The following is a 72,089-nucleotide window of genomic DNA, read 5'->3' on the forward strand; positions in this document are numbered from 1 at the left end:
TTCTGGATGTAGTCACCGTCGTATTATGAATAAGATAGAGTTTAGGAAATTGAGTTCTTACAACTGAGCTCTACCACACGATCTAGAGTAGGAAGAAAGAGTGACAGTCCTAAATGCCCTGTAGCCTCCTGCTTATAAGTGTGGTGCACGACACACCCATAAACAAGACTCTACTAGACACGGCTTGTAGACTCCCTAGGACAGAACTACTCTGCTATCACTTTTGTCACGGCCCAAACCGATGGGCCGGGACGGGCACCCGGTACCTTACTCAACTGAGTACCAACGTAACTTATCTTTCATATCATTCTATCATAGGTAAATGAACTGGAGTAAAGCACGAGGGAAAACACGGCGTTAGCGGGGTTGGGCTCCCCCTGCAGAAATACAACAAACATGGGACAGCCGGGAACGGTCGTGCCCATTCTCTATCCGGGCACGAGCAGGAACATAAATGAGTTTCTTGTTCCCGCGCCCCCTGGTACCGAGACCCCCGGTAATCTCTTGCAGGGCGCCCCTATACCATACATCCTGCTTCCTTGGGACGACTGCACGTTACATCATAGCAGCACGACCAAATGGAGGTGGAGCTTTCAAAGGCCTTCAAAGAAAGAAAGAACTGAACTCAAACTTTCTATTCTATCTCGGACCCAGCTGCTACTGAGAAAGTATCAGGAAAAGGTCAATAAAATTCTCCAGAGAGTGAGTTTCTGATCATAATGACCACCTAAAGTTGGATTTCCAGTTGTAGTTTTTAGTTTGGGGTGCCAATAGTAGCATAGTTGCTTAGTCGTCCTGGGAGAGGGGGACCAAACCATTAGGAGGAAGAAGCAGATGGAAGACAGGGTCACTTGTGAAAGAACTAGCCGAAGGCTCTCCTTAGAGTCAAGTGGCTTTCAGCTCCTCTCAAATCCCATTTTTTCATCGACAGGTAGGGTGAATTCTAAGGTTCCTTATTCCGGTTGTAAAGCGGAAGAAGAGGGAGAATAGGCACTAGAGCATACGGGGAATCAAATCTAAAAACCAATATATGAACAAGAGAGCAGACGTGGTAATAAAAAGTAAATCAATCGAATAGCTAGTCCTTCCTTTCTTTCTCCTTCCCCATTTCAGGTTTTAGAAGAGTTAGTTTCGCGCAGGGCACCTTTACTAATTTTCTTGGAATTTACCCTGATGAAATCCCTTGTGGGCTTACGAAAAGAAAGATATCCTTAAAGAAAGCATTACACATGAAGAAGAGTAGGCTTGCTTCTTTCAAGGCCACTTTACACCACTTATGCCTACCAAGCGGATACATTCTTCCCGGGATTTAGAAAGAGCCATCTATATCCAATCCCAACGAGAATAGAAGCGAGTCGCTTCCGGCCTGTCTTGTAGTTGTAGTCTTTTAGCTTATGTAGTCGTCGACCTTCCTACACGCATGCGTCCGCCAGAATGCCTCCTTGGTTCTGGACGAAGCCAAGCCGATACATACAATTAAGCTGCAAGGATCGTGAATCAAGGGAAGGGAAGAATGAGACCATAATTTGGAAGTCGTCGGAGTGCGGGTAAGGGCTCACCTGTTGATTGTGTCGTTGCATGCTTTTTGGTAGAGCCCCCACCTCCCACGGCTACCTCCTCTTTCTTCTTAAGGTAAGATAAAGGGCCAGGCATGGTGGGGTAGGAGCATCCAGTCGGCAATCTTTCTTCCATACCGAATTGAGCAATGTTGTGCTAGGTGGGTTTCGTGACCATTCTACCAACGAATTCTCTATAATAATTCATAAATCTAGATCGGCTAATTGTTCTCGGATAGCACCTGCGCCAGTAGAGATTTCTCGATTGGGAAGGCCTGCCAGGCCGTATGCCCATGGGTGCAGGATTCTTCGAAAAAGCGTGGGCTGACTCGGAGGGTCGTTCACATGAAAGAAAAAAATGAATCCTTTCTTATCTTCTTTCCCTCGGCACGCCGGGCGTACGGGGACCGTCGAAGAAGTGCCTCAACGCGCCGCAGCCACTACTTTGACTCCTTTTATGCAATACAAATTTATACATATGACATACTGGCCTATAAGGCCAAAATAAACACTCGTACACTGAACATAGGCCGACAAGGCCATACAATCTTTTACGTACATTACATCTGTCTTCAAGCCTCTAAGCATACATAATTGTCATAAAGGCCGGGACAGAGCCCCGCCATACCGAACAATACACATCTAAATCATACTGACCAAATAAGCAACTCCGGAGCAGATGGAGTGCACCAACATCTTTCGCTGAGTTGATCGCCTACTTGGAGGACCCTCGACCTATCTATAGAGACCTGCGGGCATGAAACGCAGCGTCCCCAGGCAAAAAGGGACGTCAGTACGAATAATGTACTGAGTATGTAAGGCACATAAATAAGTACATAAAAGACTTAGAAGAAATATAGAGTAAATGACTCAACTTGTACGTCTGGATAACTCTGTAAATCATGAAATACTTATACTGTCATGCATATACGTATGAATGTCATGTCGTACATAGGTACATGTGCTCATAACATCATCAAGCCTCTGAGGGCATCCCATCATATCATTTCGTCCATTGTGGGCAAAATTATCAACATATACCAGCTGATCAGGTGGTGGTGCGTATATAACGCCGTAACCTTTTCCCATATCCCATATACATATAATATACATATATACCCGTATATAACGCCATCTGGTCATAGGTCAATGTACATGAATGAAATGCATGACAAGTACGTCAATAAAATCTTTCGGAGTGTCATAAGACCATTTTGCCTTTGAATAATACCATTAAGTAACTTTATCGACTTACGTATTTTCTAAGACCCATGAACAGACGATAGAATAATAATTCACATGGGGAATCGAATATAGACACCCCTAGTATTTCTATAAATAGAGTTATTTATGGAAATTGTGCATTTGCTCGTTTTGTTTGTGACGTATAGATCATGCCAAAAGAAATAAGGAATAGCCTTAACATACCTGAGCCAATTCTCTTGACAATCCTTCCAACACACGACAATTGCAACAAAACTCGTAACGGCAAAATCGGAGTAGGGAAAAATCCGTTGCCTACTTTGCGTGAATATCCGTTACCTTTCTCTTGAATTAGAAAGGTCAATTTGTATGAAATCCGTATGAACCTTTGAATGCTTTGACGTTATGAGTTATGACTAAAGATTTTTAATCTTGAAGGCTTCTGTCTTGAAGTCTTCAACGTTACCACTAAGTTCTTTAACCTTGAAGACTTAACTCTTGAATTCTTTATGACTAAGTACTTAAATCTTGAGTTCCTTAATGTTTTGCCACCTTTCCCTCAATTGTATGAGTCATATGTACATAGACATAGTGGCTGCCACGTGGGGTGGGTAGAATATATTAATCATTATTCATTTATTAGGTAATTAGGTAATGTCCGTAATTAATCAATTACCCGTAAAATTAAGAATTTTCTCAAATTACTTAAAATTCTACTCATTTTTAACATACTTTATATATCATACTATCACGGTCCTATGGTACCTTGTATGGTACTAGTCCATAAATATCGGGTATTATAGCTCGGACCATATTTTATCCTAAATTGACAACCTTCAACGAAACTCATTTTCATTAATTCGTGTACCCTTTATCCTTCATGGCACTTACTTATCGCTTGTTGTAAATAGCATAAATATGCTAACCTCGAGATAATCTCATTTATGAGATTTTATCAATTTACTTATGGCGTATTTCTACGTACAAAAATGTGGGGTGTAACAATCTTGGTGCTACTGGGCCTCAAAAATCGAGCCTGGAACCCTTATGTGAATACATCATAATTAAATATTGTATAATTAAAAAATTTAATTATTTAATTTACAAATAAATATATAAAATTATAAAACTAACATGCAATTAATATCGTTTAATTTACAGTAGACGACATAGAGGTGCCGCCTATTCATCCCGGACCTTCCAGCGATGAGTTACTCTCGTTATAGGGCGACCATAGGTCCGCCCACATATGGGAGGGTGATTTACTGACCCAGACTCTCCGCGCCAGGAGAGTGGACGACACGTGGAACTTGCTGCATGACAGAGTTCTCCATGATCGTGTAGTCACACGCCTGCGGGAGACGGGTTTCTACAGGATTTTGGAGATCGGGCAGCTGCAGCTCGATTGGTCTTTGGTCATGGCCCTGATAGAGCGGTGGCGACCGGAGACGCACACATTCCACCTGACCATTGGTAAGGCCACCATCACACTGCAGGACGTGGAGGTTTTATATGGGCTGCCCGTTGATGGACTGCCCGTTGCTCTCCCGCCTGACATGAGAGAGATGACACGTGTGCAGTACCTAGACATGCTGCAGCGACTCACTGCTTTCCGGCCAGAGGATGATAATGTACTGCATGGGACCAGTCGTTTTCCGCTGACGACTATTCGATAGTGGTTGGAGGCATCGCATCCTGAGATCGATGGCGATATACCGAATTATCTTGTTGACAGGTATACGAGGTTGCTGCTACTCCTTATGTTTGGAGGGGTCTTGTTCCTGAACACTTCGGGGAACCTAGTCAGCTTGAGATTTCTTCATCATCTTGAGCGACTAGATCATTTACCCCAGTACAGCTGGGGCTCTGCTGTTCTCGCCTACTTGTACAGGCATATGTGCCGGGCGAGCATGGGCACCTAGAGTGACGTTGCTGGATTTTTGCCGCTACTACAGGTGACACCATATTCGAATACTCTATTCATTTTAACATACCTAGTAAAAATATATCTTAAATTTTACGTCAATTTTTTATGTTAGGTTTGGTCCTGGGAGCGCTTCCTGCAGTTGCAGCCACCTCTACCACCATTAGATTCGGATGTACCACCAGAGTTGCTCCCTCTAGCTAGGAGGTGGGTTCTCTGGCGGGGATATATGCGCGAGTACGAGGCTCGGCATAATCTCTCCTTGTTGAGGGATATATTGGATTTGCTGGATGGCGCACAGGTAAATGTATATCTAAGTTTACTTGTAATACACTCTAAACACAATTTGCGTATACTGACATTTTCTGTTCTTACTTAATAGTTTATCTGGACGCCATACAACGACGAGTTGATAGCTGGCTTGCCCTGTTATTGCTCGGCCGGCCGACTTATGTGGGCATCTTCCGTCCCGTTGTTCTGCCTTGATATTGTGGAGCATCATGCCACCGAGCGGGTACTTCGCCATTTTGGCCGTCCGCAGCTCGTACCGACGCCGCCTACCTAGGAGACCACACATTACCAGCGGGATGATCGTACCAGGGTGGACGACGTATTTTTGGCATGGCTACAGGACCAGATATTTACATGGGACCGGCGAGCTGACCTAATTCCGCCCCCCTTCACTGAGACGGCTGGATATTGAGCATGATTACATGGGTTGGTACCACGGCGTTACCCGACTTATCGTCGGGAATCCCGTTCATCGAGCTGGCTGTCGGTACATTCCATACGCCGGGAGGCACGAGGCACTAGTATGTTATTTGGTATTCTTACTTATAAATGTGATCTAGCGTTCCGTAATTTATATTTTACATGTTGTGCAGGCTATTGGCCTACATTTAGTCCATCAGTTGGGACTTCATATGTAGCAGCACACTGGCGATCCTGCGGTCGCTTTGCAGGAGTATGGCCGGCAGGTTACAGAGCTGGTTGCCCGGACACTGCATCGAGTCAGAGAGGACGAGCGCTTAGAGCATGTCCCTACTTTTGTGGCTCCAGAGCACTACCATCGAGGTAGGCCTGTCCCACGAGCTAGGGGACGACGAGGAAGGGTTGTCCCACGAGACAGGGGTGCCCCACGAGGCAGGGCTGTCCCACGGGGTCGTGGGGGCCGGCGAGGAGGTTGTCCCCAGCAAGGGGGCATTAAGGCACCTGTTCAGGCACTTGATGATGATGTTGGAGCTGATCTGCTGGGTGACCTCCATCAGCCAGACGAGCATCCCAGCAGCATGCCGTCGTACAACCTTCAGCTGGCGTTAACTCCAGCCGCATCGCAGGTGATCCCGTTAGATCCATTGTTAATCATGGACACGAGCCTTACCGGACATGATTGGGAGCAGATGTTTTCAGGCCCATCGACCGTTGCTGAGGATCGGCCGACCCGAGATGTGGATGGTGGGCGCCTGCTGAGTTATGGCTCATCGTCGACGGGTGGTGTGGATCTTTCACAGGAGCAGGTATGTTTGTATTACTATTAAATTTAAATATGTTTTTATCTCATTGATTCGAAATAAATAACTTTATAATTTTCTTATTAAGGCTTCATCCCAGCCCGTCATGGAGGCCACTTTGTGCGATGCGGAGCAGGATGCGACGGATGCTTATATTCAGGAGCCCGACGAGACCACTGTTTTTTGGTCAAATCATGAAGATGCTGCAAAGATTGTTTGTAGCATTCCTGCTGACAGGGTTCATCAATCCATACCTCAAAATTGCAAAAATTTCCGTTGTTGCCTCCAAACCTATTCACACACATCCAGTATCTGCGCCCAACTTGACCGTCATCCCAACAGTCCGCCATCATACAGCGTTTGCCACATTGGCACATTGGTACATACATGCGGTCGTTTTGCTATTTGTTATGGTTAAGCGCAGAAAATAACTAGAATGCGCCTGTTATTTATAGGCAAGACAACACACAAAACGTAGTATTTAACCGCGCTATATATATTCACACAAAACATAGTATTTAACCGCGCTATGCTTGGGGTGTTAAAGATTCTTTCTGATACGAAATAACTTTTTCGTAGTCGGGAAGCTTTTCAGAATGACAAGACAACACACAAAATGTAGTATTTAACCGCGCTATATATATTCACACAAAACGTATTATTTAACCGTGCTATGCTTGGCGTGTTAAATATTTTTCTGAAACGAAATAGCTTTTTCGCAGTCGAGCAGCTTTTCAGATCGACAAGACAACACACAAAACGTAGTATTTAACCGCGCTATATATATATTCACACAAAACGTAATATTTAACCGCGCTATGCTTGGCGTGTTAAATATTTTTTCTGAAACGAAATAGCTTTTTCGCAGTCGGGCAGCTTTTCAGATCGACAAGACAACACACAAAACGTAGTATTTAACCGCGCTATATATATTCACACAAAACGTAGTATTTAACCGCGCTATGCTTGGCGTGTTAAATATTTTTTCTGAAACGAAATAACTTTTTCGCAGTCGGGCAGCTTTTCAGATCGACAAGACAATACACAAAATGTAGTATTTAACCGCGCTATGTATATTCACTTATTTATCAAACATCTTCCTCCTCTGACAGTGTGTTTTCTAATAATTTTAGAGTGGAACTCGAAAGTGAACGTTAAAATTTTCCGTTTTTAATCCAATACTATTTTTGATTACATGAACGGGAGGGAGAAATTCATTAATTTACTCAGCTAAAAAATATTAAATATCAATAAGATGTAACAAGGCCGTGGAAACATAATTTTATTTGATACATCTTGCAACTTAAACAAGTACAAACACTTATTACAAAAAATATTACGAAAACAAACACTACGTGTATCCTTGATAGTTGGGTACATTATACGAACTTGCACCAGGAGCTGGATTACCACCGCCACCCAAACCAGCTGAAGGACATTTACGAGGATCGTGTCCTGTTTGCGAGCATATGCCACATTTACGCGCATAAACGGTATCACCAATATCCATTTGGTTCCGTATACGCGTTCTCTTTGCACTTGTAGCTTGCGCAAATAGTCTTTGTTACACAACATATTAAATGGTTCCGGCGGCCAATAATGCTCAACACTAGGGGTATCAATGGTTTGGTTCGGCCTGTTATTTTGTAAATTTTGTACCATACCAATTTTTCGGTTATTCATATGTATAACCAAAATTAGACTTTTCGAAACCGTCTCAATTATATCGGTATCGATACGGTTTGGTTAATTTTTGGTATGTTTTTTAAATGTCATGTAAAAGTCACTAGTAAAAGTAGAATGCAATAATATACATACTTTTATAGGACTTAGCAAAACTCTCTAGACATTTTTACATTTTAAAGGGTGATGAATTAAGAAAATATGAAAGATGGCTAGAGTATAGATCCATTAACTACTCTACAATAGCGTAAAAAAAACTAAACAAATTAATGTTAAAAAAAAATATAAATCACACGAGTGGAAAGATATTAACCAAACTGGGACTAGGACCCAAGAATAAAGTCTATAGAAGATTAAATATTCAAAGATAAATTTAAATCATACGAAAGGAAATATAATCAATACATTGTAGTTTGCTACTCATAATCTCTATAATGCCTTGTGTCTTGCTAGTGAATATGCTGGAAATAATTTATTTTCGATGGGAGTAGCACAATAGGTTTGAGAATTATGATTTTGCGTTTATACTTGTTGGCTTGTAATTTTTTTCATAATTCCAAAATGCAAGAAAAATTTAATATTTTATTATTTTTAAACTTAATATATAAATATATTTTTCACATGTAAATTTATTCTATACGGTTCGGTATTTTTTCGGTTTATTTTCGTAAAATAAAAAACCTGCCCTTATTATTGGTACGGTTATAGATTTATATAAAAACCTACGGTTTTATTAAAAGAAACCTAAAAATCGGTTTGGTACGGTACGGTTCAGTCGGTTTAGTCGGTTCTTAAATATTCATTGACACCCCTACTCAGCACCCACTGGCTACAACTGTCCACTATATGTGTTTACGTATGCAGCAACACTGTATTTCCAACATAGTTGGTTGCCCCTAAACCTGTTTGTTGAAAGCACTTCATGGCATATGAGCACGATATGTGGTAGATGGTCCATTTCCCACATGAACACAACCTGCTGGCTTCATTTACGATGTGTAGATTATTCCCCAGTGTTGACGGATAGCGGTGCGAACTTCAAAAATACCTTGGTCGTGATCATACTGTAAATATGGATGTCAATGTGCTCGCCTCCTGTATTTCTCAAATCTTTTCATCGGTATTGGCATAAATTCAGCACCCCTCTCCATCAATTTCGATGCACCTCTATGGCTTTCAACAAACCTCTCTGCCATCTATTTGAATGTCATCCGGACCATGGCAGTGACAGGAAATCCACGTGTAGACTTCAATAACCCGTTGAAAGACTTCGACACATTTTTAGTCAGGGTTCCCCATCGTCTGCCACCATCAGCATGCAATGTCCACTTGTGAAGCTCATGTCGCATCAACCAATTATAGGCTCTTTCGTCTAACCGTCGGATCGATTCCATGCGCCTCCTGAATTTGCACTGCTGGTGATCATTTGCAGCCATCCATATTAAATCATGCAAGTCCTTGTTGGGATATTTCTTCTGGAAATTAGCCTTCAGGTGCCTCACACAGTAACAGTGGTATGCATAGGGTTCCTGCCATTCAGGCAAATGCTCTACAGAACTTAATATACCACCATGACGATCAGATATTAGACAAATACCTGAACGTTATTTGATAACGTGCTGCTTCAAGTGGTTCAAAAATAGCGTCCACGTCTCTTGGCTTTCATTGGCACAGATGGCAAAAGCTAGTGGAAATATTTGTTCATAGGCATCTACTGCAACGGCGATCAACAGCTTAATATCATACTTTCCATAGACATGAGTACCGCCTATGAAAATTACCGGACGGCAATGCACAAAACCATCAATTGCTGGTTTAAATGCCCAGAACACGTATCTGAATATATATATTCCGGTGTTCCTAGACTCCGCTCATGCTTCCATTCAACAACAGTCCTGGGGTTAAAGTGTTTCAGTGCGGCCATGTACCTGGGTAGAGATGAAAATGACTTATCCAAGTGTAATACACTCTTTGATCTTGTACCTAATGGATACTTCCTGGTGGACGGATGTAATACACTCTTTGATCTTGTACCTAATGGATACTTCCAAGTGTGGAATCAAGGCAAGAGAAATCAAGTCAACGTCCAAGTTGAAGTGATTCTCATTAAATGTGTCCATTTCACAATTGTAGGTGCTAATATATTTACCCACTTTCCACAACCCTGATTCCTTCTTGCTTGCACGCACCGTCTAGTGACAACCCGTAAACCATCTACGGCAAACAACCTTGTATACCTCCGGACTTGACTCCCATACTATCATCTCATGACACTCTCTTACGCTGTACATTTTACAAGCCCTGGATAGGCGAGCTTTATCGAAAAAAATACATGCCCTTTGCCAGCACCTTTGGTCTAGACTCATCCCACATTGCTAACCGAATTTCGTCAAGATCCCTTGTGAGGGCATCCATATCCGGCATACTTGACAAATTATCAAGGTAGGGAATATGCCTTGAATGAAACGGCATGTGGGACTCGTACACTCTTGGTCTAACGGGAGGTGGAGCATGCTCTCTTGTCAGCTCATGTTCGACATTCACTTCCTCCTAATCATCACCTTTGTCAGGGAAGGGTGTGTCATCTCCAGACTCATCGGCATTATTGTCATAATCACTATTATCTTCCTGACTCTATGCATCTGCCAAATCACGAGTAATTACGTCGTCTACGGGCAACTGAGTGAGGCCAGGACCATCAAGTTGCTCATTTTTACTGCACAAACAACAAAATGATAAGCCACTCAAATTGATAAACACTTTACATATAGCTATATCACTTCACTTACAAGTCGTAATGTGTTGACATTCCATGATGGACATTATCCTGTTGGTGATGACTCCCAGATGGACCATCGTGATCCAACACACCAGAACTACACATATTCCAACTGGGCGTAGGGTCATAACTTGTAAAATTTATATCTGGACAGTACCCTCTGTGGAATATATGAGTGTTAATAGAAATTCAATACAACAAAAATAAAACATCGTAACACAAAGGAAAATTGAAGTTTACCAGTCGTCTTGTGGATTATGTAAAGTAGGAGAGAAATTATTTCCTCGCTCCTTGTTCGCCCGCGGAGGTAAGTTTAGATCCGGCCAAACTCTTTCAACCGGAACCTGGTGGGCTAAAACTGCTCTAGAATAACCACCCGATGATTGAGGGTTATCCCTGCTTTGCGCAACATCATTATTGCTAACGTCTTCAACCTTCACGTACATTTCCAACATTTTTATCAAAATAAGTTCCCGGTATTCATCCGGAGTCCCCAAAAAATCTCTCAAAGTTTCATCATCCTCGATGTTAAACTCAGCGTAACAAGCAACCCCTTGCGGAGTCACAGAATACAGATATCTTTCGGTTATTTTAAGATACACCGAACGTTTGCTCAACCTCATTTTATTGCATAACAACGATACCTGTCTATCGTACTCCATTGAAAGTGGCAACTTAACATGACTCTGTGGAGATAAACTATAGCTCACTGAGTTATTCGCCGCCACAACCTCACCCCCCCCCTCCAATATAATGAAACCCTTACTTTTCACTCTTCAGACATTATGAAAAAAACTTGAGAATTTAGCAACAAGAAAAATTTATCACGAAGTTGGAGTATTTCTGAATGCTTTTTCTCAAAACCCTTAACGCCTTTATATAAGGCAATGCCCAATCCGGGGGGGGGGGGGGGAAGGGGGGTCGAATTTTTGGAAGTAAAACGTAGTTTAAAAGGGCGTTTTACATATTTGAATTATTGTTATGTCAGTTAAGCGCAGAAGAATTATTGGTGGGCCCGCAAAACATGTAAAACGCAGTTTCTTACTGCGTTTTATATAAAACGCAGTAATGAACCGCGCTTTATATAGCTATCTTATCAGCTTCCAGTAAAGCGCGGTATTCAGCTGCGTTTTATATAGAATGGTAGCTTTTTTTTTTTTTTTTTTTACATCTAAAAAAGTGTTTTGTGTCCAAAAGAACCACATTTCGGTTCTGGACCCGGATGAAGTGGATCCTTATCTATTTATGGCAATTGAAAATCAAGACAGATTTTGTTGAGGGGAAAACGCCCATATAATCGATTTTTCTTTTAATTCTTTTAATCAGATTATATTATTTTATGTCATTTTCTCAGGATTTATTTTGTTGCTTTAAAAGGAATTAAAATCTGATTCAAATCAATTGGTCTTTACAAAATTTAACTTGAATATATGAAATAAATTTCACAGGCTTTGAGATTCTGTATATACTTGAAATATATTTCAATATGAAAACGTGAAATTAATAACAAATAAGAAAATATCATAAAGGGGTCCATAATATTGTATAATATTACAGTGGGGAATATAATGAAGTGTACATCTTATCCATTGTTGACATAGATAGGAAAAGCAAGAGAAAATGCTTTTATTTTAATTTTGGGAATGTCTGTCTTGAAAAATAGCTAAATCATTTTTTCATCAAAATAGAACTTTTTCCGTGGGTCATTGATTGAGGACTAAAATGTAAAAGAGAGACGTGAAAGGTGGCTTTGCTTCCAATGACAACAAAATTTTCCAATTGGTTTCAAAAGTCTAAAATCCTAACAAAAGTAAGGGAAATAAAAAGCGTAGTTGGTTGGGTATTTGGAATTACTAGCGGTGGCGGAGTCAGAATTTTCATTAAGGAATATCAAAATATATAAAAATAAACATACCAAAAAATTAAGGGAAGTCAATACATAATATATACATAAAATTTATTTTTGTACCTACCTACATAGTGTATTTTTCCGTGAAGGGGTGTCATTAGCATTCATAGTGCCTGTGCATAACACTTGGACGTAGTTCATCTGAATAATTTTTTTCATTCGATATTCGTTACTTCATATTAGAACCATAACTTATTCGAATTGGATACCGCATAAAATTCATTAAAGGAGTCTTTAATAGTAGTTTAATTGCTGCGCTTATAATATGTTGAATATCCGCTGTATTAATCCATCTTTAATTTCTCATTGTATAGCAATATTCTTACAATGGAAGAATTGTATAACTTAGAGCCCCAATAGTTCCCTTTTTCTTATTACTATAATCTTTTAGAGAAATATTTCTAGATATTGTTATCAATAAAAAGGTATGATTTATATTACTCAGTTAATCCTCATACACAGAAGTCAGAGCCGCAATAGGAGTACTAATATTCTGTATATCGTGTGAAGGCATAAAAAGTGCCCTATCCTTGTCACTCAATTAACACTTGATTTCTTTCCTAAAGTTATGGATATCATAACTTATACTAGCTATGTATATAATAACTGTTATGTTAATTTGAATATATATCAATATCTCAACCTTTTAAAATAAAATTTACGTAATCAGAAACCACCATATAATATAATTGCTATCGAAGATCAAAGTGTTTAAGAAGTTATTATTCTTTCCGGCCAGTAGTGATTCTTGATCTTTTGGTTTGTCAAAATATGCCAAGCTGCTGTAGCGCGCAAAGCTGCAACATGCAGCTGACTTATTAAGTAATTGACTACTTAGCAAAAGGAATTCAATACCTGCACATTGAATACTCCTTGTCCTATTGATGGTGTTTGTTTGCAAGTATGTTGATGGCTACTATGTGGTGCATAAAGCGTTAAGCCAGACAAAATTAAGGGGTCGTTTGATTGCTTGTTAGTAAGGGAATTATTCATGTATTAAAATTAGCATAGCTAATATTATGTTTGGTAGTTTTTTAGTTGCTTCGTATAAAATTCAGCACACCACGTACGGTGTTTGGTTATCATTTGACAATTCCATATAAATAAAACAAGTACTACTATAAGTTATGAGTCAATTTATGTATTACTTTATGCGGGACAGAAGATGCAACATATATAAAATTTTATATACTATCATATCATTCAAAGATAATTAGTGCTGATAACCATTCATACTATGGATAATTAATTAATACTAACTTGCAAAATAAGACATAGTGTAAAGTTAAGTCCATTTACTGAGAGATGGAAGCACATAAAGATGTTAGTCAATTGGGGATTATTCTTGTATTGAATGATCTAGACCTTGCCAAAATGGCAATAAGCCTACTAAATGTGGATTCATCACAAGGAAGAAGGATTATATTCCTATTATCAAAACCATACTCTTCAGCAGCCTTATCAAGCAAGTTTTGGAACAATGGATTCTTCAAGTAAGATGTAGGCACCACAAACCTCTTCATTTCACTGCCAACATATACAACAAAATGCCCTTTCGGTGTTCTTGATCTTCTACCTTCATCATCTTCTCTTTTCTTAGGCATTTCAAAGAAATAAACAAAGTGTGATAAATAGACGAGTTATAGGAACAACAAGTTGATCGAAAGTGAAAGAAATGGAGATCCATATATAGAAAGTTAATAAGTAATAGTGCTGCCCATTTTCTCTTTCTATTATGGGTAGAAGATAAGGTAAGTACAAAGAAGTAAAAGAATGAGGCCAAAATGAGTAACTGATATCAAGTCCTCATGTCCATGCAAAATGGCTTGTGTGAAAGAATAGGCTGGGGAGAGTCTAAGTTTGATATAGGGTTTAGTGGTCAATATGGATCGATGTTTCTGATGATCTGCAGAAGAGCTTAAGCAGAAGCACATGGTGTCAGTATAATTGATCCATCTGCTACTGCATGCCGAAATTTGCCATACCCTTCTATTAAATTCAAATGCATCCACTACAAAATGCATGCAGAGAAAACAACCATTCGTCTAACACCCCCCCCCCCACCCCCACCCCACCCGGCCTCTTTGTGTGTACTCTGTGTGTTTGTTAGAAATTTCATAAGGAAAGAAAGAAGAATGTAGCAAAGAACATTGAAAAAAAGGTGTTGGGTGCGAGCAAGGTCCTATATTGGTAGTTGCGAAGATTGAGAAGTTACACATATATAAGGTGTATACATAGTCTTAATGCTGCAAGGCCTTTTGGAAAAAATAGTGCTGGTTTGGCCCAAAGCAAACAATATATATTATACCACGTTAAGAGTATTTTTGGGCTGGTTTCAACAACTAATATCGGAGCCAATGAATCGGCGAGACGAGTATAAAAATGAAAAAGTAAGATGATGTGGAGCTCAATTAACTACCTTTACCACTCCAAAGGTAGCTTGGAGATGAGTGTGGACAAGAAACTAGCTCTGGGCTTCAGTGGCCATAAGTGCTCAGTCATGTGGGTGTGACACACAATGAATCGTGGATATTGACTTGTGCATCATGGTAATAGATCATGTAAAACTTAGTTTGAGGGGCTTGTTGATGGGTCAATTGTTTTAGGGGCTTATGATGGGGCATGTGGAACTTAGTTCGAAAGAGAAATTGTAAGGTGTGTGAACAAGGTCTCACATTGGTTAGTGAAAAGATTGAAAAACAAGATATAAGGTAGTAAGGGGATATTCTTAATAATGTGAGCCACTTTGGAAGAAATCATGTGGGCCTGGCGCAATAAAAGGCTTGAGGTATGTCATAAAATGGCAGAAATAGGACATCATTAGGGGTAGTCTTTAACTTTTAGCTTTTGAGGCAGGTCACGTGACCGATGGACTAATTAACCTTCAATGTTGACAAAATTACAGAAGAAACAAGAGAGAAAGCTCACCTTGATTGAGCTCTAATGGCGGACAGAGAAAACTAGGGTTCTTCTGGAACCTTCTCTTTCATTTCGAGAGTGAGCTAAGATGAAAGAATACAATGATATTGAAAAGTGTAAAGTGTATCTGTACAAAATATCTAACCCCTATTTATACTGTATACATGTATGTGTATAGCTGTACACAGCTATACCAACTACACCACTCAAAGATGTAACCACTACACTACTCAAAGATACAAAGATAAATACATAGTCTCAATACTCTCCCCCCCCCCCTCCCCCCTCAAGTTGGAAGGGAGGAACTCACAACCAACTTGCTAAGTAGATTGCAATGTTTGATTCCTGTGAGAGGCTTGGTGAATATGTCTGCCAGCTGCTCATGTGTGAAAATATGATGTAGTGAGATGAGGCCCTCGTGTAACTGATTCCTTACAAAGTGGCAATCCACTTTTATGTGTTTTGTGCTTTCATGGAATACAGGGTTCTTGGCTATATGGAGGGCTGCTTGGCTATCACAGAAAACAGGACAGGTAAGGTTAAGGGAACTGTTAGTTCTTCAAGCAGCCTAAGTAACCATACTAATTCTCCCACAACCTGTCTAGCTGATCTGTATTCTGCTTCTACTGAGGACAATGACATAGTGTGTTGCTTCTTAGATTTCTAGCTAATAGGACTATCTCCTAGCAATACAACATATCCGCTGACTGACTTCCTTGATTCAGGGCAAGCAGCCCAGTCTGAGTCACAAAAGGCTCGAACCCTGTAATCTCTGCTATTGGACAAAAAAATCCCTAAGCTTAGTCACCTTTGAGATACCTTAGGACATGATATGCAGCTTTTAGGTGTGGCTCTCTTGGACTTTGCATGTATTGGCTCAAGTGTTGTACACTGTAAGATATGTCAAGCCTTGTGTTGGTTAGGAAATTCAGCTTTCCTACTAGTCGCCTATAGTGAGAGGGATCTGGCAACAAGTACCCCTCATCTGCACTCAACTTGGTAGCAGGATCAAGTGGAGAGGCCAAGGCAAAAAACTTAGTGCAATCAAACTCTATTAGTAAATCCATTGTGAACTTCCTTTGGGATATCAGTACCCCATCATCTTTGTATAAAATCTCCAACCCCAGGAAATAATGTAGCTTTCCCAGGTCCTTTATTTTGAAAGTCTCATGCAAAAAGGTCTTCAGTCCCTCTATTTCTCATAAATCAGTCCCTGTTATTAGGACATCATCTACATAGACAGCAACAAATACCACTGAAGTCTCATGTTTCTTGTAGAAAAGTGAATAGTCCAGTAGAGAGTGGGTGTATCCTTTTGAACAAAGTGCTGTAGTAAATTTCTCATACCATTGTCTGCTTGCTTGCTTCAGTCCATACAAGGACTTGTTCAATTTGCACATCAAATCTGGTCTGTCCACAACAAGACCTGGAGGTACCTCCATATACACTTCCTCATGGAGGTCTCCATGGAGGAATGCATTGTTGACATCTAGTAGAAAAATCTCCCATCCTTTCTTCACTGTTGTACCAATTAGGGCTCTAACAGTTGTTATCTTCACTACAGGTGAAAAAGTCTTAGTATAATCTACCCCTGCCTGCTGAGTGTACCCTTTTACCACTAATCTTGCCTTAAATCTTTCTATGCTCCCATCTGCCTTGTACTTTACCTTATACATCCATTTACATCCTATTATTCTTTTACCAACTGGAAGTGGCACTAAGCTCTAAGTGTGGTTGGCATATAGTGCTTAAAACTTCTGATTCATGGCTTTCTGCCATGCAGGATCAGCAGCTGCCTCTTCATATGAGCTGGGCTCACACTCATGAGAAATGTTTTTGATCAATTTTTGACTATCAGAACTCAATGCATTGAGTGAGACATACTGTGCATTAGGTATAGATGCATTAAAAAGAGTGAGGTGGAGCTTTGGTTGCTGCTAGAAGGGGAGTTAATGTGACTTGTTTGTAACTTGGGGAGTGAATAATTGTAATCTTTCAAATAAGTAGGAATTTTGAGTGTTCTCGAGGGTCTCCCTAAAGTTTCATTAAGTTGTTGGATTGCTGAATTAGGAGTATTGTTTGTAGTGATCTCATTTTGATTGTTGTTAACCAAAGAAGGAGAATATTGTTCAAAATCTGAAGTTGTATAAGAATTAGGTTCATTTAGCCCTGGTGATGGACGGTCAGGTGACATAGTTAGAAGATGCAGACCTGGTGAACTAGGAGCAGATGCTGACTCATGAGAGGGAAACAAATCTTGTGCCAAATCTGAATTTACTTGTGGGAATGAAGGAAAGACTCTATTAGAATCATAATCCAAAGCAAAAGGAAATACACCTTCATGGAATATAACATCTCTTGATACATGGATTCTCTTTGTGACTAGATTAAGGACCTTATAACCTTTTGTCCCAAAGGGGTATCCCACAAAAACATGAGGTGAAGATCTTGTTTCAAATTTGTCTTTGTGAGTTTTAAGGGTTGTAGGAAAGCAAAGACATCCAAAACTTTAAGGTGAGAATAATTGGGTTTTCTGTTGTAAAGCAACTCCAATGAGCATCTGTTTTTAAGGGTAGTAGAAGGGAGTCTGTTAATCAAATAGGTTGAGGTAAGGATGCATTCTCCCCCGTATTGCATGGGAAGTTTTGATTGGTATAACAATGCCCTAGCTGTTTCCAACAGGTACTTGTGTTTCCTTTCTACTATCCCATTCTGTTGGGAAGTATATGGATAAGTTTTCTGGTGTATAATGCCTTCAGACTGAAAGAAAGAAGTAGTCTCAGAATTTATGAACTCAAGGCCATTGTCAGTTCTTATGGTCTTGATGGAGCAATTGAATTGATTTTTTACCATGGTAGTGAAGTCTTTGACTACCTGCAAAGCATTACTTTTGCATCTAAGTAGGTGCATCCAAGTGCACCTACTGTAGTCATCCACTAGGGTGATAAAATGTGTTGCCACATGATAAGGCCCCCATAGATCAACATGTAGGATTTCAAATATTTTGGTTGTGGTTGTAGTTCTTTCTGGAAAGGGCAACCTGTTCTGTCTAGCCATTGGACATATAGGACAAATAAAAGGTTGTTTGGGTAAAAAATGAATAGGTATGGATTTAACTCCTTTCATTTTGGCAAAGGGGACATGTCCCAATCTAATGTGCCACAAGAGATCAATCATATCTTTATCAGACATAGATGCATTGCTAGTAGAAGTAGCATTTCCTTTACGTTACATATGAGATTCTGTGACAATCTTATTACATTCATGAGAAGAAGTGTGTGGACTAGGTACAACATGTGAAACAAAGTGTGATATAACATCATTACTACTAGATAGACTAGATGGAGTGTGTGAAACAGACTGAGTGACTAAGTCACCTTTATTAGATGAACTGGCATGAAACAGGGCATTAGACTTGCAGGAATCTGAAGTATAAAGGTACAAACCATCTTTGCTTTTACCAATTGCCAGAGGCCTCTTCAGTGAAGGGGCCTGCAGAAGGATACAAGCAAACTTGGTGAATATGACAAAGCAATCAAGTTGGACTGTTAAACAATGTACAGAGATTAGGTTGAACTTGGAACTAGGGACAAACAAGACCTTTTTCAGGGTGAATTTAGGACTCATGACTACATCTCCCATTAATGTCACCTTCACCTTATAGCCATTAGGTAATGTAGCTAGGAAAGGATATAATAAAGTTTTTATATTGGTTAACATGAACTTTTTGTAGGTCATATGGTTTGATGCCCCAGAATCAAGTATCCAAGAATCAGCAATTGATCTAAAACACTCATTTGAGTTAGCACCAGAATCAAAAGAAGTTGAGCAAGCTGAAATGCCTGCAAAGTTCACAGCCCCTGCCTTCATTTCATTTTCTCCATTTCCAGCATGAAAATTCTTCAAGATGCTCAGCAACTAATTATATTGTTTCTTTGTAAGGTTCTGCATGGTTCGATCATGTTCTTGTACTTGACCACTATCTCCATCTTGACCTTCCATGCTATTCTCACTTTGTCCTCCATGTACATTAGCAACAATCCTTTTTCCCTTGTTGAACCTTGAGTCTTGTGGATAACCATGAAATTTGTAGCATCTTTCCTTAGTGTGGCCCGGTTTCTTACAATAGTCACAGAAGGGTCGAGGTTTGCTTCCAGAGTAACCTCCCCTATAGTTATTGTTCCCAATCCTGTTTCCTTGTTGATTATAGTTTGTATATCTAGTATTATCCGCAGAATTTGGTTGTTGATTATAGTTTGTTCTGAAAGCATTTGATCTATTAGCACTCAGGGCAGTAGACTCAATTACAAACTGACTATTTGGCTTGACTTCTCTTTGTTTTTCTTCTTGGATAAGAATTGAAAAGGCTTGTGCGAGTGAGGGCAACGGGTTCATCATTAGAATACTTCCCCTTACCACAGTATAGACTTCGTTTAGTCCCATTAAGAACTGAATTAACCTTCTGTCTTGCTCAGCCTTCTGCATATTTGCTTTAGCACCACATGTGCAGTTGCATTTGCACTGAGCATGTGCATTCAATGTGTTCAGCTCTTCGCAGAGCTTCTTCATCTTAGTATAGTATCCAATGATGTCTAGGGTTCCTTGACTCAAGTCATTTATCTCTTTCTGTAACTGATACAGCTTTACTCCATTTGTTTGGTCATATCTATCCTCCAATTCCTGCCAAAGCTCTTGAGCATCATTAACGTATTGCAGATTATCCGCTAAATCTTTCGATATAGAATTTAGAATCTATGATGTGACCATGTCGTCACAGCGTTCCCATTGATCAAAGTTAGGATCCTTGGATCTGGCTTTGTGCATTTCCCGTTTATGAATCCCACTTTATTTTTCACCAAAAGAGCTCTGAGAACTCCTCTTCTCCATGACCTATATCCCGATCCGTCGAAAGGTACTGGTACAAGCATAGATCCCGCATTTTCAGAAGGATGCATGTAGAGAGGATTTGTCGAATCCAGAAGTGGATTTGTAGAATCCGTTGTGTTCTCGTCGATAGCCATACTTATCGATTAGTTTTTGAATAGAAATTAACCTCGTCTGAAACTTTTCTGAAGAACCGAGCTGAAATTGGGGAAATTGAAATTTTTGCACTATTAAAATTGTCGTAGGGATGTGATTGGGTGAAGAGTCAACAGATTGAGCTTAGGATTGAGAGCCTAGCTCTGATACCATGACAAAATTACAGAGGAAACAAGAGAGAAAGTCACCTTGATTGAGCTTTAATGGCGGACAGAGGAAACTAGGGTTCTACTGGAACCTTCTCTTTCATTTCGAGAGTGAGCTAAGATGAAAGAATACAATGATATTGAAAAGTGTAAAGTGTATCTGTACAAAATATCTAACCCCTATTTATACTGTATACATGTATGTGTACAGCTGCACACAACTGTACCAACTACACTACTCAAAGATATAACCACTACACTACTCAAAGATACAAAGAAAAATACATAGTCTCAATAAATGTTAAAGGTCAAAAGTTTTGCCCCATGATCAAAACTTGTTAAACTTAAAGTTTTATCCATAGGTCAGTTAACGTGCCCCAAAGTCAAAATCTCAAGATCAGCTCCTTTCAAAGTCACACTTTTTCAAAATATTGATATTGATTTCCCGACTTTAAAGATAGCACACGGCGATTAACGGGATACAAGTTATTACCCGCAATTATCTAGAAGTGATTGTTGTGATTTTTGTCTGTACGTTCTTGTTATGTCTCTAAATTCACATTCTTATTTCGTAGAAGATAATCTCAAAAGATTGAAACGTTTTCAGAAAATGCACGCCCCATATGTTTGTCTGATTAATAACAATAAATACTTGTTAAGCTACTTGTATATTTGAAGCTTTCTAAACAGTGTAGCAATAACTGTATTTTTGACGATTATATAGTTGAATGTTTCTACTGTTTCCTGATCAAGTGTGCTATCTAATAGGAGAGTTGGGCACTAAAGGAAATAAAATGGGCTCCTTAATTAATTATGCTACTTGTACAGATGGAAGATCCTCTTTCCTAATTTCAATATCAGAGACAAAAAAGGAAGGAGAACCAAACTAGACAAGAACTGGGTAAATAGGGCAAACTAGATCAACTGTACCAGATTAAATTTGGTTAGAATTCTAGTTGGAGTAGCACAAGATGTTGACTGCCATAACCAAAGTTCTGATTGATATCTCTATTATAAATGCCAAAGCTGAATCCACTGGAAATACTGAGGGGGGCTTCCATTTTCTTCAGAAGATCATAGCCCATTTCGTCCAGGATAAGATCTAGAATTCAAGGTCACAAACTGACAATGTACATATTTCAATTCATTATGAATTTTCTTGTCACTTATATGTTATTAATCACGTATGGTTTTTCCCCCCATGTAAACCAATGACTGACTATTCACGGTGAAATGTATTCAGTTGATTAAACTACAATTATGATATAGATGCATGTTTTTTATACGGAAAATAATGGAATTACTATAAAAAGAATTTCATTGAACCGATTCAAAATAGAGTATTAGCAGTTGTTCCAATTTTTAAACTTACTCAATGCATCTTAAACAAACAACAACATCGTTTTGCTTGCTTCGTCAATGAATTTAAGCTCAATGCGATGAGGTATAATTCTTTTTTAATACCATCATCTCACTTGTAAAATAATACTCTCTCTAGGGGTAATAAGTAAATTTTTACGATAAGTATTAATCTGTAAACTAGTAAATAAGGCGATTATTATAGGTTGAATAATAATTTTAAAAACTTACTACATAACTTTGGAAAATATTCTTAAGAAAAATATATATTTTTAGCCGTTCCTAAAAATAATAGCCGACGAAAAATATATATCTTTTATATATTTTTGTATTATATGCATATATTAGTATATTATATATATACTTTTTGCTAGAGAATATGCAATTAGTTTCGGCCAATATTTTATTTTGCCCTAAATTAGTAGACCGGCGTGAACTTTTCCTTTCCGGGCCGGGTGAAAGGTTTTTGGGCCGTGATGTTCACATCTAACACACAAAGGGCCTCGGCATCCATTATCGCCCGTACATACCAGAGAGTTGAGCAGAGAGAGAGAGAAAAGGAAAGAAGAGAGAGAAAGGATGACGACGATTCGTAGATTCAGCTGCAATGACCTTCTCCGGTTCGCCTCAGTCAATCTTGATCATCTTACTGAAACTGTAAATCATTTAGCTCTCTTTTCTCCTGTTTATATTTTATTTTTTCGCTAAATTTCGTGTTCTTATTCTGAGCGAAAACCACATGACTTTTTAGTGTTCAGGATTTGAAACATTTTTTTTTTTTTTTTTTTGTGGATTTTAGGATTTCGAAACGAGTTTTTACATGAATTATGGTGCCGTTTTATAATTTTACTAAAACGAGGTTTAACATGATTTATAGTACCTTGTCAAATTTGAACGAGCTTTAACATGCTTTTGGTTCCTTTTTTCAGTTTTTGAAACGAGACTTAACATGATTATTAGTACCTTGTAAAATTTGAACGAGTTTTAACATGATTTATAGTGCTTTTGTTAGAATTTGAAACGAGTTTTTAACTTGTGATGTAGTTCAACATGTCATTCTACATGACATACATGGCGAGATGGCCGGACTATTTCCATGTTGCAGAAGCTCCTGGTGGCAGAATAATGGGATACAGTGAGTTCTTCCACTGTAGATTTTGAAATTCATAGCTTTTTAAGGATGATTTTAAGTTGGCGAATGATGCTTATTTAATTTACATAGATTGGTTAAATGAGAAACTATCAAATGTAAGTTTGAAGCGTTGAAAAAATTCTTTAGTGGTAGGTAACGGTCCTACTAGATTCTTTTAGTAATATAGAAAATCTTTGAAGATCAAGACAAGAGTTGCAAGAATTAGAAGTAAGATACCCAAAGCTCTCGTTTATAGTTCATGATTTGACAGGCACCCGAGGGGTGTGATTTAGCAGTTAATGACACGGGTGAAAATTATGGTAGACCAAAGTTCAAAGACGCAAGTAATTTCTTTGATCTAGGCCTTGGTGGGAAAGAGAGGCTTGGAGCAACGGTAAAGTTATCTTCGTGTGGCCTATAGGTCACGGGTTCGAGTCATGGAATCAACGTGATGACTGCATCCATGTAAGCTGCCTGCATCACACACCCTTGGAGTGCGGCCTTTCCCTAGACCTTGCGTGAGCACGAGATACTTTGTGCACTGAGCTACCCTTTTTTGTCTAGGCCTTGATGAGCAGAATTACCCGGTGTTTATATTGGTGGGAGGTAATTGGTAAACTATGCAATAATTGAGGTGTGTGCAAGCTACCTAAACACCGCCGTTATCAAGGAAAGAAAAGAATAGTTCATGATTAGACAATGGAATTCAATCTTTTAAATTTATTTATTGAGAACAATTCTACTTCAATAATGACTTAAGGGGTCATTTGGTTACCAAGATGGGATAGACAAGGATATCGAATAGGTTGGGATATCCCATGGGATTAGCTATCCCACCTTCTATATGGGATAGTTAATTCTACCATTTTAGTATAAAATGGTTCCTGGGACTAATTGATACACATAACCAAACACGGATAAAATAATCCCACTTTTTATCTGGGATTGTTATCCCATATCTCTCCAACGAAACGACCCCTTGGTGCTTACTTAACTCATCTTTAGATAGTTCTGTAACACCGGTGCAATTTAAATTTGCATAACTTTTCTTCTCAATATTTAAATTTTATTGTGTGTAATAGCTAGTCACTTAGATCAGAGGAGATGATGGTGTCTACCATATTCTCTAGTCCTGAAGTTGTTAGATGCCTTGTACTTGACTGATTATTATATGTCAGCTTAGGACTTTCCAAGATGGTGTCATTCAGAAAGTAAGAAGGGTTAGATTAGCAAAGCTTCCTCTTCGTTAATGCTATATCTTTCTAAAATTAGTAGTAAGGATTACTGACCTGAGCATTGGCTGCTCAGATCAGAAAGTAGATTACTTGTGCAGCTTTAGGTGGATTTTAAAATTCTAGTCCCGTAGACACATAACATTATTTTCTTTTCCTCGCAAAATTTCCAGTAAAAGGTCCTAGGCTTAAAACAGATGCAAGTAACCATTCCCTTCGACTTCATTTAGTGAAAAGGATTCAATTTCAGTAGGTACCATTTTAAAAAAAGGGTCTCATTTACAAGTTGTCACTAATGTCTTTTAAAATGTTATAGACTGAAACATTTGTGACAGAGCGGCTAGATGTCAATCATGTAGTTTCGTCTTAGTTTGGCTACTGTCTGGTACATTCTGGTTCTAGTAAACCAAAACAAGAGTTTGTCTTCTGTGTTTCCCAAAATGACTCACAAGGAACATGTGTTTCTTTAACTAATGTCTAGTTTTTTGTTTTTTTGATAATGATTAACTACTGTCTGGTTTTCTTTTAATAAGGTAACTAATGTCTAGTTTATACGTGCAGTTATGGGAAAGGTTGAAGGGCAAGGTGAATCTTGGCATGGCCATGTCACTGCAGTAACTGTGGCTCCTGAATATCGGAGGCAGCAATTAGCCAAGAAATTGATGAACATGCTGGAAGATGTCAGTGATAAGATGTAAGCAACTATACTGTGGGAAAACTGTTCATTGCTAGAATCTATTACTGAGAGATTAATGCCTGTGATAACTAGAATCCCGGAAAGAAAAGCAAATTGAGAATGCCACTCAGGCTTTAGATTATAGGGAGTGTGTCGTTACATAGTAAAATTTTAGTCCTCAGCATGTCATGAATCCTGGTTGCATATTCTGATTTCATCTTCGAAATTTATCATTGTGCCGTTTCACAGTATCGTTTTATGTTTAGACTTGTACATTACCATGGAGTTGTATTTATTTTAACCTGGCATGCATAGTCTTTTTACAGTTCATCCTCGCCTGTTTTAATCTAGCTTGTGGTTTCTCTCACTAAATTTCTTAAGTACATGACAGTCTTTTCTACCTTATGGTTTTACCTCCTTATATATCATTATAGCTTCAGAATAAGTTCTACAATGTGAATGTTTTGCTCTTATACATGTTTAACTGATTGAATGAATACATAGTAACAGGGTACACTTGTACAAGTAATGCAAGGTTTTGGGCCGTAAATGCAATCTTCTTTTTTTTTTTTGGGGGGGGGGGGGGGGGGAATTAAAATTGCAATTTTAGCCTTCTGGGTGCATTCTAGATGGTGTGGAACCTCCTCCGTATTCCAGTTTAGTGGATACTGGAACTGGAGTCCTATTTCCCTGTCTTGTTATTCCAGCTATAATTAGGTTGTCAGTTCATGCGATCGCACAAAAGTTGAGTGCGAAGTGAATACAATGAGATCAACATCATCTTAACATAACTTTTGACCTTGTGGAGTTCAGCTTTGCTTTCGTTTTCTAGTACCATATTGGCTGCTTAGGTTCTCCAGCCTTTGCATGATGATGTGAAGCTTAATGTGATGAGAGTAGAATCAGATTTGTAACTTGCCGTCGTTTCTTGGTGCTCCTAGTAGTGTGTAATTTTGATTTTTATTCTACTTATAATAATGAATTCGTCACCCCCTTTGTGTGATGGCATAAAGTTAGTACTCAGGCAAGAACAATAAAGTTTATGTAAACTTTGCCGATGTTTTGTGGCTACTAGTTGAATTAAGCCTTTTGATTGTGTCAATTTCTGTCCAAGCTTGGCACTGAGGTGAGCGTTGTTGTGCAGTGATAAGGCTTACTTTGTGGACCTGTTTGTGAGAGCATCAAATACGCCAGCCATAAAGATGTATGAGAAGGTAGTAACCTTTCCTTAGAGTAACCTTGTTAGGAATTGTATCAGGATAAATATGTCCTCTTGTAACTAATCCTTTCAACTGTTTCTTCTTTTCCAGCTCGATTATGTAATATATAGGCGGGTTTTACGTTATTACTCGGGGGAGGAAGATGGTTTGGGTGAGTTGCTGCATTTAACTATGACATAATTTCTATTCTGCTGTATGATGTCATTGGCATGACCCTTGTTTCTTCTTTGCTGTTTCCAGATATGAGGAAGGCGTTATCGCGAGACATAGAAAAGAAGTCTATCATCCCGCTTAAGCGGCCAGTAACTCCGGATGAATTGGAGTATGACTGAGTCAGTAAAAACTGTTACCATGTGTATCTTTCAACAAGCTATGTTCAGGCATCAAGAAGTCCATCTGAAAATGTGTTAAGATCAGGAGTCCGGGCTCTTGTGTCTTTCTGAAAATGGATGCATTTTATTTTACTGCTCTGCTAATGAGTGAAGATTTTGGGCTTAAACATGTTGATCCCTGATCATTATATTATGTTTAAGAACAAGTGGTAGAGTTTCTGGCCTTGTGTTTTGGCTGCAAAGGCTGGAGCATGTCGTGTGTATTAGTCAAGACGTGTTAGCGAGTAGTTTAAGTAATGGAAAGCGTGCCCTTCCGGTAAGATTGATTTGAATTTCTATGAGATCATCTGAAATTCATAACTTGACACAATTTTATAACACCACTAATAGATGGATTTTAACGACTCTTAAATCAATACATAAATCAGCAGGCGTAAAGTGGAGTCTTGAATAAATTTTGTCCTAAAATGGTTTTTCTTTTTTATCCAATTTGAAAGTCTCGAGTTTGTTTTAAAATTCACAACTATTCATCGTTGACTAACTAATAATAATTTTAAGATGTAAAAAACACATCTTTGACAAAATTTTACATAAATTTACAATGTTCCAATACTTAAATCACTCAATTTCCTCTTCAAATGCAACGAGTCTTAGGCTTCATTTGTTTGCACTTAATGGAGGTCTGAATCTTAATCATTTAGATCTCAAGCATTAAATGCGCTTGTTTTTAAAGTTTGAATCTTAATTATTCAGATTTTAACCATTAAGTGTCTTCACAACCACTTAATGGGTCTGAAGAGGTTTGTTTGATTAAGATCTATAACAGTGACTTAATTTCATTAAGATGCTATCACATATCCATTATTAACTGCCGCCTACCATTATCAACTGCCACCATGCCGCCACCACCTCCAACACCACCACGCCACCATCATCCTCAATCATAGCCGCCACTATTATCGACCATCACCACCCACTAATCCCACCACTCCGACCACCATCATTCTCACCCACAATCAACACTCATCCACCTCTATCACAACTGACCACCCCATCACCATCAACAACCACAACCAGCACTGCCCATCATTATAACCTACCACCACCACCCACCACCTTCCTTAGTCACAACTACTACCACCACCCACTAGTATTAACTATCACCACCATCCTCAATCATAATCGCCACCACTACCAATCACTACTAGCTACTAGCATGAACCACCATCATCAACCAAAACTACCACCAACCACCGTCTCTAGTCGGCATTCACCCGTTAGCCATCACCACGAACAACTATCATATTTTAAAAAACTATATATTTTATTGATAGAACATTAGATTAGATAGTATTTCATTTGAATTTTATGTTTATTAATTTTCAAATAAAGATAAATTTTATATATTCAGATGTTAAAAATCAAACAGCCTTAATTATTTAGTATTCAGATATTAATATACATCTTAATATATTCAAATATGTATTCAGATTCAGATATCTTAATCTCAATATACATCTTGATATTCAGATTCTTAAAAAAACAAATGAGGCCTTACTAACTTCGGCCATCCTAGCTCTAACGAAGAACTTTATAAAGCATATTTGTCTACTATTATGGAATACCTCAATAGTTAAGATGTCAAAATTCAAATTACAAATATAACCTGAAGAGAAAAAAGTTTGTCGATACTCCCACCACCATAGACTCAAATTTTGCTTTTACAAACACCCCCCCCCCCACACACACACAACATATATAGGTACACTAAGTTCGTACTCATACTACGTACGTATTGTGGTACTCTACATCAATTGATTTGAAATCTTTGACCAACATTTGATTATCACGAATTCAATTCTAGGCTTCTAGCCACCAAAGCTTAATATTTTATCGTGCAATAGCTGTGTTTGACCAAAAAGTGTTAAGCTTTTTGTTAAACTAATTAATGAGAAAATAGAGGGTGAATCCTAGTTAAACGTAATAAATTCTAGATCTAAAACTGGGGTATATCAGAGATATGGGACCGTGTTCAAGAATAACAAATATCAAGTTTATGTTCAATGATTGTCAATGAATGTAGTAATAGAAGCATGAAATAAGTGTAGATAATGGCAATAAATGTAATAAAAAGGAATTTATCACCCAAATGTTAGGTGATTTGGACGATTCTCCTTTTTGACAACAACGTGGGGGGATAGAAAAGGGAGATGGATAAGGAATCTTTGGATCATGTGAATGAACAACGTATATTGAACAATGTAATCAGTGAACAAGACAAGCTTTTGTATGTTCTTTATAGTCAACCCTTTACAATGTGCTCTTATCGAAAAGTGAGGATCCCCCTTTTGTTCTTTATCTCTTCCTATTTATAGGGGATATTCTTAGAAAACCCTAAAAGTACAACTGAAAGAATATTCGATGGAATATTCTTTCCTTCTATTCTAAACTTATCCTACCATGATTTCCTTACATCTTTTGTTCGACCTCGGCGCTAATCCTTCTTAAGACGACTCCTCGCCATTAAGCCGTGGTCGGCTTAATCCCCGACCATATCCATTTGCGGTTATTAAGTCTAGTCCAAATTTTGACCAATACAGTTAGTCCCTCCGCTTGTTGAGGTCGTGATCTTGGACGTCCTCGATGAACGAATCCTGCCTGCAACCGTTCAGAGGAAATTTGGTCATGACGATTGAACCGAATCGGCCGAGGTCGAAATGGTGGCGAGATTGCAATTGGTGTGGCTATCGTAGGATGACATCATGCCACGCGCGTCATCATTACGCGTCTTCCCACTGCAATGTATGTGCTTCTATCGCTTCAATTTTGGTGCCATTGACGGCTCTTTGCCTTGGTTCTGGTGTTACCCAACCCAATAAATAGAGGAGAGGAGTTTCATTTTCGAAGCTTTCAGCATTTCTCTGTTTGTATGCATACTGTTCTTCTTTGACCCTCTCCCCCGATCACCATTTTCGATTTCTCACAGCTTCTTCAGTTCCGGTTCCTGACTTCTTTCCCAGTTGATATTTTCTCTCTGATTTTGCTGTGCATGCTTTACTACGGAAATATGTCAGATTCCCCTCATATTCACGACGGAGTCTCCGATGCCACTCCTTTATCGGTGGTCATTCCTCCCGGCGGTGAGGAACTCATGGTTGAGGAGGAAGAAAGCTTCCCCACCGTGGAGGAGGTGGTTCCCAAAAATCCTTTGGTCAGAAATGACTTCCCAAAGGAACATGCTCCCACTCCTACCCAGGAGCTTTCTGAGATGGGGTTGCATCAAATAGCCGACCTTCGATCCAAATATCGTATTCCTTCTCACGTTGAGATTATTCCGGCGGGAGACGACATAGTACAGTTTCACCGACCTGGATATTGTGCTTTCTATGTTTACCCATTCCTAGTAGGTTATTCTCTTCCTCTCCCCCCCCCCCCCCAACTAGCGGAGGAGTTATGCCGTTTTTACAACATCTGCCCGGTGCAACTTTCCCCTTATTTATACAAAGTTTTTCTGATATTGGCGAAGTACACAGAGTTGGCCGGCTGTGAGGTCAATATTTTCCATCTGCTGCATCTCTTCTCGCCCAGCTTTTATAGAGGCACCTTGATACATCTGCGACATCGTGGCAAAGGGCTGGTGGTCGGGATGGATGATAAGGCGAACCGGCGGTTCTGGCATAAATACTTCTTCATCAAAACCGAGCACCTGGTGGCGAATCCAATCGGGTTTCCCGAGAAATGGAACTATAATTGTAAGTATCTTGCCGTGCGTTCGTCATTTTTTTTCTTTCTCTTCTTTCATTTTTGACTCACTCATGGCTTCCTTGTTTTCAGCTGAGAGGCGTGCACCTTCTCCCGTCTTCGATATTGAAGATTGGGTGGCTCGCATGTTATCCCACACCGTGTGAATTCGCGACTGGGCATCCTTTCATAAGCGCTTCGGACCCAAGACTTCGTCCAGTAAGTATCATTTATACTTTCCAACTTATTGTCGTTCACTATTGCCTTTTGAATCGACCTTCCTTTGGTGCCAGGTTAGCGGATTTCCAAAAAGGCGAAGGCTCCAGTCCCTGCATTTCGCCAGGTTGTCGCGTCGGCTGGAATGCAGTTTGCTTTAGCTGAGTCTGCTCGAGGAAGTCAGACTCAAGTTATGCCAACAATGAGGGATTCTGCCCCTCAAACTATTGCCGTGCTGGATGAGATCTCTTCTAGGCCTATCTTTCACCTTGTGGACGAATCATCTCACGGCGAGAAGGCATCGTTGAGGAAAAGACGAAGGGTAGAGACCGCGAAGGCCATTGTCGTTGATGTTGAGCCGGAAAGATTCATTGCTTTGGGAACGGAATCGGTGTTTACACCAGACATTGAGGCCGTTTCCGCAGTGGGTGCCACCTTGGAGAGGAGGCCCTCTGAGGTTGAGGGGGTTCGTGGTGGCGGATAGTTCATGCGAGCTACTGAAGGTGGCTCATACATCGGCGGCCGGAAGAGGTAAAGCTGTCCCTGTGGGGGACGATGACGCTGGTTCGGACATCGACCCTGAAGAGATACGGACCTTCATGGAGAGGACTACTCGTGTGGAGATAAGGACGGAGGGTCCTAATCGGCATATAGTCATTCCCGTGGACTACGACCTCCTGTCCAACTCAGAACGGGCGATGCCGGCCTTTGCTCCCCTATCCGCAGCTTTCGAGAATACGACTCTAGAGACGTTAAGAGATGCGGATCTTTTGTTGGGTATATTCGGCAAGGCTCTGCGAGTGAGTTTGTCTTTCCATATTAGGTTAAGTTTGTTTCATATGTGTAATTTGCTTACACTGACCTCTTTTCCTTTTTTGCATGTCAGACCCTTATTATAGGGATTGAGCGCGACCGGCGGGAGGAGCGTAGGACGACCATTTTTAAGAAGATGAACTCCAAGTACAGGGAGTACCGTACCAAGCACCGAATGCTAGCTAACTTTCTCAGCCAAGATGGCCAGTTTCATTCGCTCCGTGATGGGCTCAAACGGAAGGATGACAAGCTGACGAAGAGCTGAGGGAGAGGGACGAGGAACTTATGAGGGCCATCAGCAGGTGTAGCGTGCTTGAGGGAGCGCTAAAGACTAAGGAGGACGAGCTCGAGGTGAGCAGGGGAGTAATGGCTGAGAATGCTGACCTTCAGGCGCAGGTGGCATCTTTAACGGTTGAACTCGAGCAGTGGGAGGCAAGGGCCGTCGATCTGAGGGATGATTTGAGTGCCAAGATCGAAGAGTTGGGTCGGGCTGAGAAAGTCAGAATGGCCACTACGGCTGAGGCGGCTGCCCTAGATGACGCCCTTCGTGTTTGCAGGTCAGAGCGGGCTAATGAGGCAGAGACGTCGGCGTTTAAAGTGGCGAGGTTGGAGGAGCGAATCATGGGTTTGGAGGCGGATCTATCTGAGTTAAATGAGCAAGTCGTTGCCCTGAGGGCCGAGAAGACATGACAACAGGTACAACCATCTACCTCTCATACTTCCGCCGATCCCGGTGTGCCACAGAAGTTGTATGAAATGGAGGTCCATGCCGAGGCTCAACTTGATGTGTACAAGTCTTTGAAGGTTGCCGGGAAGATTTCTGAGGCGGAGCTTGAGGGCGTCCGTGTCAAGGCACGTGCCACTCGTGAAGCTTGTGGATACGACCCTGGTACACCCGACGGGGATGATGATGACGATGCCGCGGATGGGCTTGCCTCTGATCCTTGGTATGATGATGAGTATGCTGATGGGGATGATGTGGCGTGAAGCTTTTGTACTTAGTTTCTTTTTTTTACTTTGATATTTTTTGAGGGCGTTCTCAAGCCCTTTGTAAAAAATACTGTAATCCGACAATTGAAATGGAATAATTGCCTTTTTGATGTATTTTTTGATTCCCGTTCTTTTTTTTTTTTGTTTTCTATGCAGGAAAGTCCTTGATTTTTCGACCGTTTGCCTGTAATGTTGATTTTGGCATAGTCAAACATGAACTGACTTGAGGCCGAGTATTAATTAGCTCGAACAAGGTCGAGGTTTGATGAGGTCGAAAATCAAATAATTCGAGCGAGGTCGAATGTTAAGTATTTCGAGCGGGTCAAATGTAGAGTAATTCGAGCGAGGTCGAATGTAGAGTAATTCGAGCGAGGTCGAATGTAAAGTAATTCGAGCGAGGTCGAATGTAAAGTAATTCGAGCGACGTCGAATGTAAAGTAATTCGAGCAAGGTCGAATGTTAAGTAATTCGAGCGAGGTTGAATGTTAAGTAATTCGAGCAAGGTCGAATGTAATGTAGTTCGAGCGAGTCGAATGTAGAATGTAAAATGATTTGGTGGAGTTGTGCAAAGATGTTGCATGCTACTTTGTTTATTTCATTCATTAGAGAATATTACATGTTTCTGTTTGTTCCATACATACATTTGAGAAGTTCCAATCTACCATAGTCCCTTTATCGCTCGTCCTGGAGAAGTAGTCGATAGGCGGGGTGATGAATTATACTTGAACTTCGAGACGTCCCCTTCTTCGCCTCATTAAAAACCTCCTCGATAAAACCCAATTGGGATAAAACCACGGTTGAGGAAAAAGAGTACGACTTGGAGGGCGTCCGTTCTCAGAAGTTGAAGTATTTGAGGTAGGCGACGTTCCAATTGTTTGATAGTAGTTTTCCCTCCATTGTTTCCAGTTGGAATGATCCTTTGTTTGCTGCTGCCGTGATTTTGTATGGCCCCTCCCAGTTGGTTCCTAATTTACCTTCTCTTGGGTCTTTGCTATGTTTTGGCCTTGAGTACATAGTCCCCGACTTTGAGTGGTCGTACTTTGGCCTTTTTGTTGTAATACCGTTCTGCTTGCTATTTTTGGGCTATCATTCTTATGTAAGCCATGTCTCTTCGATCCTCTGCTTCGTCGAGGTCCTGTTTCTTGTTCTTGTCGTTGCTTGTTCCGCTCTCATTGGAGTTTCTCAAACTTGGTTCCCGACCTCGATTGGTATCATTGCATCAGTCCCATATACTAGTGAATATGGTGTTTCTCCTGTGCTTGTTTTTGGCGTGGTGCGGTATGCCCATAGCACTTCTGGTAGCAATTCCGGCCACAGTCCCTTGGCGTCTTCAAGCTTTTTCTTCAAGATGTTTAGTATTGTTTTGTTGGAGGACTCGGCTTGGCTGTTGCCTGCAGGGTGATATGGCGTGGAGATTATTCGCTTGATGTGCCATTTCTCGAAGAATTCGGCGGTCTTTTTCCCGGTGATTTGGGGTCCGTTGTCACACCTGATTTCTTTAGGGATGCCAAAGAGGCATATGATGTTCCTCCATATGAATGTGACAACTTCCTGTTCGCGTACTTGGGCGAATGTGCCTGCTTCTACCCATTTAGAAAAGTAGTCAGTTAAAACCAAAAGGAAACGTATATTACCTCGTCCTGCTGGGAGTGGTCCCACGATGTCCATTCCCCACTTGATGAATGGCCATGGCGATGTGATTGAGTGGAGGTGCTCGCCCTCTTGGTGTATCATAGGAGCGTATTTCTGGCACTGTTCGCATTTCTTGACAAAGTCGGCGGCTTCCTTCTTCATGGTAGACCAATAATAGCCTGCTCGTATAAGGCATCTAACGAGGGCTCGGTTGCCGGTATGTGCACCACAGTGGCCTTCGTGTACTTCCTCGAGGACGCGTCTTGTTTGGTTTGGACCTAGGCATTTTGCCAAGGGGTCGCCAAACGTTCTTTTGTATAGGTCGTGGTTTATGATGCTGTATTTGGCCGCCTGCATTCAAAGCTTTTTGGCTTCTTTTGTTGTCTGACAGGAGTACTCCCTCCTGCAAATATGTTATAATACGGTTGCGCTAGTCCCATGTTAAATTTACAGAGTGTACCTCAAGTTGATCTATTGACGAGTGGAGGAGGGTAACCACGTTGTCTTTTCTAATGTTTTTAGTGGCTGCTGCTAACTTGGCGAGGCCGTCTGCCTCGACATTTTGTGCTCAAGGTATCTGATCGAGTTGACATTCGTCGAATTCCTGCAGTAGTTTATGAATCTCTGCCTGGTATTTTTGTAGCCTCTGCTCTTTGAATTGGAAAGTCCCTATGACTTGGTTGATAACGAGTTGTGAGTTGCATCGAAGAACGACTCGTCGTGCTCCGTATTTGAGAGCTAGCTTTAGTCCTACAATTACGGCCTCATACTCGGCCTCATTGTTAGTTATATCGGGGCACTGTATGGACTGGCGAATGACTTTACCTGTTGGGACCTCGAGTACGAGTCCCAGTCTAGATCCTGACGCGTTGGAAGCGCCATCGGTGTATAGGACCCATAGGTCGGGTAAACTAGGAGAGGTACGAGAAGTTTCCTGCTCGACTTCAGGCATTATTTTGGCACTGAAATAGGCGACGAAGTCGGCGAGTACCTGCGATTTTATCGCTGTTCGCGTCTGTTATGTTATATCATGTTCGCTCAATTCTATGGCCCACTTGGACAATCTCCCTGATAGCTTGGGTTTGTGTAGGATACTCCTTAGGGGGAAGGTCGTGACCACCAATATGGGGTGACATTGAAAATTGGGTCTAAGCTTTCGTGAAGCTATGACCAATGCCAAGGCCAACTTTGCAAGGTGGGGGTACCTTGTTTCGGCGTCGACCAGGGTTCTGCTAATGTAATAGATTGGAGATTGCATATCTTTATTTTCACGGACCAGCACTGCACTTACTGCGACCTCTAATACAGCCAAGTATATCAGGAGGCGCTCGCCGGGTTCTGCTTTGGCGAGGAGCGGGGGCGAAGATAAGTATACCTTTAGTTCTCTTAAGGCCTCGATGCATTCTGAATTCCACTGGAGTCCGTTGTCCTTTTTAAGCACGTTGAAGAATTTGTGGCATCTATCAGTGGATCGTGAGATGAACCTCGACAGGGCAGCTATACGGCCGGTTAGTTTTTGTACCTGTTTCTTGCTGGTCAATACTTTGGGTATTCCCTCGATGGCTTTGATCTGGTCGGGATTGACCTCAATGCCTCGTTGTGACACCAGAAAGCCGAGGAACTTGCCCAAGGTTACGCCAAAGGCACATTTCCGGGGTTCAGCTTCATGCCGTATCGCCTTAGTATACCAAAGGCTTCCTTCAGGTGGTCGATGTGGTCTTCCTTCCTTTTTGATTTGACCAACATATCGTCTATGTAAACTTCCATTGTTTTGCTGAGTTGGTCCTTAAACATCTTGGTTACCAACCTTTGATAAGTCGCCCCTGCGTTCTTCAACCCGAATGGCATGACTCTGTAGCAGTACGTTCCGTGGTGGGTGATGAAGGTGGTCTTCTCCAGGTCCTCTTCCTCTATGAGGATCTGGTTGTATCCTGAGTAGGCATCCAAGAAGCTTAATAACTCGTGCCCCACTATTGCGTCGATGAGCTGATCGATGTGAGTCAACGGGAAGGAGTCTTTCGAAAATGCTTTATTTAAGTCCGTGAAGTCCATGCACATGCACCATTTCCCGTTTTTCTTTTTCATCATGACCACATTGGCGACCCATTGAGGGTATTTTGACTCCCGAATGGAACCGTTAGTGAGCAATTTCTCTAACTCTTCGTGGACGGCCTCGTCGATTGCAGCGTTGAATTTTCTTCTAATTTGTCGTACTGGTGGGTAGAGTGGATCGACGTTCAGCTTGTGCATAGCAATGTCTTTTGGGATACCTGGCATATCTGCATGGGAGAAAGCAAACAGATCGGCATTATCAATTAAAAACTTATGAAATATACTTGGTTGTGAGAGTTTGTGGCCGATGTAAGCCTTTTTACTGTGGTCGTTGTTGTCTAGTTGGACAGGGTCGAGGTCTTCTATTATTGACCTTGTGGCTTCCACGATGTCGGGATCCTCGATGACGTTATTTTGTTCGTCGGGTTTGGGCCCCGACTTTGGTAATTGTTATGCTTCCGAGCTTGTTCCCTTTAACTGTTGAGTGTGTGTACAGCCTTGGGCGATGTGGTAGCATTCTTAGGTTGTGCGTTGCTCGCCTCGGATGTTGAATATCCCCCATGGAGTAGGGAACTTGATTACTTGATACAAGCTGGACGGGATGGCCCTCATGGCGTGTATCCAGGGTCGACCTATGATGGAGTTGTAAGTTGTCTCCTGGTTCATGAAATGAAACGTTGTTTCTAGGGAGACGCCTCTGGCTAGAACGGGCAGCGTTAACTCTCCGGAGGTTCGCTCAACTACATTGTTAAAACCTTTTAGCATTATGTAGCGTGGTACTATCTTGTCCTCGAGTCTTATTTGTGTGAGAACTCTTGGGTTAATAATACATGCGCCGCTCCCGCCATCCACCATTATTCTTTTTACATCAGTATCTGAAATACGTAAAGTAATGATAAGAGCTTCGAAGTGAGGAAAGGTCAAACCATGGGTATCTGACTTATCGAAGATGATAATGTTTCGAGGTCATCATACCGTTCATGGGTGATCGACGCTTCAGTTTATGTGTGGTGGTGAACTTTACGTGATTGATTGCTGCTTCGTCGCCTCCACCGATGATCATTTAGATAGTGCAGGCGGGGAAAGGTGGCTTTGGAGGACCTTTGTGTTGTTCTCGTTCGCGACCGAAGTTGACTCTTCCTCGGTCGCTCATCAGCTCCCTTAGGTGTCCTTGGTGAAGCATGTTCACCACTTCTTGCCGTAGGGCTATGCAGTCTTCGGTCTTGTGACCTCGCTCCTGATGAAACTCACAGAGGGCGTTTGACTTTCCGGTACTTGGGTCAGACTTCATCTTTTGTGGCCACTTCACATTCGGGCCGAGCTTCTCTAGTGCGTACACTATTTCTGAAGGGGAAACACAAAAATTGTGAGCAGATAAGAGTGGAGGCATACCTCTTTCATTTTGTTGAGTCCTGTATGTGGCCTGGATGACCCTTCTGTATGGCGAGGAGATGGTAGGATGGCCGTTCTGACATATGGTCGGTGCCTGTGCCGGTTGAGGCGTGGACCTGGATAGTCTCGTCGCCCGTCATTATGACAATCTTTCCTCGACTGCGTTTGGACTGATGTTAGCCGTAGGGTTCGACCGTTGAGGTCATCCTCGTCTGCTCTCACTTCGGCACAATAGGCGTTGTGAATTTCTTCCCAAGTGGTGGGAGGATATTGATGATAGGCTATAATTACGTATTTTAGTCGCTTATTACACTCTAATTTACTGCACTTTAATTGAGTTTGAGCTTTAATCGCTAGTGTTTTGCACTAATTGTATGTTTTATGCCTTGTAGGAGTGATTCCGAGCTATATAGATGTTATGGAATGAATTCAAGTGATTTGGAGCTTTAAAGTTTGAGTAAAAGTTCAAGGAACTAAGCTGGGATCGTGTTTGGGGGTCAACGGATGATAGTTAGAGCGAACGAAGACTCCAGTAGGCAGATTGCGCACTGTCCAGTAAAATAGACATAACTTTTCGCTCAGAACTCTATTTTGGCTCCACAATATATGGTTGGAAAGCTAACTCAAAGGGCTACAACTTTCTTGTTTTATGTATTTTCAAATTCGGAACGGAACAGGGTGAAAAGTGCGCGCTCAGATGCGCGGCCGCGCTAGTTTTAGCGCGCCCAGAAACAGAAAGTCAGCCAACTAGCGCGGTCAAATGCGCGGCCAGGTGCGCGGCCGCGCTAGTTAAGCCCGGGAGAAGTGTCCTTTTTCACATTGGAGAAGGTATAATTATTTGGGCCCAACCCTACTTGGTATATATACATAGGAGAACGTTTTTGAGAGCAATTTTTGACCAAGGAAGAGCACAGAGCCGCCGTGGAGGCCGGGTTTCATCTTTTCTTCCATCCAACTTAGTCTTTTTATGTTTCTTTGTATGATTTGTTGTTTTGATACCATGTCTATGTGGAGCTAAACTTCACGTTCTAGGGTTGTGGTTCTTTCATGACTATTGTTATTCGGATATTGATTTTGATTTCTTAGTTTATCATATTGGTTTATTTATTCAATCCTGCACTTAATTATTTGATTGCTTGATCACCAATTGAATACTATCTACGAATCTAGAATTGAACTCGAAAGTGGGAATTCTAGATTGCATATAGGATTGAGTAGAGCAAGTTCTTGAACCTGGGCCTCGGGGAACAGATTCGCGGTTAGGATAGACATATACCTAATTGCCTTGCTTGGTTGATTTACAGGAATTATAAATGCGTTCTTGTTGTTTCTAACTCCATAGACATATAGGTGTTAGGTTAGCTTGAATAGGCGAGTAAGGACTCGACAAATTCTTATGAGCAATATTAACCCTGTCAACCAATAAACTAGATAAATTAGTTAGTCAATTCAATTGAAGAATACAACAGGAATGTTAGATAGCCCATAACCTTAGATCGTTTTCATTACATTGATATCATAAAAATCTGCTCATTCTCTGTTAAAAGTTCATTATTTGTTTTTATTTATTTTAATTAGTTTAGAATCAAATACTTCTGGGTTTAATTCTTGTATAGATAATTAGGATAGTCTAATTTAGTTAATGGTTAATCACAAGTCCTCGTGGGATCGACATCCGACTTTTAGTCACTTTATTACTTGACGATCACGTGCGCTTGCGTGTGCGTTTGGCCGCAACAAGTTTTTGGCGCCGTTGCCGGGGATTTAGAAATTAACTATTCTACTAGATTGGATTTTTACTTTTTGCCTATTCAAGTTTTTATTTTTTTTATTTTTAACTTAGTTTAATATTTTATTATCTTTGTTGATGGCATCTGGAATGAGAATTGGTCAAATATTGGTTATTCTTATTATAGTGATCCTTGTCCATATTGTGGAGGACCACACTTGTGGCAAAATTGTGCATCTCAATTTGATGTGTGAAATTTTTGTAATATGTGTGGTGGTCAAGGTGGCCATTGGGATGATTGTCCTAATTCTTATTATCCTTCTCAGAGTTCTTATTATAATGTTTCTAATAATGTTTATGAGTTTGATAGGAGCAAGGAAGTGGAGGATATGGAAAGCATGGCTCATATTATGGACATGATGAGGCAAGTAGTCGAGCTACATGATGAAAATCGAAAGGCTGCACAAAGAATTAGTGCAGCAATCATGAGAATGAAGGCCGAGGCGGAGGAAGTGGCTGAAGAGAGCGAGTTCCCACCAGAAAATAATTTTGAAGAAGTAGATATAGTGAGCCAATCTTGGCTAGAGGAACAAGCTCAACTTATAAAATCTCATGAGTTTCTCCGTGATGGTCTTTCAAATATGACAGAACAACTAATAGAAGCAAGAACTGAGCTCAGGCAAGAGATAGACCAATTTGGCTCAGATATCCATGACTTGCATGCTCAATTGAATAAAAAGGTTGAGGCGTCTGATGCCCTACAACCAATTTTTGTGGATACTGGCCAGCTTGTGGAGCAGAAAGAGGAATTCCAACTATTCGACCAAAATATTATTAATGATGCCAAGGTTGACGAAGAGCTCAAAATTGAGGATGTCAAAAATAATGCAATTCTGGAGTTGGAGCATATTGGACCTCATTCTAAACACTTTTCAACATTATGTTTGGTTGGTGACATGGAAATTGATCCATTCGATCATATGAAGGAGTCAATATATGAGGAACAAAGTGTTTATATTCTGAAATTTGCCACACCAAGGAGACAAAACGACATTCCTCACTTAAAGGCCAAGAAGTGCAAGATGTGATACCTACTACTTGGGTTCTTTATTTTTACACCACCGCCCCATGAACGTGACAGAAAATTTGATGCAAAATTGGGGGCGCAATTTATATCCTCAAAGTGGAAGGAAAAGTGATGAAAGTGTTGGCGTCGTGCTGCGACGTTAAATCAAGCGCTTGTTGGGAGGCAACCCAATTCTATTTTTTTTCCTTTTGTTTATTTTATTGTGTTAATTTTTTTTGTAGTATTATTTTGTGTTTTGTAGGAGTAGGAGCATGGAGTCAAAGCCAATAGGCATGTGCTAAAGCGAGCAGGTGGTTGAAACTAAGTGTGAGGTACCCACACAAGAGATCATACCTGGGAGAAGTTTGAGTATCCCGTGAGCTGCTAATTCTTCGGCCTTTGGCCTACCAGGGAGTTTCTTTTACCCTCTTGTTATGTTCAGTGTGCATTGAGGACATTGCATAGTTTTAAGTGTGGGGTGAGGAGATTGTCTGTGTGATTTTCTGTGCTATCTTAGTTTAGTTGTAGTGGTTTTTTTTTTTAAAAAAAAAAAAAGAAAAATGAAAAAAAAGAAATTGAAAGATTTGGACTTTTCCCGACGATGGATCTCCTAGACAGTTTTCTTGAGCGATTAAAGTCTAAACAAAAATCCAAAAATATGTCTTTTATTTTCTTTAGGTAGTAATAATTCCCCGTGATTTTTCTTTGTGCCTCGGTTCTTTTCCATGGGATGTAGTTTGAACCGGGTAATTTTTTTTTCTTTTAGAACAGTTTAGGGAATAAATGGAGGAAGAATGATGAACTTAGGCGCCCTTGACTTGTTTGATAGTAGCATATTTAGGCTTTGGCATGTTTAGTATCTTCCCTATGATTTGAAATTATTGATGATGCCTTATATGTTGGATAGCATGTCTTGTGATGCCTATGTCTCGTTTTCTTGACTTATCCTCACTTTGTGCTTCATGCTTAATATCCCGTGGCTCCGTGAATACTTCCATTTGTTTGAGAGTCGGAATGAGACCGTTCTTAGTGAGTCATGTGCCATGTGTGGTGAGGTTTTTTTATAGTCTATGTATTGTACTTGTGTCTAGAACTTGCCCGGTATGTGAGTTGAAGCGAAATTTTAGGTGATGTTCGGTTTGAAAAGTGACTTTAGGCTTTCTTTGAATTTTTTGAGCTTTATTGCTTATCACAAATAAAATTTATCCCTAGTCAACCCTTTTGAGCCTATAGGCTTTTATTTGGCACCCACATTACAAGCCTATACCCTTTTTATTCTTAATTGACATTGTTTTGATCCCTTTTCCTCTTAAAGCACTTTAATTGTGAGATGAGCGCTAAAAGAAGTAAGAAGGAACTAAGTGTGGGGTGGCTTTTGAGTGGAACCAATAAAAGGAAGAAAGGTGCACTTGTTTTGTTAAATAATACGCCATTAGCAGAAATTGAAGAAAAAAAAAGAATAATCTGAAGGAAAAAAAAATAAAGATGAATACATTGTTGTCTTGTTCCTGCTAGTGAGTATGAATTAATGTAGTGCTTAAAGAAGAAGGGAGCATTTTTGGGGTGATATTGTTTGTGAAAGTGAAGTGGATTGAAGAATTTATGCTTAAAGTTGATTGTGTGGTGTGTTAAAGTGCTTAGGAGGGTTAGTCACTATTCCTAAATATATCCTACCCATCCCTTACCCCACATTACAACCATGAAAAAGTCTTAATTGATTTTAGATCGAGCGAGCCTACAGTAGTAGAGATTTACATTAAGGGAAAGCCTATGGTGCCAATTACATGCATGTCTTCTTTTGTGAGGGTGAGCGATATATTTTTTTGATATATATGAGTCCTTAAAATATATTTGATCATGAGATTCGAATGTGCGTATTCAACTTACTCTCTTGCCTTGGTTGTGAGGGCACATGGTTTCATGAAGGATAGGTAACATTATTAGACTTCTCTAGGATGTTGGGTGTTCAAGCCATGAGTGCATTGTGACATTGAGTCGGTTTTTGAGGCTAGGATTGTTGTGAGCATATTGTCTTTGTTTGAATATTTTTGAAGAATGACATAAGTAAAGGGAAGTGTATGATGATTGCATATGCTAGAGTTTAATTGTTGCTATCAACCATAATCATTGGTGTAGTGTGCTTCAAATATGTTAAGTGCTCATAGATAGTAAATTTTTGGTTGACTCGAGGACGAGCAACGTTTAAGTGTGGGGTGTTGATGATAGCTATAATTACGTATTTTAGTCGATTATTACACTCTAATTTACAGCACTTTAGTTGAGTTTGGGCTTTTATCGCTAGTGTTTTGCACTAATTGTGTGTTTTATGCCTTGTAGGTGTGATTCCGAGCTATATAGATGTTATGCAATGAATTTAAGTGATTTTAAGCTTTGAAGTCTGAGTAAAAGTTCAAGGAATTAAGCCGGGATCGTGTTTTGGGGTCAACGGATGATAGTTAGAGCGAACGAAGACTCCAGTAGGCAGATTGCGCACTGTCTAGTAAAATAGACATACCTTTTCTCCCAGAACTCCATTTTGGCTCCACAATATATGGTTGGAAATCTAACTCAAAGGGCTACAACTTTCATGTTTTACGTTTTTCCATATTCAGAAGGGAACAGGGTGAAAAATGCCCAGATGCGCGGCCGCGCTAGTTTTAGCGCGCCCAGAAACAGAAAGTCAGCCAATTAGCGCGCCCAGATGCGCGGTCAAATGCGCTACAGCGCTAGTTAAGCCCGGGAAAAGTGTCCTTTTTCACATTGGAGAAGGTATAATTGTTTGGGCCCAACCCTACTTGGTATATATACATAGGAGAAGGTTTTTGAGAGCAATTTTTGACGAAGGAAGAGCACAGAGCCGCCGTGGAGGCCGGGTTTTATCTTTTCTTCCACCAACTTAGTAATTTTTATGTTTCTTTGTATGATTTGTTGTTTTGCTACCATGTCTATGTGGAGCTAAACTTCACGTTCTAGGGTTGTGGTTCTTTCATGACTATTGTTATTCGGATATTGATTTTGATTTCTTAGTTTATCATATTGGTTTATTTATTCAATCCTGCGCTTAATTATTTAATTGCTTGATCACCAATTGAATACTATCTACGAATCTAGAGTTGAACTCGAAAGTGGGAATTCTAGATTGCATATAGGATTGAGTAGAGCAAGTTCTTGAACCTGGGCCTCGGGGAACAGATTAGCAANTTCAACATTATGTTGTGTGACATGGAATGATCCATTCGATCATATCGAGGAGTCAATAGATGAGGAACAAAGTGTTTATATTCTGAAATTTGCCACACCAAGGAGACAAAACGACATTCCTCACTTAAAGGCCAAGAAGTCCAAGATGCGATACCTACTACTTGGGTTCTTTATTTTTACACCACCGCCCCATGAACGTGACAGAAAATTTGATGCAAAATTGGGGGCGCAATTTATATCCTCAAAGTGGAAGGAAAAGTGATGAAAGTGTTGGCGTCGTGCTGCGACATTAAATCAAGCGCTTGTTGGGAGGCAACCCAATTCTATTTTTTTTTCCTTTTGTTTATTTTATTGTGTTAATTTTTTTTTTTGTAGTATTATTTTGTGTTTTGTAGGAGTAGGAGCATGGAGTCAAAGCCAATAGGCATGTGCTAAAGCGAGCAGGTGGTTGAAACTAAGTGTGAGGTACCCACACAAGGGATCATACCTGGGAGAAGTCTGAGTATCCCGTGAGCTGCTAATTCTTCGGCCTTTGGCCTACCAGGGAGTTTCTTTTACCCTCTTGTTATGTTCAGTGTGCATTGAGGACATTGCACAATTTTAAGTGTGGGGTGAGGAGATTGTCTGGGTGATTTTCTGTGCTATCTTAGTTTAGTTGTAGTGGTTTTTTTTTTTAAAAAAGAAAAATGAAATTTTTTTTTTGAAAGATTTGGACTTTCCCGACGATGGATCTCCTAGACAGTTTTCTTGAGGGATTAAAGTCTAAACAAAAATCCAAAAATATGTCTTTTATTTTCTTTAGGTAGTAATAATTCCCCGTGGTTTTTCTTTGTGCCTCGATTCTTTTCCATGGGATGTAGTTTGAACCGGGTAGTAGTATTTTTTTATATTTTTAGAGTAGATTAGAATTTAGGGAATAAATGGAGGAAGAATGATGAACCTAGGCGCCCTTGACTTGTTTGATAGTAGCATATTTAGGCTTTGGCATGTGTAGTATCTTCCCTATGATTTGAAATTATTGATGATGCCTTGTTTAGTTGGATAGCATGTCTTGTGATGCCTATGTCTCGTTTTCTTGACTTATGTTCACTTTGTGCTTCATGCTTAATATCTCGTGGCTCCGTGAATACTTGCATTTGTTTGAGAGTCGGAATGAGACCGTTCTTAGTGAGTCATGTGCCATGTGTGGTGAGGTTTTTGTATAGTCTATGTATTGTACTTGTGTCTAGAACTTGCCCGATATGTGAGTTGAAGCGAAATTTTAGGTGATGTTCGGTTTGAAAAGTGACTTTAGGCTTTCTTTGATTTTTTTTGAGCTTTATTGCTTATCACAAATAAAATCTATCCCTAGTTAACCCTTTTGAGCCTATAGACTTTTATTTGGCACCCACATTACAAGCCTATACCCTTTTTTGTTCTTAATTGACATTGTTTTGATCCCTTTTCCTCTTAAAGCACTTTAATTGTGAGATGAGCGCTAAAAGAAGTAAGAAGGAACTAAGTGTGGGGTGGCTTTTGAGTGAAACCAATAAAAGGAAGAAAGGTGCACTTGTTTTGTAAAATAATACACCATTAGCAGAAATTGAAAAAAAAAAGTATAATCTGAAGGAAAAAAAATATAGAGATGAATACATTGTTGTCTTGTTCCTGCTAGTGGGTATAAATTAATGTAGTGCTTAAAGAAAGAGGGAACATTGTTGGGAGTGATTTTAGTTATGAAATTGAAGTTGGGATTGAAGAATTTGCGCTTAAAGTTGATTATGTGGTGTGTTAAAGTGCTTAGGAGGGTTAGTCACTATTCCTAAATATATCCTACCCGTCCCTTAGCCCACATTACAACCATGAAAAAGTCCTAATTGATTTTAGATCGAGTGAGCCTACATTAGTAGAGATTTACATTATGGGCAAGCCTATGGTACCAATTACATGCATGTGACTTCTTTTGTGAGGGTGACCGATATTTTCTTTGATATATATGAGTCCTTAAAATATATTTGATCATGAGATTCGAATGTGTGGATTCAACTTACTCTCTTGCCTTGGTTGTGAGAGCACATGGTTTTACGAAGGATAAGTAACATCATTAGACTTCTCTAGGATGTTGGGTGTTCAAGCCATGAGTACATTGTGACATTGAGTCGGTTTGTGAGGCTAGGATTGTATGAGCATGTTGTCTTTGTTTGAATATTTTTGAAGTTGGCATAAGAAAAAGGGAAGTATATGTGATTGCATATGCTAGAGTTTAATTGTTGCTATCAACCATAATCATTGGTGTAGTGTGCTTCAAATATGTTAAGTGCTCATAGATAGAGAAAATTTTTGGTTGACTTGAGGACGAGCAACGTTTAACTGTGGGGTGTTGATGATAGGCTATAATTACGTATTTTAGTCGCTTATTACACTCTAATTTACTGCACTTTAATTGAGTTTGAGCTTTAATCGCTAGTGTTTTGCACTAATTGTATGTTTTATGCCTTGTAGGAGTGATTTCGAGCTATATAGATGTTATGGAATGAATTCCAGTGATTTGGAGCTTTAAAGTTTGAGTAAAAGTTCAAGGAATTAAGCCGGGATCGTGTTTGGGGGTCAACGGATGATAGTTAGAGCGAACGAAGACTCCAGTAGGCAGATTGCGCACTGTCTAGTAAAATGGACATAACTTTTCGCTCAGAACTCCATTTTGGCTCCACAATATATGGTTGGAAAGCTAACTCAAAGTGCTACAACTTTCATGTTTTACATTTTTTCAAATACGAAACGGAACAGGGTGAAAAGTGCGCGCTCAGATGCGCGGCCGCGCTAGTTTTAGCGCGCCCAGAAACAGAAAGTCAGCCAACTAGCGCGGCCAGATGCGCGGCCAGGTGCGCGGCCGCGCTAGTTAAGCCCGGGAAAAGTGTCCTTTTTCAAATTGGAGAAGGTATAATTGTTTGGGACCAACCCTACTTGGTATATATACATAGGAGAACGTTTTTTAGAGCAATTTTTGACCAAGGAAGAGCACAGAGCCGCCGTGGAGGCCGGGTTTCATCTTTTCTTCCATCCAACTTAGTTTTTTTATGTTTCTTTGTATGATTTGTTGTTTTGATACCATGTCTATGTGGATCTAAACTTCACGTTCTAGGGTTGTGGTTCTTTCATGACTATTGTTATTCGGATATTGATTTTGATTTCTTAGTTTATCATATTGGTTTATTTATTCAATCCTGCACTTAATTATTTGATTGCTTGATCACCAATTGAATACTATCTACGAATCTAGAATTGAACTCGAAAGTGGGAATTCTAGATTGCATATAGGATTGAGTAGAGCAAGTTCTTGAACCTGGGCCTCGGGGAACGAATTCGCGGTTAGGATAGACATATACCTAATTGCCTTGCTTGGTTGATTTACAGGAATTATAAATGCGTTCTTGTTGATTCTAACTCCATAGACATATAGGTGTTAGGTTAGCTTGAATAGGCGAGTAAGGACTCGACAGATTCTTATGAGCAATATTAACCCTGTCAACCAATAAACTAGATAAATTAGTTAGTCAATTCAATTGAAGAATACAATAGGAATGTTAGATAGCCCATAACCCTAGATCGTTTTCATTACATTGATATCATAAAAATCTGCTCATTCTCTGTTAAAAGTTCATTATTTGTTTTTATTTATTTTAATTGGTTTAGAATCAAATACTTCTTGGTTTATTTCTTGTATAGATAATTAGGATAGTCTAATTTAGTTAATGGTTAATCACAAGTCCTCGTGGAATCGACATCCGACTTTTAGTCACTTTATTACTTGACGATCGCGTGCGCTTGCGTGTGCGTTTGGCCGCAACAGGTATTTCATGAGTCTGCTTAATAGCTTTCTGGTCGCCCTCGGCCCATTCCTGTTCAATCCATTTTGGAAAGCTGCCACCGCCATCCCTTCTGATACGTTTGGCAAGCTCATTCTTACTCTGTTGAATCGGGCGAGGAAGTCCCTGAGTCCATCTCCAGGCGTTTGTCTAACGGCGAATACATCATTCACCCTGGCCTCCGCCTTTTTAGCCCCGGCATGGGCTGTGACGAACTTGTTAGTCATCTCCTCGAACGTTGTAATCGAACGTGCTGGTAATTGTGAGTACCATGTTAAGGCTCCACCTGTTAGAGTTTCGCCGAACTTCTTCAGCAACACTGATGGTACCTGCTCCTTTGAGAGGTTGTTGCCTTTTACTGCTGTGACGTAATGAATGATGTGATCTTCGGGGTCTGTTGTGCCGTCGTATATCTTTAAATATGGTGGCATTTTGAAGGTCTTGGGTATGGCATGTGGGACTGCTTCCTCGCTGTACCGTTGTTCGACGAACCGGCCGACGTCCCATTTTAGTAGCAGTTTCGGTGCGCCCGGTATCTTATCAACACTTTCTTGATGCTCCCCCATTTGGTCGCGAAGTGCTTTATTCTCATTCTCCATTTCTTCCATTTTCTTTAGAATGGCTGCAAGTGCGTCATTACCTGCATCAACAGCAGTGTGAGTGTTACCTGTTGGGAGAGGAGCGGGAGCAGGTCGTTCGTTGGTGGTTGTTGTGGGATCCACTCGTGCGGCGCTTCCATTCGCCCTTTGAATGGGTTTGTTAAGTATGTTGTTTAGAGTACTTGTCCACCACACTTCCAATAGCTTTTTCACTACTGGTGGCGCTTCCTCAGTTGTGGACGTGGAGGCTCCCCTTTCACGTGAAGTGGTTACACTTCCATGAGGAGGAGGTGAGTCACTCCGCCTGGGTGTAATACTCGGCGTCACATTCTCCTCGTCTTCTCTATCAACCTCGTTGATGGTGTTCAGGAGGTTGGTAGCGATGCCTACTACTGCTTTCCGTCTTTCATCCCCTTTTCCTGCCATTGTTAGTTCGTGCAAACGAGAAAAAGATGGTTGTTGTTGTTTTTTTTTTTACCTAGAAGAAACTAAAATATTAACTAGCACCTCCCTACAGACAACACCAAATTGTTTGACCAAAAAGTGTTAAGCTTTTTGTTAAACTAATTAATGAGGAAATAGAGGGTAAATTCTAGTTAAACGTAATAAATTCTAGATCTAAAACTGGGGTATATCAGAGATATGGGACCGTGTTCAAGAATAACAAATATCAAGTATATGTTCAATGATTGTCAATGAATGTAGTAATAGAAACATGCAATAAGTGTAGATAATGGCAATAAATGTAATAAAAAGGAATTTATCACCCAAATGTTACGTGATTTGGATGATTCTCCTTCTCGGCAACAACGGGGGATAGAAAAGGGAGATGAATAAGGAATCTTTGGATCTTGTGAATGAACAGCGTACATTGAACAATGTAATCAGTGAACAAGACAAGCTTTTGTATGTTCTTTATAGTCAACCCTTTACAATGTGCTCTTATTGAAAAGTGAGGATCCCCTTTGTTCTTTTATCTCTTCCTATTTATAGGGAATATTCTTAGAAAACCCTAAAAGTACAATTGTTCCTTCTATTCTAAACTTATCCTACCGTTATTTTCTTACATCTTTTGTTCGACCTCGGCGTTAATCCTTCTTAAGACGACTCGCGCCATTAAGCCGTGGTCGTCTTAATCTCGGACCACGTCCATTTGCGGTTATTAAGTCCAGTACAAATTTTGACCAATACAAGCTGCAAATTCAATTTTCCTAACAATGATTTGTCTTCTCCTTTTCCGGTGATTTCACGTAAAATGAGTTTTTTACATTGTTGGTCTCTTATGTTTTTCCCCATTGTAAAATAGGAGTAGTAATTTTCAAGTGAGGTTCCAGTCAATGACATCTCTGTCCTACTCAACAATTGAAGGATAAAAGCCCAAGCTATACGTACTAGAAAGCAGACGATCAAACAAAATGCTTAGCCTTCCTTCAACAAAATAATCAAGCACCTTTTTTTTACTAATCTAACCACCGGTAGATGGAAACTGCACTTTCAACAACACCTACATCATTTCTCAGAATCAATTGATTTTCTAAACTCCTCTTTCTCTCTCTCCTTGAGTGACAAAAGGGGGAGAGAGAAGAATAGCTGATTTCTTTTTGTAAATTCTTGTACTGAAAAATGCAATTGAAATCTGTTAACACATTTGCAGTCACAATCATGTTTGGTTTTGTACTTATCATCCTATTTTTCTCTGGATTTCTTGATTTCCCACTTTCCAATTCTTCAATCCCATCAACTAAAAATCAAATCTTGACCACCATCTCAGCTTCCAAGCCCGACCCGTTTAGCAACTTGTTCGTTGCTTTCAAAAAATGGGATTCTCAAGTGGGTTGTGCTCAATTCAGGGATAAACACAAAGGGTTGTCGTTAAATTCTTCTTCTTCTGGTTCTTTGCAAAAGGTTGATGAGGGTGAACTGAAGTGTGATGAGCTCAACATGGATCATGTGAGTGTATTAGTTAAAGGGTGGACTTGGATTCCTGATAATTTGGATAATTTGTACTCTTGTCGATGTGGGCTTAGCTGTTTGTGGACTAAATCCGAGGTTCTAGCTGATAAGCCTGATGCTTTGTTGTTTGAGACTGCTACTCCTCCTCTTGAGGTATTATTCTTAACCAATATTAGCTCTTTTATCTTAAAGCATGAATGAGCAATTTTTTGCTGCGGAAATCAACATTAATAATGCATCTGGATAAAGCTATATTTTTACTTTATGGTAGTTCCTGATTGTTTGGATTTTGGTTCGTTACGGTCCAAGGCTCTAAACACCTACACTCTTAAGGAATGAATGTGGACTAGACAGAGTGGAGGGAAATGATCAACTAGCTGGATAAGGCTTTGTTGTTGTTGTTGTTGTTGTTGTTGTTGTTGTTGTTGTTGTTGTTACACTTACATTGGGTTCCGGTGTTTGTTAGGAGCTTTTTATTCTGGTTAGAATTTGTATGTCGCTGTAGAATAAATGTGACATGTTGAGAAACTCTAGTGTCAGAAAACCCTCACTTATGTTAAAAAATAATTTCCTTCCTTAATAAATTAAATTAATCAAAACTGGAGTTACATCCGTTTGGCATAGACAGAATGGAAACAGAGGATCATATTCCCAACCCCAACTAATTTGGGTTTGAGGCAAGGTCGAAAGATTTTTCTTCAACCTTGAAGGTATGCAGCTGCTTTAACACGAATGAAACGATTTCTCTAAATAAATATGACTGAATGTCTAATATTCTAAGATCAATATGTCCAGTCGCTTAAAAGTGGCCAAGAATTTAACCTTGATGGCATAAGCATATGATTTCTTATGCCTCATCAATGACACTCAGGGAATTACCTTTCTAGTGTCATCTGACATGTCACAAGACAGGAGTGATATTTTGCAAATAATCAGTTTCCTAGAGGATGCAGCTTGTCTATCTCTATTCCATTTACCTCGTTTCACTTTTTTATAAATTTAGGGTATGACGAGTTTAGGCATTTACATGTTTTGATCCAAAACCTCAGAGCCATCTAAATTAAGCAGCTTAACAAGCTTTTAATTCAAATACATTAGAATTCTCTTTTTCTTTGGAATGTGGGAGGCGATCAGTGCCATTAGATGCACTGCAGATATTATCTAACCATGTTTAATTATGTGAAATTGATACATGTGGATATAATATGCGTTTGAATCATCTCCTTATTGCCGCTCTTCTTTTTGCATGTTTAGCTTCTTGTTAGTCTTTATGTTCTGGGGCCTCTCCATCCTAAACTTGGTTTTGACTTGCCGTAGCTCGTAGCTCCAGCAATACAAACTTGAAGCCTCAGCTTCCTCTCCTCTTCAACGCTGTAACTCTTTGCACATCCTTTACATTAATATTCTGATATCGTTGCAAAGCTAATCATTGGAGCATGCAGCTAAGAAGCATTTATTTCTAGGGAATGGAAAATGAAGCCTTTTGACATTTATTTTCTTGAGACTAACCCGCGGTCACTGATTACTTTCATACATATGTCACAGACAATTGTTTTCGAACGGAGCCTCATAGCAATGATCTTCACCAACCAAATGGTTGTCTTTCACTTGTTCTTCCCCGGATATTTATTGATGTACGGAGAGAAATGGAAAAAAAATTATCCATTACTTATAGTGGTAGGAGATATCCGACTCTGCGTTATGGATAAGGGAAGCGATTTTGGTAATTGGTACATCTGAGACAATGATCGTTTACTAATAGTTCATGATTTAATCTTAGTTTAAATCTTGTGTTTGTATAAAAGTGGTCAATGTCTTTCACTCAATTGTGACGGAAAACCGAAAAAATTGTCTGCTGTACTTGCTCTGTGAAATAATTACTATTTGACTTATCTACGCTTTTGCTCTGACTTGTTTCAAATTACCAATTAGTAAGTCTATACACGCATTGATGTGAACTGAACATGTACAATGCTCCTTTTAGATCTACCCTTTGCAAAATTCATGTGTGCTGTATGACTATATTTTTTTGGCGCCCTGCACTCCTGCTATGTTCAGTGATATAGCTACTTACTGTAAATAGTGTTAGGATGTTAAATGTGAGGATAGTTGTTAGCAGATTGTTAGGGCATTGAAGATAGCTGTTTGTTCTCATAGATGTTGAAGTACTGGTGGATAGAATTACAACCATGTAGCAAATCTATAAATTGGTGTTCCATATTGAGCAATTTTGTTCACAGGCTTAGGGCCATTTTTTGGTGCTCTGGTGACTTTTTCACTTTGTAATCCACAGAAATACTCTCTGCTGGACCTAAGACTTAGTGCCTAAGATTTCACTTCCCTAGTTGATTCTGTTTTTGCTATTCAACATTTTATCGTATAAAAAATAATTGTATTCCATATGATAGCCGCAGTACTGCTTTCTATGCTATCAGCAAAGGGTATATGAGAATCAAAATTATTTGTATTTATCTAGCTTCTCATCACTACAATCTGATGCATGAAATAATTGATTAAAATGAATTATCCGTCTTAAAGGTACACTTTAGGTTTGTTATGGTTTCCAAGCGCCTCAGTCAATTTGGAAATTTTCCATTCCTTATTTTTGGTCTGGTTTACGTATTCCTTTTGTCTGGGAAGGTTCATCATTTGAGAATTGCCTGTTGAATCTTTGCTTTTTGTGACCATTATTATAGTACTTCCTCCCGAAGTTTCTTTCTTAAATGCTGAGCTTCCTAAAGAAATAGTCTCTGTTGGAAAACATATTGCTGATTCTTTGAAGTTTCCAAAATATATCTTAAGAGTTGTTATTTCAGCATCAATCTCTGGCCTATTCCCTCTCCCTCTTGTTTTAAGCCTCTCCATCCAAGGGAAGGGAGAATTATGTTCGCTGAGACCCCACTGTTAATCTAAATTACGTCAAACTTTTGCTTACTTTTTGCACATGCCACATGCGTCGTTTTCTTTTCTGCAGTCTCCTCACGGTTGTTATTTTCCTTATCAGAGACGTCAAGGTGATCCATTACGTGTATACATGGATCTTGAAGCTGGTAGAAAGAAATCAGGGTATGAGGATATATTTATTAGCTATCATGCAGAAGATGATGTCCAGTCAACCTATGCGGGTGCACTTTTTCATAATAATCGAAACTATCACCTTTCTCCGTACAAGAACAATGTAAGTGAAAGGTTTCTTTGTTCCTTCAATTTGCGTGTAGAATATTCAATCACTGAGGGTAATGATATTACTCACTCATTCTTTTAAGTGCTTGTTATAATTTCTAGCGATTTGTAAATTCGTAGGATACTCTTGTTTATTGGTCATCATCACGTTGTCTTCCTCAAAGAAACCAGCTTGCCAAACGTCTACTCAGCTTGTTACCTTCCCATTCATTTGGCAAGTGCCTCAACAATGTTGGAGGTCTAGACAAGGCACTCTCCCTCTATCCTGAGTGCATCAAGGATTTTAAGGAAGCACCCAAATGGTGGGACCATTTACATTGCGCTATGTCACATTACAAGTTTGTCCTTGCGATTGAGAACACTAGGACAGAGAGTTATGTAACAGAGAAGTTGTTTTACGCACTTGACTCTGGCGCAGTCCCCATTTATTTTGGCGCCGTGAATGTCTGGGATTTTGTACCTCCACATTCAATAATTGATGGAAGCAAGTTTAGCTCTTTGGAGGAACTGGCTTCCTATGTTAAGGCTGTTGCTAATGATCCGGTAGCATATGCAGAGTACCATGCATGGAGAAGATGTGGTGTGCTTGGAAACTATAGAAAGACCCGAGCAGCAAGTCTGGATACTTTACCTTGCAGGTTATGTGAAGCCATCAGTAAAAGAAATGGGAGAAATGCAAGAGCCTCTTGATTATTCAACTGCAAAAATATAGAGTACTAGGTTTTAAATTTCATTATTGTCTACTTAGGTCTTTAGTGTTGTTTCTCAACAGTTTTTGTGTTGTTAGGATATACACTAGGTAGGGTGACTTGTAAAGATCTCATGCCCTTACAGATTAATCATACATAAATTTTGGTTTATAACAAAATTGCCTATTATATATGTCAATTTCCACCAATATTCTCCTTGATTATGAACTCTGGCTCATTCTTGATCCTAGAATTCTTCCTGTCTCTAGATGTCATTTTTTGCTGGTAAATTACGCCAATCATTAGCTGTCAACTTAGAGAATCAAACTGTGACACTGTCTTCATTGTTGCAGAGTTGCAGTTCAATTAAATCCTTTTTCTTCTTCGTAAATGGAAATGCATATCAAGACTAATGAATACGTTGTAATGGAATACTACTGCTGGATTACAATTTGGTTTTCCTTTTCTTTGGATATTTGTATTTGGGTTGGGTTGGGTTGGTGGGGGGGGGGGGGTCGGGGGGAGGGCTTCGATTGCCATGCACGAAGCAAGATTCTGTTCTAATCTGCACGAAATAGAGGCCACGAAGCTTCTGTATAATCTAAGTTTCATCGAGTTGCTCTTGCTTTCTCAAGTCGCAAGGTCCAGAAACTAGCCTCGCCTTTTCTCCTGGGATCAATACAAAACTCCATCAAATTCACTATCAGAAACTGCTAGGGAAGTCGCTGTAAAAACCTCCTATCATATAAGATAAAGCCGTATTTTATCATACAGACATTGAACCACACAATATGGCCAATGAAGAAGCTCTTAAGAAACTCAGCACCAGAGACCACTGAATTCTCTTCTTTTTTTCCTTTTAAGTATCTGGTATCCGAAACCAAGCTTAGATAAACAGAAACCAGCACATGAAAAAGGCTTTCATTGGTACAATTCCATGGAAACTCAACTAGTTATACAGTTATATAATACAAGGTACACAACATGCTCCTGAGATATATTCAAGGACAACTGGTGAACAGATAAGGCAGAGACCAATTAAAATCTCATTACTAAGCCGTTACTAAGTACATGCAGCTTAAAACTCTTCTATGAAAATTTCTGAATGAGCAAAGAGAACTGACAACTAAGTACTAACCCAGGATCAACCAGGCAAAGAACATTTTTTCTGAGAATGCCCCAACATATGGCAGCGACCACATTGAACTACTCTCTTCGGACGCTTTAAACTCTCTATGCGAAGAACCTTCTTTTTGGGCCTGCCAGGTGGTCGTCGGGTTTTTGGTGGCCGAATTAGAATATCAACTTTTGCTCCTCCACCTTCTGTACCCTCACCAGCCTCTCTCCAAAGACTCCTGTCAGGAATTGGGTATATCATTTGTGAGTAGGTTTCACGATAACTGTGAACCGTGAAACAAGGCTCAGCAAATAACTGGGCATTCTGTCCACAAGAAATAAGTGCAGCAGCAGCATGTGCACACGGCACACCATAGAGTTGCCAACGGCGACATGAGCACACACGACTTCGTATGTCCACAATATTTGTCCTCTCAGTTGATACGATCTCAAATTCAATTTCATTTGCTCGTAGAACTTTGTAGCAGCGAGCATCAGCAATTGCTTCTGAAATCCTCTTTTCAGCAGATGGCACGAGTATTGACGTCAACCTCATGCCCATGTTACGACGATCGTTAGACCATGATATCATCTGTTGGCGGATATGTTCCATCATCTGCACAATAGGAAGTTCGTGACACTCCAGTGCCCAGTTATACAACACTTCTGTTATTCCCAATGAAAAATGACCATATCGTAATCCTTCAAAATATGCGACAGCCCAGTGCTGTGGATTGAAATGGTGAAACCACTGTAGGACATCTTGTGAAACCTCAACCATCTCGGCGACTTTGCTCTCAAATTCAGCTGCGGTAAGTGCATATACTGCATTCCAAAATATATTCACTAATTTTGAGTTCTTAAATGTATCTCGGAAATTCTCACTGATATAACGTAGGCAAAAACCATGAAATGCATTTGGAAAATGAGTCTCGACTGCCTCAACCATACCCGCTGATCTCTCAGACAGTATAGTAAGTCTTGGCATACTGTCAGTATTTACACCCAGAAGTTTGCGGAGCTCGGACATAAACCACATCCAGTTCTCGTCACTTTCCACATCGACAACAGCTATTGCCAAAGGAAACAACGTATCATTAGCATCAACAGCTGCAGCACAAAATATCATACCCAGGTACTTTCCTTTTAAATGCACTCTATCAAGTTCCAAAAGTGGTCGGCAAGCATTTAAAAATCCATAAATTGCTGCACGATATGAGACAAACAATCGTTGGAAACAATTCTCCTGACCCGTGCTAACTGATGCAATGCTCCCTGGATTAGTCTTCCTTATCTGTTCACAATATGCAGGAAGAAGCTGATAACCTTCTTCAAAGGTTCCATGTAGAGCAGCCATGCTGCGCTCCTTTCCTCGCCATGCTTGCATATAAGACACAGCAACCCCATGCTGACTTCGAATATCCTGCAAAATCTCCTTTGGTTTATACTGAGGATTATCCCTCACCCGTGATTCCACTGATCTTGCAACCCAACCCACTGATGCTTGCTGATGGTGAAGGCTCTGAACCCCCTCACACGTATGCTCACCGTGAAGAGTCCTAATTGTAAATGTAGGAACTCCCGGACATTTTGCCACATGAACACGCCATGGACAACCTTCTTTGGAGCACTTAGCTATGAATCTACTCCTATCTGATTTGACTATTCGAATTTCAAAATGCAATCCTATAGCTATCTCTTTCAAAGTCCTTCTACATGCATCAACATCCGGGAACTCTTGCCCAATTGCTAAAGGTTGGTCAATCAACACCCCATTCGATCCGGGTACTGCTGTAAACTGCTGACCATTTGAATCAGGCCCTGATACTACTATCTCATGTGCTGATTCCAATACATGATCCCCCATAACTCTACAGCTTAAACCTCGTTGCTAAACCTCCCAACTATAATCACTCATTTTTCTTGAAGTTGCCAAAATTTCCAAATGTGCTACTGGGGATTCACAAATCACTCCAATTTCAATATCTACCAATTGACACAGGAAAAATGATCAATTGCTTATCATTAAAAAACTCAATAACAAGAAAACACAACAAGCAAAAATCAATTCAAATTCTTTTTTTTTTTCAAATGACGGTGGTGTTCGAGCCAGCTTGCCACACCTCAAACTATTCCACTAGGTACCTCGTACCGAGTAACTCTACCAACCAAGTTTTAGGCAAATAGGCAGATGAGAAAAAATCACCTAGTAACATCAATCCAAATTCTTATACTTGCATATACCCTAGTCATCTCTGCAAATGTACACATTTCTAAAACTACATAGCCATCGACAAATAACAGAATGTAGCTTAAGTAAGCTAAAATTAGCTCCAAACTGACAGTTCATCATGAGTTTAAACAATCCAGATTGGTCATCAACATAGGGTCAAACTCGAAGAATATCACATACACAGAAATAAAACCTTTAATATGCATTCTGCTTCATTCAAATACAGAGTAACACAAACAAAGACAAATTAAAAACCCAAGAAAACTACAAGGGGTTTTATCTTTACCTGAAATATGCTGCTGCAATTATTCAGTTGTTGAAGAGATCTAATTAGGACCCAAAAATGGCCATAATTAATAGCTGAGCTGCAATAATATAGATATGTTAATTATATAAGTTACTAACCAGAAGATGCAGAGAGAAGATGAACAGTGTAAGGGCGTAAATTTGACGAATGTCGAGGGCAATTGGAAAACCCTAATGTCGAAAATGCAATTTTTTCTCAAATCAATAAGAGAGATAAAGAGAGGGCCAATTGGGGAATTAGTGGATAGGGATATGTGCCGTAGAAAGAACGTTAATGAATGACAATATTAGCCTTAGATTTGTTAGTATTTGACCAGTGTTTGAGAGGGCTAAGACTGTAAATAGATGTAAGGATTGTGGAAATGGAAATTGCAAACTTGAAAATCTGTTTAAACTGGGATTCGTGAATCAAATACCACTACTAGAAATTCGGCAAATACCGAGCACGATCGATCAATCATTTTGGTCGGTTTTCAACATATTTTATTTTTTAATCTTTTTTACGAAACCGACGAATTTTGGTCGGTTTTCTTTGGCGCAAAAATACAGGAAACTATTTTTGAGTCCCGCAAAATTTATTTTTCAAGAAACCGACAAACTTTGATCGGTTTTTTATTTAAAATAAATTAAAATTAATATTAAAAAAATCAATCGAAACCGGTCGGTTAATTCAGACGGTCATTTTAAAAAATCGACCAACTTTGGTCGGTAATTTTATTTTTTAATAAAACCGATCAACTTGTCGGTTATGTTCGTGCGAAATACAATTAAAGAGTATAAATGAAATAAAAGACAGTCTTAATACAAAGTACACCAATGACCTAGTGGTAGAATAGTATCCTACCATAGTACAGACCCAGGTTCGATTCCCAAATGGCACATTTTTTAATTACATAACTAAAATACCGGCCAACTTTGGTCGATTTTTCCGGTAACTTTTTTTTTTAATTTAATTGATCGTCCAAAGTTTCTAGTAGTGTACTTTGCTAAGTATTACAGTTATTCAAAATCGAACTGTTAACTGAATCGCAAATTTAGCTTATTGTTTTATTGGTATCCAATTTATTAGTTTAACTATTGGTGAACGGATTGAAATTTTATAGATAGCAATTTATTAATATAGAGACGAATTATTCAATTTCTTTATCAGATAAATTATTAACTCGTTAAGAAACCAGTAAGACTGACAAAATCACAATGTACGCATGCAAAGCAGCCCAATTGATGACATGCATTGTGTCATTTACTCACTCCAAATGAACAAATATATTGTTGGATTTGAAATTGAAAGTTTTTTTTTAGGTCAGACTTAACTTCTATCTTGATATACGTTATTGATTTAAATGATAAATCGGTCGATAATCACTAATTCGATACCAAATCAACTAATATCTTATCGGATTTGACTAGCGAATTAGTATATTTAAAATTCGATAACCAATTAATCAAACCGTTAAATATAATATCCAATCGGTCCGCCCGATAAGCAACCCTAGCTAGTACTAAATGAAGGATGTGTTTGCGAAAATAATGTAAGTCAACATAAACTATAAGATTAATTTAAAAAAAAACATAAACTATAAGATAGTCTTTGTGTATTTTGATATGTTTCTCTATGTCCAATAATAAGTAGCTTATTACAAAAATTGGCCAATTCAAAAGATATTAAATATTAGCCAACTATTACCAATAGTAGCCAATTAGCTATTTGTAGCTAAAAAAGGTTAATTTTTTTACTTTCTTTTTGAGTGAGTGTTATTAGAATTGATTAGGTATATCTTAAGCAACTTGAATCTCAATTTTGGGATGATTTAGTGGAGTTTTGAGCTGGTTTGAATTAAAAATTCGTAGTTGAAGATGAACATGAACATGGAAAAAATAATATGTGTATCACACTGTGTATGATTTGTGTATCATATGTATATCTTTTGTGTAACAAATGTGTATCACATATACCTGTGTGTGATACATGTGTCGCAGAAGAATTTTTTGAACTTGATTTTAACTAATGAATTTTGATACCAAATCAGTCCAAATCTTCCTCAAATTCTATATCTTGATTCTTCTATAGTCAGACTGATGATAGGCTATAATTGCATATTTTAGTCGCTTATTACACTCGAATTTACTGCACTTTAATTGAGTTTGCGCTTTAATCGCTAGTGTTTTGCACTAATTGTGTGTTTTATGCCTTGTAGGTGTGATTCCGAGCTATATAGATGTTATGGAATGAATTTAAGTGATTTGAAGCTTTGAAGTCTGAGTAAAAGCTCAAGGAATTAAGCCGGGATCGTGTTCGGGGGTCAAATTTGATAATTAAGTACGAACGAAGACTTGAGGAGGCATATTGCGCACTGTCTAGTAAAATAGACATAACCTTTTGCTCAGAACTCCATTTGGGCTCCACAATATATGGTTGGAAAGCTAACTCAAAGGGCTACAACTTTCATGTTTTACGTTTTTCCAAATTCCAAACGGAACAGGGTGAAAAACTGCGGTTCCACCGCGACCGCGGCAGAGTGTACTCGCGGACAACTGAAGAATCAGAGAGTATGTTTGGCCGCGGTTTGACCGCGACCGTGGTGGGACCGCGGCAGGAAGCGAAAATTTCAGGGACTAAAGTGCAAAACATGGGATTTTAAGTCCTAAACCCTATATTAAACAAAGGAGGCCGGCCAAGAACAAGAGGAGGGACATATTTTGGACACAAATTAGACCTAAGGAGGCGAAGAGACACTACTTTAGGGTTAGACAACACCCTTGGAGGCAAGAACACATTGGGAGCAAGGCGGAGAATTCTTCTACGAGTTTTTTCCTTCCTCTTCCTATATTTTTCATTGTTGGTTATGACTTTTAGTATTGTAGTTTTACATACTATTATGAATAGCTAATTTGTTATCTAGAGTTTTGATAGAACCTTTTGTAGGATAAATTCTTGTTATGTTTTTATATAATTGAGCCATAGCTTTTCTCTATTTGTTCAACTACGTTTATATTGTGGTTGGTTGAAGAGCTCTCAATTAGCTGTGCCTATTTAGTATGCATAACTCGGGAGAGAGTGCATATTTAGGTAATTGTTGAACAACACCACTCCCAGAGTATATGAGGGATCAATAACCGAGGGTTTAAAGGTGGGATTAGGGATAACGAAGCCTTGGGTGCGATCTGAAGTGAGCTGTATTAAAAGCCAGCTAGCGTAGCTCGGGAGAGTGCGTCTAGTAAATTGTCGTAATTACCCGGGAGAGATTTACGGTAATAAGAGTGCTCATGATCGGTAGAGAATACTTAGGCGAAATTATAGAAGACATAGCGGGAAGGATTCCGACAATTGGGGAAATCATAACTCTAGACCTCCTTAATCTTTTCTCTAACCCTCAGTATCGTTAGTTGTTAATTTACTATTTTAATTTGTTAGTTAAGTAGTTAAACACAAGAATCTTAATATCTATAAGTTAGGAATTGTGGGCGTGATCAAATTTTGGCGCCGTTGCCGGGGATTCGCGGCATCCCTCTATAACAGCATCCCTATATAACAACACTTCACAATAAAAACTAAGCTTTTCCGGAACCAATTTTCATGTTATGCTATATATATATATATATATATATATATATATATATATATATATATATATATTTGCATTTTATCACCTTATTTGCTACCTCATCCATGAAATTTCCTTCCGTCTTGCACCTAGTGTTTCTAATCACTGTGTATATGATTAATGTCTAGAGCTTGGTAAGTTGAGACTTTTTTGTGACATTTCCGTAATATTCATTTTTTCAAAATTGATTAACTTCCAAAATTAGACTAAGAAGTTGATTCAGGTCTCATTTGTTTGCACTTAATGGAGGTATTAATCTTAATCATTCAGATCTCATACATTAAGTGCGTTTATTTTTAAAGTTTGAATCTTAATTATTCAGATCTTAATCATTAAGTGTGCTTGTTTTTTTACTTCACAACCACTTAATGGGTCTGAATAAGCCTGTATAACAGAAACTTAATTTCATTAAGATGCTATCATCCATATTCATTATTAACTGCCGCTATCGCCTACCACTACCAATTACCAACTATCACCATGCCGCCACTACCACCACCACCATTATACTCAACCACCACCATTGCCACCACTATCATCCTCAATCATAGCCGCCACCATTATCGACTACCACCACCCACTACTCCTACCACCACCATTCTCAGCCACAACCAACATTTATCCACCTCAACTACCAGAACTAAACACCTCATCACCATCAACAACCATAGCTGGCACAATCCATCATTATAAACTACCACCACTCACCACCATCTTCCTCAATCACAACTACCACTACCACCTGCCATTATTAACCATCACCACCCACCACCACTGATAACAACACAATAGGGGATTCAAGAATTACAAAGAAAAACAAGAAACGTGCAGAAGCTAAAAAAACAAAGAAACAAAAAAGGACGGAAAATTAAAGATAGATTGAATTCAAGAAAGAGTTTCTTGAATTCAAGAAGTCTATTCTTGAAGTTGAATCCTAACAACAACAATTAGCTAACAAAGAACTAATCGCCTTTGGTAGAGAATTAAAAAAAAGAGATAAAATTGTGAAGCCCGACCCCTTAGAATAACAAGAACAACAATAAGCCTAAACTTATCACCTTTCTTGAATACCTAGAAGTGATCTAAGATTTCAAAAGAGTTTAATCTTACAACCTTAAGTTGAGTCTTGAAGGTTGAAGAATAAATCCAAGAGTAGCCACACACAAAAGTGCAAGAAAAATCTCACAATTTTTATTGATAATAGTCTGAATAATCTAAGTCTAAAAACAAAGAAGACACCCCTTATATAGGTAGGAGGGGTCACGAAATTAAGCCTAAAAAAATAAGGAAATAAAGTCCTAAACTACTTTGGACAACAAGTCCAACTACCTTAGGAAAAAGAAAAATACTAGGAAACAAAAACCAAGTCAATCTTGGAAAGTAACTTCAACAATCTTAGGAAAAGGAAAATATAACCTTAACTAACTAGGAAAGCAATAAATATAGTCCCATAATATATGAAAATAAGTCCCAAACCAATCTTGGATAGAATCTTGAAAATCTTGGAAATCTTGAAGGAAATTTGCAAGCAACTTGGTACCAACTTGCACTCAACATCTAGCACGACTATTGTACCATTCTTGGACATCAAGTAAGTCCTTTTTCTATGCTATAAAAATGTGGCTTTATGTAGGACTTCATGAGCTGCAAGTTTGGACACATTTTAGGTGCTAAATTGGTCCAATAGTGGCCTGATTTGAACCTTCTTCAGAGGATGTTTCTTGGGATCTAATCCACCTCTTATTGGACATGAATTTGGGCCATAAAATAATTATTACACCTAGATAACCCATATCCTTTATCCTTAAGCTCTTCCTTCCAACTAACAAATTCTTTGATCGTTCCTGAAGCCCAATGACCTTGTTTTGCAACTTTTTAGCTTGAGATCTTGTTAAAGGCCCTCTTAGATATTCCAAAGCTTCATCCTTGTCCTTGAATAGATTTGAGCTTCCTAGGATGCTATCAACCACCATCCTCATTCATAATCGCCACCGCTACTTATTACCACTAGCTACTACCCTGAACCACCACTGTCAACCAAATGGTTGATAGCATCCTCATTCCTAGGATGCTATCAACCACCGTCTCTAGTCGCCATTCACAAGCACCATCGTTAGCCATCACCACCAGCAACTACTATATTTTAAAAAATATATATATTTTATTGATAGAATATTAGATTAATTAGTATTTCATGTGAATTTTATGTTTATTAATTTTCAAATATAGATATATTTGATACATTCAGATATAAAAAATCAAACAGTCTTAATCATTTAGTATTCAAATCTTAATATTCAGATGTGTATTCAGATTCAGATGTCTTCATCTTAATACACATCTTGATATTCAGATTGGGACGTTTTAATCTTAAAAAAAAAAGAAAAAAAAAAAAAAAAAAAAGAGAGGCCTCAGTAACCTTCCTGAACCTATTACTTAACAGGGTAGTAAATTAATTCAGATAAAAAGATCAATCACTAAAACATATCTACTCGTCAAAATTAAACATCACGAGTTTGGCGGATCATAAACTTCTATTACTTCTTTATTATTTCTTAATCTTTCAATTAGCGGTAACTACAACATTTGGTTTTTAAATTCTACGGTTTTCAATTTACTAAATCACTGTTCAAACAATATTACAACTCGATTCTGTAGACCCTCATAAGCTATAATGGTCAATCAATTTGAATAATCAATATATTATATTAACATATGTCCCTGTGATTCATTGCATTTCATCAATTACTGCATATGGCTTAGAAAGCGAAAGAAATTCTTTGAACAATAATTTATTAAATCAAACTAATAGATTGAAACATACTCTTATCATTTATATGACATAATCGAAAGCTCGTGTAACGTAATACTAAATAAATAGTATAATGATTAGGACGAGAGGTGGCAAAATGGGTATACTAATTGGGTCTCTATTTATTGGGCCAAAGCCCAAAAAGGAACATTTCCCTACTGAACCCAGAAGTGAAAAGAAAGTGAAAATAGCATGGGTTAGCCAATTTTCGGACTGATAATTAAAAAAGGGATTCCTACTTTTCTATACACTATTTGAAACCTATTACCCTCCCTATTCAAGTTTCAATTTAATTACATGGTCACATGCAATTTACCAATTATATACAAATAAGTTTTAAATGAGTATCCCTTTATATTAGGAATTGAATAAGGAATATCAGTTATTTCCTTATCCCTTTATACTTGCCCATTCTCTCTCTCTCTCTCTCCCTCTCTCTCTCTCTCTCTCTCTCTCTCTCTCTCTCTCTCTCTCTCTCTCTCTCTCTCTCTCTCTCTCTCTCTCCTTCTCTGTTTTTTCCTAATTTTTCTTCATTTGACGTTTTCGGTTTTTTACTTGTTGTATATAGTTTTAATGAAATTCATCAATGGATTTCAATCATTTTAACATAGCAATTTTCTTTCATGTTGCACAACTGGTGTTCAAATTGAAATTATCAATCAATAAATTTTGAAGGTGTTTGACTCTCCACCATTGACAGCCATTAAAAAGCTTTGAAGCTTTGAAATCGAATTAAAATGCATTATTTGTTTGAATTGGGTGTTGTTGCAAACAATTGGAAATATTATTTGGAGTTTATATCTCAATTTTGAGGGTTTTTTGGTAAAGATTAGACTTGATTTTGGCTGAATTTCAGATTGAAACTCGAAGAAGAAGAAGAAGAAGAAGAAGAAGAAGAAGAAGAAGAAGAAGAAGAAGAAGAAGACGACATGACATACAATATACTTACGAAATTGTAGTGAAGTTGTAAGCACACACCACAGACAATATATATACAAATCAGATACAAAATATATAATAAAGACATGTTGTATAAAGTTTGTAATAAAAATTATATTTAAGTTGTATGATATTATAGTTGTATTTAATTACGTAGAATAATGTATGAAAGTTGTAGATAAGTTGTAAATAAGTTGTCTAATATATAATTAGTTATATGAAATTTATTTTTACTATATATGTTGTCGTAGATATTCAAATTTGCATTAATTTTGTACGAAATTTATTTTTAATCTGTATGTTGATGTACCATATATTGTTCTTAAAGAAAGAGATTTTATGTGTTTAGTTTGAATATAAATATGAATGAAGCTTAGATTCAGTGGAAGTTCTCTTTTAGACTGTGCTGATGAATAATACTGAAACCTGATCGATCAAAGAAAGACGCAAATGTATTAGACAAAAAATGTGTCACGACCCAAGTTCTCCCTCCGTGAACTGTCGTGACGGCACCTAGTCTCTACGACTAGGTAAGCCTAACAATTTGCGGAAAGAGAATTAAAAATACGAAATTAGCAAAGTACGAGTAATATAATAAAGAAGGTTATAATGCCGCTCGACATATACAATGACACTCTCTCAAACTAAACAAAACGCTCCCAAATCCGAAATCTCATGAATCACAAGCTAAAGAAAATACATAGTGTTCTAACTCCCGAAGTCTAGACAAAAGGAAATACAGGAAGTCTATAGCTAAAGGGAGAATAGAGAGGGACTTCTAGGTCTGCGGACGCGGCAGATATACCTCGAAGTCTCTGAGTCGCCTCGCCTCACGGATAGTATATTTGAGCAGAAGAACCTGGATCTGCACACGAAAAACATGTGTAGGAAAGGGCATGAGTACACCACAGTAGTACCCAGTAAGTGCCAAGCCTAACCCCGATCGAGTAGTGACGAGGAAGGTCAGGGCCCTACTGGTTATAAATATAACAAGGTAAAACAGTATAAGACGTGAAAGTATAATTTAAGATGCTAACAGTCAAATAAAGATGGAATCTCAGAAAGGAAATAACTCAGTAAGCAGTGATAGCAACATGGGATCTCCCAGGATAACGTCCTGTAGTCCCAAACATAAATGTGCAGAGGATCTCCCGGGATACCGTCCCGTAGTCCAAAAGTAAATAGCCAGTACAGGGGGATCTCCCAGTATACCGTCCCGTAGTCCCAAATATAAATGTACAGGGGGATCTCCCGGTATACCGCCTCGTAGTCCCAAAGTAAACACACAACAGTCTCAAGGAAGAAATCTACAGTTCTATCCAAGTTCGTATCAAGAAAACACGAATATTCTACTCTAAACATGCTACACAGAATCCAAGTAAAGCAGTTAAAGCAGAGAAAACAGTTAAGTCACATAAGCATGCTTTCATAAGCCTAACAGGAAACTTCAGATACAAATATTGCTCAATTAAAAGAAAACACGGATATTTACTTAATGAAAATGGGGGCTTTCAACAATTAGCACGTGTACGCACTCATCACCTCACGTACACGCCATTCATATAACAACAGTACCAAGATCCCAAGGGGATTTCCCCCCACAAGGTTAGGCAAGCCACTTACCTCGAACCAAGCTCAATCAATCCGAAATCACGCTCTTGCCATGAGTATCCAACTCCGAGTGGACCAAATCTAATAACTACAAACAACGAGTTTAGCTAAAGGAATCGAAGCTAAATCAAGAAAATAGATAAAACGCCCAAAAATCCTCCCCGGGCCCACGTCTTGGAATCGGGTAAAAAATACCGATTATGAACACCCATTCACTCACGAGTTCACTCGTACAGAAATCATCCCAATCCGATGCAAAAATTCGTATTCAAAACTAAGATTTTCCATTGGGGAACTTTTTCCCCCATTCCCACACTTTTACCCTCAAATTCCTCAATTTGATTATAAAACTAACAATAGATTAATGTATTAGAACCAAATTAGAGTTAGAATTCATTACCCAATAGTTCTCCTTCAAAATCTCTCAAGAAATCGCCTTCCACCGAGCTCAAAATCGTTCTTAGAAGTTATGAACTCAAACCCTCGATTTTTCATATTTTTGCCCAGCGATTTCCGCTTCTGCGAGGGGTCTACCGTACCTATGGTCCCGCTTCTGCGCCTGGGGTTCCGCATCTGCGGAAATTCATTAAACGGCCAGATTCCGCACCTGCGCCCCTCTACTCGCAGATGCGGTTCCGCTTCTGCGGTCCTTGGGCCGCATCTGCGACCATTGATCTCCAAGCCTCAGACCGCATCTGCGGTCCCCAACCCGCTTTTGCAGCGCCGCACTTGCGGTCCAAGCTCCGCAGGTGCGAAACCAACAGGTTCAGCAATTCAAAAAATTGCCTAAGTCCAATTCAACTTCCGTTAAGCATCCAAAACTCATACAAGGCCCCCGGGACTTCAACCAAACATGCCAACCAATCCTAAAACATCATACGAACTTAGTCCAACCCTCAAATCACATCAAACAACGGTAAAACCACGAATCACCCTCCAATCCAAGCCTAATGAACTTGAAATCTCAAGAATCCTACAATCGATGCCGAAACCAACCAAACCATGTCCGATTGACCCCAAATTTTGCACACAAGTCACATTCAACACTACGGAACTATTCCAACTTTCGGAATCGGATTCCGACCCCGATATCAAAATTTCACTATCGATCCAGAAACTTCAAAAATTCAACTTTCGGCATTTCAAGCCTAAATAAGCTACGGACCTTCAAACCACAATCCAAACACACCCTAAGCCCGAAATCACCAATCGGAGCTAACGAAATTGACGGAATTCCATTTTGAGGCTGTCTTCACACTGTTCCGACTACGATCCAAATTCTAAAGCTTAAGCTCTCATTTAGGGATCAAGTGTCCCAAAAACACTCCGAAACTCAAAATGAATCTTCCCGGCAAACCACAATAGCAGAAATAAACACGGGGAAAGTAGTTAATAGGGGATCGGGACGTAAATTCTCAAAACGACCGGCCGGGTCGTTACATCCTCCCCCTCTTAAAATATTCGTTCGTCCTCGAACGAGCAAAGAGACATACCTGAAGTGGTGAAAAGATGAGGGTAATAGCTGCGCATATCCTGCTCGGTCTCCCAAGTCGCCTCCTCGACTGGCTGACCCCACTACTGAACCTTTACTGATGCAATACTCTTTGACCTCAGCTTTCGAACCTGCCTGTCCAATATAGTCACTGGCTCCTCAACATAAGATAGATATCTATGTCCAGCTGGAGTGAATTGAAATCCAACACGTGCGACGGATCACCGTGATACCTTCGGAGTATCGAAACATGAAATACCGGATGAACTCCTGCCAAGCTGGGAGGTAAGGCAAGCTCATAAGCAACCTCCGCAACACGCCGCAACACCTCAAAAGAACCAATAAACCTCGGACTCAATTTCCCCTTCTTCCGAAATCATGTAACGCCCTTCATAGGCGAAACCCGAAGCAAGACCCGCTCTCCAACCATGAATGAAACATCGCGAACCTTCCGGTCCGCATAACTCTTCTGTCTGGACTGGGCTGTGCGAAGTCTATCCTGAATCATCTTAACCTTCTCCAAGGCGTCCTGAACCAAGTCTATGCCCAATAATCTAGCCTCGCCCAGCTCAAACAAGCCCACCGGGGACGTACACCGTCTACCATACAAAGCCTCATATGGTGCCATCTGAATGCTGGACTGATAACGGTTGTTGTAGGCAAACTTCGCCAGTGGCAAGAACTGATCCCAAAAACCTCCAAACTCCATCACACACGCACGAAGCATATCCTCAAGAATCTGAATAGTACGCTCGGACTGTCCGTCCGTCTGGGGGTGAAATGCTGTGCTCAACTCCACCCGAGTACCCAACTCATGCTGTACGGCCCTCCAAAATCGTGATGTGAACTGAGTACCTCTATCTGAAATGATGGAAACTGGAATACCATGCAGACGAACAATCTCGTGGATATAAATCTCAGCCAACCGCTCTGAAGTATAGGTGGTACACACAGGAATGAAGCGTGCGGACTTGGTCAGCCGATCCACAATCACCGATACGACATTGAACTTCCTCAAGGTCCGTGGAAGTCCAACTACGAAGTCCATGGTGATCCGCTCCCACTTCCACTCTGGAATCTCTATCTGTGGAAGCAAGCCACCCGGTCTCTGGTGCTCATACTTTACCTGCAGACAATTGAGGCACCGAGCTACAAACCCAACTATATCCTTCTTCATCCTCCTCCACCAATAGTGCTGCCTCAAATCCTGGTACATCTTCGCGGCACCCGGATGGATGGAATACCGTGAACTGTGGGCTTCTTCTAGAATTAACTCCCGAAGCCCATCAACATTGGGCAGACATATCCGACCCCACATCGTCAATACCCCGTCATCACCAATGGTCACATCTCTGGCATCGCCATGCAGAACCTTGTCCTTGAGGACAAGCAAATGAGGGTCATCTTACTGATGCTCTCTGATACGATCAAACAAGGAAGACCGAGATACCACACAAGCAAGGACCCGACTGGGCTCCGAAAGATCCAATCTCACAAACTGGCTGGCTAAGGCCTGAACATCCATCGCCATGGGCCTCTCCGCTATTGGTAGATAAGCCAAACTCTCCAAACTCTCCGCCTGGCGACTCAAAGCATCGTCCACCACATTGGCCTTGCCCGGGTGATACAAGATAGTGATATCATAGTCCTTGAGCAGCTCTAACCACCTCCTCTAGCGTAAATTAAGGTCCTTCTGCTTGAACAGATGCTGCAAACTCCAGTGATCACTGTAGATCTCACAAGGAACACCATACAAATAATGATGCCAGATCTTCAAGGCGTGAACAATAGCAGCTAACTCGAAATCGTGGACAGGATAATTCTTCTCATGCACCTTAAGCAGTCTGGACCCGTAGGCAATCACCCTACCGTCCTGCATCAATACCGCTCCAAGGCCAACCCTCGAGGCATCACTATAGACAGTATAAGACCCCGAACCTGTAGGCAACATCAAGACTGGGGCTGTAGTCAAAGCTGTCTTGAGCTTCTGAAAGCTCTCCTCACACTCCTCCGTCTACCTGAACGGAGCACCCTTCTGGGTTAGCCTGGTCATAGGTGCTGCAATAGACGAAAATCCCTCAACAAACCAACGGTAATAACCCACCAAGCTAAGAAAACTATAGATCTCTGTAGCTGAGGATGGTCTGGGCCAACTCTACACTGCTTCCACTTTCTTCGGATCCACCTTGATCCCCTCACTCGATACTACATGACCCAAGAATGCCACGGAATCCAACCAGAACTCACATTTCGAGAACTTCGCATATAACTTCTTTTCCCTCAAAGTCTAAAGCATTGTCCTCAGGTGCTGCTCGTGATCTTCCCGACTCCGGGAGTATACCAGAATGTCATCAATAAAGACAATGACGAACGAGTCAAGATATGGCCGGAATACACTGTGCATCAAATGCATGAATGCTGCTGGGGCATTGGTTAGCCCAAATGACATAACAAGGAACTCGTAATGACCATACCAAGTCCTGAAAGCAGTCTTCGGGATATTTGGCTCCCGGATCTTCAACTGATGATAACCTGAACGCAAGTCAATCTTAGAAAACACACGAGCACCCTGTAACTGATCAAACAGGACATTAATACGAGGCAAAGGATACCAGTTCTTCACTGTAACTTTGTTCAACTGGCGATAATCAATGCACATACGCATAGAACCATCATTCTTCTTCACAAGCAAGATAGGAGCACCCCACGGTGACACACTGGGCCGAATAAAACCCTTATCAAGCAATTCCTGTACTGGGAGCATGCCCAAATCGATCAATGCCCAAATCGATATCTCTGTCGGGCAGCATGCCCGATAGATCAGCTGGAAACACATAAGAGAAATCCCGTACTACTGGGACTGAATCAACTGTAGGGGTATCAATACTGATATCTCTCACATAACCTAGATACACGTCACACCCCTTCTCAACCATTCGATGAGCTTTAAGAAATGAAATAACTCTACTGGAAGTGTGATCTAAGGTACCCCTCCACTCTACTCGCGGTATACCTGGCATAGCCAGCGTCACGGTTTTAGCATGACAATTAAGAATAGCATAATGGGGCGACAACCGGTCTATGCCCAAGATAACATCAAAATCTACCATGCTGAGCAATAATAAATTAGCTCTGGTCTCAAAACCACTAAGAGCAACCAAACACGACCGATAAATGCGGTCCACAACAAGAGAATCTCCCACAGGAGTTGAAACATAAATAGGGGAACTCAAAGAATCCCGAGATACGCCCAAATGCGAGGCAAAATAAGAGGACACATAAGAATAAGCGGAGCCTGGATCGAATAGAACCGATGCATCTCTATGACAAACCGGAACATACCTGTGATGACATAATCGGAGGCAACAACCTTAGTACGGGCAGGAAGAGCATAGTATCTGGCCTGGCCTCCCCCTCTAGGGCAACCTCTACCTCCCCGACCTCCACCTCTAGCTGGCTGGGCAGGTGGGGTAAAAACTGGTGCTATAATCATAGCCTGGGAACTCTAAGGAGCACGCTATGGATGAGAAGTCTGCGGAGGTGCACCCCTCCTAAGTCTGGGGCAATCCCTCACCATATGGCGTGTGTTGCCACACTCAAAACAAGCTTTGGGAGGACGTGGCGGTTGTGATTGGCTCGGGCCAGGTCTGCTGGACTGACCACTGAAAGCACCCCGTGCAGGAGGCGCAATAGATACTGGAGGTGCATAATAAGGCTCCTGAGGTCTAGAATGAGCTGGAATACCACTGGCTTCTAGAAGAGCTGAATGAACGGGGCGACTCATGTAACCTCTACCATGACGAACTGCAGCTGGGACGCGGACACCAGAATAATGGCCCGACTCTCGAGACCTCTTGGTCTCTCTCTTCTCTCTATCCCGAGCATGCATGCCCTCTACTCTCCTAGCAATGCTCACCACCTGTTAATAAGAAATATCCATCTCCAACTCCCAGGCCATGCTAGATCTGATGCTGGGAATAAGCCCCTCAATAAATCCGCGAACTCTCTCACGAATCGTAGAAACCAAGTCCGGTGCATGCCTAGCCAAGTCACAGAAACGGACAGCATACTCCGAAACAATCATAGAACCCTGGCGCAAATACTCAAACTCCGCCCGCCATGCGTCCCTATGGCTCTGAGGGACATACTCTCTCAAGAACATATCTGAAAACTGAGTCCATGTAAGGGAAGCTGCCTTAGCCGGCTGTCCAACTCAAAAGTACGGCACCACTAATAGGCTGCTCCTCAAAGCT

General features: G+C 39.9%; 5 protein-coding genes across 6 annotated transcripts; 2 read left to right on the forward strand and 3 right to left on the reverse strand.

The window, feature by feature from the left end:
* LOC109228012 (uncharacterized mitochondrial protein AtMg00810-like) lies at positions 16,148-16,551 on the reverse strand. Its single transcript, XM_019393200.1, has 2 exons — positions 16,304-16,551; positions 16,148-16,256 (listed from the first exon to the last, which is right to left on the reverse strand). The coding sequence occupies exons 1-2, from the start codon at positions 16,549-16,551 to the stop codon at positions 16,148-16,150; spliced, it is 357 nt and encodes a 118-aa protein (XP_019248745.1).
* On the reverse strand, positions 17,233-20,505 carry LOC109228013. Its single transcript, XM_019393202.1, has 6 exons — positions 20,260-20,505; positions 19,457-20,164; positions 19,085-19,384; positions 18,862-18,976; positions 17,595-17,716; positions 17,233-17,367 (listed from the first exon to the last, which is right to left on the reverse strand). Exons 1-6 carry the CDS (start codon positions 20,503-20,505, stop codon positions 17,233-17,235), a joined length of 1,626 nt encoding a protein of 541 aa, XP_019248747.1.
* On the forward strand, positions 22,455-26,953 carry LOC109227308 (N-alpha-acetyltransferase 20). Its single transcript, XM_019392421.1, has 6 exons — positions 22,455-22,686; positions 23,074-23,164; positions 24,955-25,087; positions 26,214-26,283; positions 26,380-26,440; positions 26,530-26,953. Exons 1-6 carry the CDS (start codon positions 22,609-22,611, stop codon positions 26,619-26,621), a joined length of 525 nt encoding a protein of 174 aa, XP_019247966.1. The 5' UTR covers positions 22,455-22,608; the 3' UTR covers positions 26,622-26,953.
* LOC109227310 (alpha-(1,4)-fucosyltransferase) lies at positions 49,251-53,931 on the forward strand. Its single transcript, XM_019392422.1, has 3 exons — positions 49,251-50,003; positions 52,855-53,028; positions 53,154-53,931. Exons 1-3 carry the CDS (start codon positions 49,521-49,523, stop codon positions 53,721-53,723), a joined length of 1,227 nt encoding a protein of 408 aa, XP_019247967.1. The 5' UTR covers positions 49,251-49,520; the 3' UTR covers positions 53,724-53,931.
* Positions 54,628-57,604, reverse strand: LOC109227311. Of its 2 annotated transcripts, XM_019392423.1 has the most exons (3): positions 57,477-57,604; positions 57,358-57,397; positions 54,628-56,824 (listed from the first exon to the last, which is right to left on the reverse strand). In XM_019392423.1, exon 3 carries the CDS (start codon positions 56,703-56,705, stop codon positions 54,867-54,869), a length of 1,839 nt encoding a protein of 612 aa, XP_019247968.1. In that variant the 5' UTR covers positions 56,706-56,824; positions 57,358-57,397; positions 57,477-57,604; the 3' UTR covers positions 54,628-54,866. The 2 variants fall into 2 exon arrangements, with proteins under 2 accessions (XP_019247968.1, XP_019247969.1); XM_019392424.1 differs by lacking the exon at positions 57,358-57,397.

Source organism: Nicotiana attenuata, chromosome 6 (genome assembly GCF_001879085.1).
Source record: "Nicotiana attenuata strain UT chromosome 6, NIATTr2, whole genome shotgun sequence".
NCBI lineage: Eukaryota > Viridiplantae > Streptophyta > Magnoliopsida > Solanales > Solanaceae > Nicotiana > Nicotiana attenuata.

Excerpts from the sequence above, each read along its gene's own strand:
- LOC109228012 (XM_019393200.1), bottom strand. The coding sequence starts at position 16,551 with ATGGATTTACTAATAGAGTTTGATTGCACTAAGTTTTTTGCCTTGGCC. Across the intron at positions 16,257-16,303 it reads GCTGCATATCATGTCCTAAG|AGATTACAGGGTTCGAGCCT; the intron begins GTATCTCAAAGG and ends GTCCAATAGCAG.
- LOC109228013 (XM_019393202.1), bottom strand. The coding sequence starts at position 20,505 with ATGGCTATCGACGAGAACACAACGGATTCTACAAATCCACTTCTGGAT. Across the intron at positions 20,165-20,259 it reads CTTTGATCAATGGGAACGCT|GAATTGGAGGATAGATATGA; the intron begins GTGACGACATGG and ends GAGCTTTGGCAG. Across the intron at positions 18,977-19,084 it reads CTAAATTCACCCTGAAAAAG|GCCCCTTCACTGAAGAGGCC; the intron begins GTCTTGTTTGTC and ends ATCCTTCTGCAG.
- LOC109227310 (XM_019392422.1), top strand. The coding sequence starts at position 49,521 with ATGCAATTGAAATCTGTTAACACATTTGCAGTCACAATCATGTTTGGT. Across the intron at positions 50,004-52,854 it reads CTGCTACTCCTCCTCTTGAG|AGACGTCAAGGTGATCCATT; the intron begins GTATTATTCTTA and ends TTTCCTTATCAG. Across the intron at positions 53,029-53,153 it reads TTTCTCCGTACAAGAACAAT|GATACTCTTGTTTATTGGTC; the intron begins GTAAGTGAAAGG and ends GTAAATTCGTAG.
- LOC109227308 (XM_019392421.1), top strand. The coding sequence starts at position 22,609 with ATGACGACGATTCGTAGATTCAGCTGCAATGACCTTCTCCGGTTCGCC. Across the intron at positions 25,088-26,213 it reads GAAGATGTCAGTGATAAGAT|TGATAAGGCTTACTTTGTGG; the intron begins GTAAGCAACTAT and ends GTTGTTGTGCAG. Across the intron at positions 26,441-26,529 it reads GGGGGAGGAAGATGGTTTGG|ATATGAGGAAGGCGTTATCG; the intron begins GTGAGTTGCTGC and ends TGCTGTTTCCAG.
- LOC109227311 (XM_019392424.1), bottom strand. The coding sequence starts at position 56,705 with ATGGGGGATCATGTATTGGAATCAGCACATGAGATAGTAGTATCAGGG.